The 72,089-nt window shown below is 44.1% G+C and overlaps 1 protein-coding gene across 4 annotated transcripts; it reads left to right on the top strand.

Annotated features, from left to right (window-relative positions):
* The first annotated feature begins 36,632 nt into the window (after positions 1-36,632).
* On the top strand, positions 36,633-71,604 carry AKR1D1 (aldo-keto reductase family 1 member D1). Of its 4 annotated transcripts, none has more exons than XM_086468035.1 (9): positions 36,633-36,725; positions 53,048-53,215; positions 57,678-57,794; positions 62,259-62,336; positions 64,560-64,682; positions 66,429-66,538; positions 67,019-67,184; positions 68,142-68,224; positions 71,562-71,604. In XM_086468035.1, the coding sequence occupies exons 1-9, from the start codon at positions 36,633-36,635 to the stop codon at positions 71,602-71,604; spliced, it is 981 nt and encodes a 326-aa protein (XP_086324161.1). The 4 variants fall into 4 exon arrangements, with proteins under 4 accessions (XP_086324161.1, XP_086324174.1, XP_086324168.1 ...); XM_086468027.1 differs by lacking the exon at positions 36,633-36,725 and adding an exon at positions 51,669-51,785; XM_086468048.1 differs by lacking the exon at positions 53,048-53,215.
* The last annotated feature ends 485 nt before the right edge of the window (positions 71,605-72,089 follow it).

Below are 72,089 nucleotides of genomic sequence, written 5' to 3'. Positions count from 1 at the left end.
ACAAGGAGCCACCTAGGAGAAGGGCTGGAGATCACCACCTCACAGCAGAGCTCAGGAAAGGACTAGCACCCTTAGGCTCAGCTGAAATGGCCCCCAGGCTAAGGTGTGGCTGGAGGCCCCAGGTGGAGTTTACTAATCAGGGTCACTAAGGCCCATTAGTGCCCATTAGGCATTTCCTCAGATTGTCTTGAGGCTATCAAAGATCTTGAGAATGCAACCATGGCTCACATTGCATGAGAAACTCTACAGAAGTAACTGAGTGCAAGATGGCTAAGGGATATGCAACGAGGGCCTGGACTGATGAACTTTTGTAACCTTCCCAGGTGTCTGAACTTGTGCATAAACCCATTTGGCAAAACAGGATCAAAAAGTCTGAATATGGAATAGGACAACTCTTAAGAAAGCTTAGAATGAAGCAGATGAAAGACTACTTGCTACTTTGTGTTTAGAATTTCCTTATCTTTTTTCTTCTTTTTTTTTAAGGTTGCATTTTCTCTTTTCTTCACACAAAATGTGTTTTCAAGCACCATTACCAAGAGGTCTCTAAGGTATTTCCCTTCCCTTGTCATGGCAACAGCTTTTGAAGAATGATGATTCCAGAGGTTGCTTCTGTCCTCAGTTACTCTGATTTGAAGCCATTTTAGGTACTCGGCTCACAGCCCTTTTAAGTAAACAATTTTCGAAGGATGGATGCTTAGAAAAATTAATGACTCCTTAGGGTTCTTGAATTGGAGGTGTGCAAAAGCATTACCTGCTTTTGAAGGTGCCAGGGTAGAATATTTCACCAGTGTCAAAAAAATAAGTCATGGAGCTTGTTTCTTTCAGTCAGAACGTGCAAATCCCATTATAAGCCCTAAATTAGCTATGCTTTCAAGTTCAGCAAATATGATTCTGACTAATTTGATGACCCCTAAGCAAACTGTAAACTTAGATCAAATTATCGACCGACCTATTTTTCCTTGAACAGAACATTATGTACAATGGCCATATGGCTAACGTGTACATTAATAAAACAGTAATTTCCCTGAGGAGTTTGCAGCAGAGAAGCTAGCAATTACGTTATGCAACATTTTCAAAACACGCTCCGCACGTTCACGATTAACCACACAGCTATGTGCATGTGCCTGTAATTTTGCTCTCTGAGCTGTGGTTCTTCATGGGAACGGCTGTTCTTGCATCAGTGCTCTTCGCCCACGGCGAGTTAAGAGGAATCTGAGTCATGAGAGGAATCTTGCTCAGGAGCTGGTTTTAGTGCCCTAGTTTTCACCTTGGATTTCCACGATCTGTGAGTTTACCAGCTGGAAGATGACAATCCCAAATAAGAAGCCAATTAAGATAAAAGCAGTGGCTGCAGAGTCCTCCAAAACTGTGGCCCCAAACGATGTGCTTAACTTCAACCAGGGCACCTTCCAACTGACAATCTTCCTGGGCACAGCTATTGCTGCATCACGATGGCCAGATACTCCTATTTATCAATGAAACCTCTTGTGTTTAGCCTTTAAGCATGGCATTTAAACAGCCATGGTAAAACATACAACCTTGACAATCAGTGGGAGTTGGGTGCCTAAACTGATTACAGAATTTGAAGTCTCTTGGGTTGCTCACAGCACCATTAGATCATCAGGTTTGTTAGAAATTTTACTATGTACCTGCACCCTAGGGATTTTCAGTGAGACACACACTGTTAGACATCTTTAGACATCTCGGTTTTGAAAACAGGACTTAGTTCTTTCTGACCCATACCTTATTCTGCAACCAAACCACAAAATTGTTTGATTTTTCTTTCAAGTAACCCAGAAGAACAAAATGCCAGGCTGAGTTCCTCTGACATCTACCTGGTGGTCTCCACAAGACAAATGCACACATTTTTTGAGAAACTAATGAACAGCAAAACTACCAGGGTTAATTAAACACTAGAGTTACTGGGAAAAGCTCTGATGTTAGATGCACCATTTGCTGTTATGCACAATGAAGCTGAACTAGAAAATGAAGAAAAGTACATGAACCTGAACTAGAAAATGAAAATCAATGAAGATGGCAAGTGGGGAACACTAAAGCTGTCAAATACCTTCTGGCCTAGGTCACTCCAGGGTCCTGAGCGTTCAGGTAGTGGGTATGTCCCTGTGCTCTCAGGCTTTTTGAGCAGGGAACAGCCTGTTTCCCCCATGAGAAATAAGATAAAGCATGGCGGCATTTCTGAGACACCACCAGGCATGCCAGCAGAGCAATGCACATGCAGAAAGGATGGAGCCCTCAGATGCACTGGGAGCGTTGCCTGCTCTGAGGAGTGATTTCTGCCAGGGTTTGCAGGGAGGAGAGACACGGCTGCCACAGGGCTGTGGCATGCACTGCTGGCTCTCCAGGCCAGGTGAGGTGGGAGGCCATGCTGGGCTGGATGCAAGGCCGTAGCTGCACCCAGGACCGCAGTAAGTGCCTCCGAGCTGGCACCTGAAACTGTTAACATTGATATTAATGAAATGCAAAACGTGATTGAAGCAACTGGGAAGTTGCTAGGAGTCCTTTGTATTGTCTTGATCCAATTTTGTTGAAATAGTAACTAGACATGATTTAAGACTAGATTTAGGAACTAACTACTAGACAATATGGCTCTGTCAGAAAGGATGATGAATTGTGGTTTAGCCAGCAAACCATGAAGAACTGCTTGGGACTGCCAAGATTAGAGAAGAAGTAGGCAAACGGTAATTCCAGCAAGGGGAGATCACAAACACTGTCTCATTGACCACCCACCCAAATTATACCACCTACTCAAAAAGGACAATAGAAGAAGAAGACAGAGACTGCACACTAATTTGCATTAGAAGCGAGGAAGAAGAGCCAGTAATCGAAGGGAATAATGATGAATATGCATTAGTTAAGTCTATAATTACGGGAAACTCTGAGGCCAGGTGTGCTGTCTTGGGACAGATATCCATTGATGTGCATCAATGAAATTAAATACCTCAACTCTGTGTGTATATTGGCATTTTGCTCACCAGGTACTGGACCCCGCTTGCAGGACAATAGAGCTGCCACACTGTGATGCAGCCATAGTGTTCAAGAACTGCTGTATTTTCAAGGCTTTGCCATGTTGAGTGCAGAGCAGTTTGAGAGATGAGGCCCTAACAGAGCCCTAGCTGCTTTTAATAGTCTGGCTTCTATTTACAGGTGTAAATGGAGCCTCCTTCATTCAAAAATTTTAGAAGTCCACCCCAGGTCTCCACTGACACAAGTCTTGTCTTGCCCTTGGCTACATACATGTGCTGCAGCGGCATTACTGCAGCGTCCATGGCTCAGCAGAAGCTACCCCATTGCACAGACACACGGACTCACAGGAGCTTCTCAAATCTTTAAAGAGCCTGAGAACATAATTGAAAGGAAACTATTGATAATAACCAGTGTCATGGTAGAAAAATAAATAACCAAACCATGTGGAAAAGGGGCCTTGTCAAGGGAATACATATTCTGTTCTCCTATTTGTTTTAAAGCTTTAAGAGCTGAAGGTAAACATTGAAATGCGTGAGTCCTGCAAGCAGGAGTCCATCTGCATGCTGCTCACATAAGAACCTCGTGATTGGGAAACTGCATCCCCAGGGAATGATGTGTACATTTGTTAATGAGGTCTGCAATGAGGAAGGCAAATATTTCAGGTCTTGCCTGGTCTTCTAGCAGCATTCAAGACTAAGTTTTTACTGACCAGTGTTTTCCCATGTGCTGTGTATGGGTCAGAATATCTGCATTTACGGAGACTTCTAGAGACTGCTGTGTGGCATAGCAATTTTGTGAAAATTCAGCAAGCAAGTTGGAAGCTATCTCTTCAGAGCACTGAAATGAGGGCGCTGGCGTCAACACATATGGCGCTTTGCTGTGATTTCGATTTCAGAGTATGCTATCACTTATTCTCTGTTTTTCTCACAGCTGCTCACTCCCAGTGTTAGCACACCCAGAATAGCCTGCTGGCATATAAATAGGGTTCTCTCTCTGCCACACATGGCAGTGCTGCAGACTGTACCACCCCCCACTTAACTTTAAGATGGTGTTAAAACCATTAATATCATTTGTGTGTCTCCTCGTCCCCAGCAGCCTGAGACATCGCCGGTTCCTGGGGTTGCTCATTCTAGGGGGTAGGACAAATGACAAAACAAATAGTTACATCCCAATTTAATCAACAGGGAAAGCAATACCAAGAAAGATAGATCTTACTAACTCCAAGTGTCTACCACATGATTCTCATGAGATTCAAAACAAGCACTCATCAAAGAAGCCTCACCTATAAAGGAAAAATGTTGTCTTCAAAGAAATCCTGGGCTTTGGGCAACACAGTTCTACAACGTTAAGCTTGTGGTACCTCACCACCAGATCCTAACTACAGGATCACTTTGGGCATTGTCACATTTCCCAGCCAAGAAGGATGCTCAGCCCTGAACCCTCATCAAGTTCCACTCAAGTAGTTGCAGCCAGGCCCTGATGTCCCCAGTTGTTTCACTTTTCTGTCCTGTTCTAAAGTGCTGCACAGCTTCCTGTGTCATTCAGCCAGGTACCTGACTCCAATCTGCTGAGACATGGAGAAGAGCAGCAGTCCTTTCACACCTCATGCTGGCAACAGAGAAGTATTTTAGAGTGCAGTTATAGTAGCTAAATGTAACAGTGCCCCAAAGGCTGAAGAGGAAATATTAGGCTAGAGCACAGGGTGCAAAACATTATTGTTATTATTATATATTCTAATAGTGAACACATAAAAGAGGTACCAAGAAATACTGAGGCTTCTGCTTTTTTCTCTAATGTGATATATAATTTCTCTTTTCAGTATGTCCTTGGAAGACGTTTGAAAACTGTCTTTTGCTCTCAAAGCGATTTTCCTTTTTCCATTTGGCAGATTCCCTGCCATGATGAACAAAGATGAAACAAAAAAAATATGAATAAATAAACAGAGGTTTTTTCTTTCCCTTCCCTGACTTATACAACCACTAGTGTCAGGGCATTATTGTAATAAAAATATTTTCATTCTTTATTTTTATGGACTCTTTTATGATGGGCTCTTGATGTCTGGGTGGCACTCCTAAATGTCACTGTAATAAAAAGATGTCAATCTGAGGTGTTTGAACTCTTTCCCACAATGTATTTTTAACCAATAATTACTTTTTAACCAAAATAATAAATACTCTGTGGTCTAAAACTTCTAACTTTCCAAACAATAAACCGGACAATCAATTTAAAATAGCTACTTGCGCTGTCAGCAAAAGTTAAGATTGGATTTTTTGAGAACTAAAACAGTCCAAACCAAAAATTTTTCTATTTTTATGAATCTTTGAAAATGTTAATAATTTTACACAACAAATATGCTGTCCAAAAATACTGGGAGAAATGATGATCATGTTTCCAACCACTTGGTTAAATTAATAATACCACACAAATGCTCCCTCTGTTGGTTGATTTTCAAAACCTATTCCAAATATCGTAGTAGCATGCATTAAAGAGTATTTTTTTCCTTTGGAGGAAAAAACTACCCCACAAAGAAAAGTGAACCCAAAAATCCCCAAACTCCATAACCCAAATTATGGCACACAAGAATAATTTGTTCAGATTATTTCCAACCTGCAAAACAAGATTCGTTAAATTTTAAAAGTCATTAAGTCAAATTATTTGGATCCAGATCTAAATATTCACACATCAGAATTCTTAAAATTTAGTTTTGCAGGCTATTTTTTTCTGGACCAGAAAAAGTGCTCTCTTGCGGTGGAAAGAATACTGCTGTTATTCTATTTTCTTGTAGAGTGAAAAGGCACCACTGTGTATCATTAAGAAAACAGTTCTCTGTTAGCATTGACAACAATAATACTAAGGAGGAATTTGGGAGTTTTGTTTATGCACATTAAATTTCCAACAAGTAGTTCTTTAGGAGCTGAAATGTTCTTGTGCAGCGAGGAGCCTTCCCAAGCCTAACAGTTGCCATCAAGGAAAGAAATTCTGTTTCCATGGAAACATCCGAGGTGGACCAAGCATGGATTAATCAAAATACAATGAAGCCTTTTTGCAAGGTACTAGAAAAAAATCCAGTTTAAAGTGAGCACCGCTGTTCTTTCCTTCCATTCACACCAGAAAGCATGGGAAATTCTCCCCAAATGTCTATGTGACATACAGTTTAATTAGTATGGTAAAAAGTTAGGTTTCCTTACATTTATAATTAGTGTGTGATTGTGAACTAGAGCTAAGGATATATTAACATGAAAAAAGAGAGGGAGTCAAATAAATAATTTAAAATTACATTTACATTCATCTTTTATTTGATACTGATTTTATCGAGTGCCTTTTTTTATGTTTCAAAAAATTTAATAGCTTTTTCTGTATTCATAGTACTGCAGGCTCATTCCTTAGTATTGAAGGCTCATTCTGATACTCAAAATCCAAGCTATGGGTTAGGGATTTTTTTTTTTAGTTATGATTATACATAATATTGTATCATTCTCCTCTACTGCCAGAGGAGAAGTTTCTGCCACTAGAATTTAGCTGAGAGTTCTGCCATTGTCCAAGGATGAACAAAAGAGACTATGTAAAAGCCAGCCTCCCTTCGCCAATGTTCTCAACAAAGAAAAACGACACCACCACTCCATTTTTATAAGAGCACTTCCACTGAAGCAGTTCTTTTGTCAGTTCTTTGTGTTAGCAAACTAGACACCATTTTTTTTTGATAGCTGAAGTTATTTTCTAATTATTCTATTACCAGAAGATGTTAAAAAATACTCTGAAGGTGCAAGAGCAGCACACAATAATTACAGTAGAAACCAACAAATGTCAAATGACTGTAAACCTTCCATTTGTGCACAACAACATGATACTAACGTCAGAGACACAAAATGCACTTCTGATAGGGCTAAGATTTTCTTGTATTTACCATGTTAAGCCTGGTTGTTTCAAACTATGTAGTTTAGTCTTTAAGAACCGTTTGATCTTATACCCTCTGTCTGTAGTTTACATTGTTTTTCAGAGAATAATATTTTTACCAGTTAAGATACAGGGAACCTAATCACGTGTTTGTGTCAAGGAAGAACAGTTTGTGTAGCTTTCCATGTCTAGAAGATATAGACATACTGACACATGTAAATAACAGGGGCTTGGAATTACACCCAAGTAAAGCACGAGACCAGGGGACAGAAAAAAATGTTCAAGTTGAGCATGCGCGCCAATTGGGGTTAAAGAAAGGACAACAGTGAGGAAGACTACAGACGACCACCAGAGGGAGATGAGACCCCTACCATAGTTTAACTGCGCATGTTCCAAAATCATTAGCATACATTTATGAGTTCTAGAAAAGTACTGAATATTATAATTAGTTCTGAGAAATTTAATGAATATGCACAAGTTAAACTGTACTTAAGCTACTTTGTGAGACGACTCCAGCAGAGCGCTCATGGTGGGGCGATCCCCAGTGCCACCCAGCACTGCAATAAAGAATGCCTGCTTAATAACACTCTGTTGTTATTGAGTTTTCATCTCGGAATCCTTACCCAGCCACACCTAGCCTCCCACCTGGGTGAGGATGTCACAGTCCACTCAGTGGACTTGTGATGGTTCATTTACAGAGGAATGTTAAAAAGCAAGGGGTTTGGAAGCTCAGAATTTTGTTTCACTTCCACTTCTAATCCTACCTCGGAGTGAGGCTCTGCTCTGAAAAGTAGCCAGCAATAGCATTGGCAGGGTTCCACTTTTGTGTTTTTCAAAGATTTGGTGGCAAATGCACTCACAGATTTTGTTCCTCTTTATTTTATTACTTTCCAGCAGGGATCTGAGAATCAAGCTGGGTTTTCCATCTCCAGCATCACCATTAGTAATAAAGGCTATGTCGGCCAAACTATGATCACAATAATCTGTGTGTAGTCCCTCTGTTATTAAGAGATTTGTACAGACATTACTTGGTGAAGAAGTCCCCGATTGGCAAGCAGCACACGTGGATACCTTGGTGCACAAGGAGGATGAGCACTACAGGCTCCTGCAGGTTTAAATGAAGTAGAAATCAGCAAATGCTTAATTTCTGTCATTCAGGTGGGCAGATATGACTCTGAATACACAACAGCTTGATTTGTGCAACCATGCACCACAGCAGCACCTCCTAAGAAACATTACAGTCAGTCAGTTATTACTTCTATTTGAGAAATGTTCATAACATGATAGCTATCATCTGGGCAGATAAGCCGATGTAGTTGCTTTCAGGGCAGTTTAAGGGCATTCACACCCCACTCTGCGTGCAGCAGTGGTGTGTGCATAAGGCACGTGGGGAACCACAGGAGACCAGGTGCAGGAGGAGTTGCCCAGCGCAAGTTCAGGTGAGTCTTTGCAAGGGCATGGGCATGCCAAGCGGCACAGATGTCCACACCAAGGTGCCAGCCATGGGAGCTAGGGACATATGGGAACACAGCGTCCACTCCAGTGAAAACATAGCCACACGTCTAGGGCACAGGGAGGAATTAACTCTTAAAGGACTGCAGAAGAGGCTGTCACACACCCATTGCGGGAGGCTGCCCTCCTAGCCCAGCTACCAAACCGGTCTGGAGGGGCAAGAGCACCCCCAGCATGGGAGGACAGTGCAGCTGGCTGGAGGGATGGTCAAGCTACATGGCAAACACAAACTGTGTGGCCAAATAGCCTGGGCTCCAGGTGGGGCTGCGTGTTCTGGGCAACACAGGGGCTGGGAAGCATAAGGAGAGGTCTGGGGAGGCCAGGTGGAAGCAGGTTTGGGAGGTTTCTCTGTGTCCCACTTAAGCACTGCCTCCAAGAGCTTGCAGACCCTTCCTTGCCTGCTCCATGTCACATGCCTACAGCAGCCCACCTTTCTCAGAGGCTGCTCCCTCCCCCACCAGCCCTTTCCCCTCTGTAGGGGCATACTGAGCTTTTGGGGCTGTGGTTGCACCAGTGAGATGGAGGGGTTGAGCCTGGGGTGATTCATGAGGAAGGGGAGAGGTGGCCCTGGGTACCACCCTGAAGAGCCTGGCATGTGGCTTCTGCTGTCCCCACAGGGCTAGGTCCCTGCTGGGTTTCCGATGGCCAAGTGTAGCTCTCCCATCTCACATGAAGCAGGTGATCTCCTGCTCCCCAGCAGCCTGAGAAGAGGAGGAAAAGTTTTATTTATTATTTCTTTGGCTTTTGTCTGAATGAGAATGAGACAAATTTCTTTCCCCCAATATGTATTCTTCTCACCCCCGCCCCCAGCTAGTAGAAAGTGCTTTGGGTCCAGCAGCTCTTCCCAGAAGAAACTTATTTTTCTGGCCTTTTTCTAAACATGCCTAAAATGGCAAAATCACTAAGGAGGTGCAAGGAAAGCCCGCAGGTACTTGCCCTCTTTCCACGTCAGCTCTGCTGATGGGGGCTGCCAGGACCCCACCTCGCACCACGCAAGCCTGTGTCAGAGTTGGCAAAAGTTAGCCAAAGCCATGGCATTAGGCTCACCAAACCAGCATTTCCTAGTGTGACTTCTTTTCACCAGGAAATACTGATTGGCCCTGGTGGAAATATCCATTCAGAACAAACGTCTCCCTACAACAGAGTATCTTTCACTGAGAAATTAAATGAAAACAGGCTAAAGAAGCAACTTTCTCCTTGCCACCCATGACATTAAGTCGCAGGCTTTTTTCTTAAGTCAGACTCCATGTTTAATGCTAAACACTGTCTTCTTTATCACACTGCATCATAAATACCCGCAGCGCAGGGATGGGGACGAGCCGCCTGCCTCACTCGGGTGACAAGGGACATCTAGCGGCATCGCGGCTCCTGGCACCACCATCAGGACAGCCAGCCCCCGTGCCCCAGTAGGCACAGCCACCTCACCTGTCCCCACAGTATCCCACCCCACCGCAGTGAAACTCCCACGGCTGGTACAGGGAGCAACAGCTCTCTGCCTTGCCCAGCGTCGCATCTCACCTCTACGTGCAGAGCTACCCTCCTTCGCCTCCTCTTCTCTCACTTTGGTCTGCTCAGCTCTTTCAGTCCTGCTCCACCATTAAGTTTTCCTAATAGTATAATAATATATTATATAGATAATAATACATTCGCAGTAAGAGGTTGGCTTTCTCAGTGGCAAAGGCCTGTAATGGCTAAGAAAGCATGTAGCCTGGGCTCCCTTTATTCAGAGAAGCATACGGCTTAGGAGGAACGCACGTCTGTGTGAAAGTAAAATAAATCAGAACATGGTTAGAACAGACTCTTGAAAATTGCAATGACATGTCCTGGAAAGTTTTTAATTTTGTTTAACTAAAAATAATAATAAATAATGTCATGACATCCATCTCAATTATTTACATCAGTAGGAAAGAGTCAAGACACTGTCATTAGAAACAGCCCAGTGCATACTGCAGAAATTAGTTTCACAGAATTTCAGTTTCCTTCACAAGCAATGCCTTGTTGCATGGCTTTTTTCCCCATCAGTGTGTGTCCCTGGTGGGGGAGTTGGGTCCAGGCCCCTGGTAGGGAGAGACGAAGCCCAGGGAAGAAAGGAAGCGTGGCTGAGGAGCAAGGAGGAGATGTGCAAGGGCATCTGAGTCCAAATCAAACCTGTCAGGTAGTTGTTTCATTGGGAAGGAAAATGCTACAGATGGTAAAACACAAGGCTCAGGAAGTGGTCTTTTGACTACTCAATAGTCAGAGCGGAGCTTTATGAGATTTCTGCAACTCTCCAGCTGGAAGCTGGGTAGCAGTACTGAGAACCAGCCCTAATCTCTCTTTCCTTTGGGGCATGCACGTTATTTTATTTTCAATAACCTTAGAAAGTTTGTTGCGGGGGTTCTTCAAGTGGAGCAGCTCCCCAAAAAGGGATGTCTTGTTCTTGTACACTTCTCCGTTTCTGTGCTTTGCTTGGTGGCTCTCCAGCCACTTCTGGCTACCCACCCTCAAGCCTCCAGACATGATTTTAGTGACTCAAACTCATGCTGTTGACCAAAACTGTGATTTTCTCTTTATTTTTAATGAACAGACTTTAACTGTTGTTTTATAGGTTCAGCCATAATTAGTACAAATAAAATGTTAAAATGGCAGACCCTGAAAGACCCATAACAAGCAATGTAAATGACAAAACTGTTATAAAAACCCCAAGCCTTTTGTGAAATGAGGTTATAACACTAAATAAAAATTTCTCTGTACTCAGCAATTTAAAGTAAAACATGGCAATTAGGTGATTTAAGCAATGAACATGCGAAGAAGGAATCCAGCTAAATGCCATGTAATATCCAAACTGTAAACACAAGTACTGTAATAACATTTCTTATTATAGAGCTTTATTCTTGTTGCATTTGTAATGTTATTAGAATAAATCTATCTTCATATATGAATGTGCTTTTATTGTCAGCAAGTGGAAAACCGGAATAGGTCCTGTGTGAGAAGAGACGGGAGAGAGAAAGACCCAGCTCTCCTGATCTCAGGAGGATCAGCTCGGGTATGGAAGACTGGATTGTCTGTCTCCCAAATGCTGAGATGATGTTCCACGTTGTGGCTTAGGCCAACCTAACAGCTTGCTGTCACTGAAAGAAGATGGTTATACTTCGCTCTCTCCCGCACGTTTCCTTGTGTCAGGTCTGGCACTCACTTCTCCTGATAGAAAACCAAATTAACCAACACCACCAATGTCCCCGTTCTCCCACTCCCACAAAAGCTAGTTAAAAATGGGTTGTGAGGGAAGTCCACTGAGTGGCACTTGCAAGGTATTTGCAGCACACTTATGCTTTAATGTAGTTACCATTTTGATCTGCTTCAAGTGCTTCTTTCTCCACCTGCAGCTATTACAATAATTGCAATATTTTTCTGGAATATTCAAAAGCATTTGTTAAGAAACAAGAATCCCAAACACCTTAATTTTTTTTTTAGCCCCGGGGCAGTAGCCGTTTTGTGCTTAGTTAGGGAGGTCTGAGGCCATATATAGCTCATTCCTACTGGGTATATCTTTTACCCCATGTAAATGCTTATATGCAGGAGCCAAATTAGAAATTAGACTAGGCTCTGTTGTCCTCACTCTACTTTCTTTTCCAGATTGTTAGAAAATAAGACTGTGAGTGTATCTGAGAGGGACATGGCTGGTATACAGATGAGTGAGTGAAAACTATAGTAGCAGCAGAGGGTTGGAATATTGTCATATTTGCACCATGCTCAAACACAGGGAAGAGTCCCCCAACATGTAACAGAACCTCAGAAAGTATTGAGTTTTGTTTAGAAAAAAAATGAAATTTCCTAAATTAAAAACTCCTTTCCTATTTATTTGCCTTCTGCTTTCTCAGATGCCAGGCAATACCCGAATTTCACTTTCAAACTGTTCCCAGCACTCCCAGGAATCAGGATATCACAAACTTGAAAAACTGACTGACAGCGTTCCCAAATTGCTCGAATTTCCCACTCCTGACATTTAGCAAAGCACCCAGCTGCCACAGGATCCATGACATAAGCAGTGCTGCACTTGCACACAATTTCTCCTCTGCTGAGGGGAGTGCGGTGGCCCTCCCATCCTCAATGGTGCCCAGGGCCACCTTGGGGCTCCCAGATGGGGCTAAAGCGACAGATTGCCTGGGAGATACTTTTATCATAGGATTTATAAGCTTCACCAGAAAAAACCCTTCCAAAACCCCAAAGTTTCAGTTTCACAGGAGGAGTTTCAAGGTTCCTGTCTTTCAAGGTAGTATCAAAATACTTTTTTTTTTTCTTCTGCCTACTTTATATTTCCATATGAAGGTATTGCGGAGGGGGGGGGGGGGGGGGGGAGGGTGGTGTTGGAAACAAACACATGAGTGACAGAGTAACAGAAGGCTGGAAGCGGTGCTAAACCTACTGGGTGGCCAAAGCTCTCCAGCCTAAACTTAGAGACCTCGCATGGCTGCAGTCCACCTGTGCCTCAGCCTGGGCTTGTCACATTTGTTTAAGAATAGCCAATTTATTTGTTTTCCTCTCACGTTCTGTTCCAAAAAAAAAAAAAAAATACGAAGAACATTTGTGGCTGGGAGGAAGTAGAAAATGGCCCTTTGGGAGGTGCAAGAAACCCACAGAAACCCTGACTCATCAAACTCGCTTTCAGTTTGTTTGGCTGCCTGTCTCCTCGTGTCCCTCCCTTTTTTTTTCCTTTTCAAGCTTCCCCTGATCATCTCTCTCTTTCTTGCTTTGCCCACTCACCTTTTTTCCCCTTCTTCTGCACGGCTTTCTTAATCTTTTTTTTTTTTCCCCCCCCACTTTTCTACTCCCCATCCATTTCCCCTCTCCTGCTACCTCCTACAGTGCTAACACTGTAACCACCCAGAAAAAGACCACAGGCCAAAAAAAGGGAAAGGGACAGGGCAAAGACAAAGCCTTATGGAGCAAAACAAAAATGAGAACACCTTCTCATGGGAAACTTTTAAAGAAATAGACCTGTCTTTTCCGTTTGATATTTCTCTTGGGGAAAAAAACACAACTTTTTTGTATTAAAGCATTTTACTGAAATTCTAATAAAATGTAACTTATATGTACACTTGCACATTCTCTTCTTTTTCTTACCCTCCCCATTTTCTTTCCCTTTTTTCTAACCAAAAACACTGTGTGGTACCCTGTGCAGAAATACATAAACCTCATTTTCCCCAGAGCTCATTGCATCTGTAACACATATGGACATCTCAAATTTGTAGTTGGCAAATTGCTGCCACAACTGAATAATTAAAAAAATCCCAGGGAGCACATGATACCTTTCATGGCCCTTCCACTGCTCAGAGCAGAAACTTTCTCCTCCCTCTGAGCAGCCAGCCCTGGAATATCAGGAGAGACATAGAGCTTTAAAACAACATTAATAATTTGTTTATAAATTAATGTGTGAAATGCCACAAAGAAAGGTAACAGGCATGGGCTTATCTGCACACAATGGAATATTATTTTAGTACAGAAACAAGGACTACCAAGCTGAGATATTACTGCTAAGTCCCCAAACCATCAGCAAAGAGATGCTTTGGTTTAGGTACCGATGCCCTCAGAATTAGGCTTACAGCCGGTAGCCCTGGCAGCCCAGGCTCAGCAGCCAGCAGTTGGCACTGTTGCTCCACGGGAGGAGCGACGGGCAGCACCAGCCGGGGATGCAGCAGCAGCATCACCACCACCACCACGGCGCAGAGTGCAAGCCCACAGACAGGTCTTCTGAGCATCGCTTGCAAACACAAGTCACGGTGCACATTGCCTGCACATGGGCGCGCCCGCGCTAAACACACGCTCCATGCAGACATGTCACAAGAAAGGAGAAAAGATGTCCATCGTGCATACGAGTACCACCTTCACTTAGACCCTACAAGTGCAAACCTAATCTGTCCAGTGAGACAGGTGGAAAATAGCGATGTGCTGCGAAAGTGCTGGGAAATTCAAATTGATTTGCAGTGTGTCACAAAATAGCACATGACGATATCCTTCATGAAAGCTACAAGATACTTCAAAACTCACTCCAAGAGTTTCTAGAAAACGGAAGCTGTCTTCCAAATGAGAGGGACCCTTCTCTCCCTCAGGGGTTTGCTGTTTGCAGCGCAGGCCAAAGTAGCGATAGTTGGTGTAGATGAGTGAGGTGTAGATGAGTGAGGTGAGGCCAGAAGAGGGGGTATCACTGTGGAAAGGCAGCCCTGCAGAACTTGTTGATACAAAGAAAAAGGTTTTTGCTAACTTTTCCCATTGCAGAGCCCTTCAGTACCTCACAAACCTTGGAAAAGTCATGGCACATAAAAGGTAAAACGAAATCCTGTGACTTTACAACTAATCTTTTTTTTCCTTCAGAAATTAAGGAGGTTGAAAAAATGTACACTCGTGCAGCAGGGATAGGGTGAGTCTCACTGGGGAAAAAAATACTATCCCCACCACAGATCTGCTCTTCATGGATTTTAGTACATGTCATGGCAAAAATATTAAGTAAGGAAGAATGGGTAAGAATTAAATAAGAACAAGTTAATTTTTTAAAAATCAAAAGATAATCAATTGGAAATGTCTGGGAGGTGACGAGAGGAATCAAAAAACAAACAAGCAAACAAAAAACACAAACTACATTTCATTGTGAATCCACAGAAAAGGAAACCACTTCAGTACGTCACATGGGGAATTTTATCCATCTCCAAGCACAAGAGCATGAAAGTTTGTCTGAAGGAAGGATACATGTCTGAGCTCCTTCTGTGCTCCCGGCTCAGTACCAGGGTTATTTCATCACTGAGGGCTGTTCTGTAATCAAGGTAATGACTGTGCTTGAGCACACGCAAGCCAGAAAGGCAGAGAAAAGTCTGGGCTAAATATATTAGACAGTTAAGGGTGAGAGATTCTTACTTAAGGTCTTTCTGCTGGTCACTGGCTTGAGAAGGTAAAAAAGACCTCATGGCAGAAGAAAGAAAAAAAGTGAGAAAGAATTACTGAGAAATAGCAAAGAGATATTCAAAGACATGAATTCTGGGGTTCAGAAAATAAAACTGGCCAAGAAGCTAGAGTAGCAGTTTCCCTGTTCATTAAAAAAAAAAAAAAAAACAAAAAAAAACCAAACAACAACTCAAGAACAAAACACAGCTTTGTCTAATAATATGCCACATGAAAAACATGGTAACAGCAGCAGCAAAATCCTCCCCTGCTGTGATCGCAGCAGCAGCGATCCCAGAACACATCAGGAGGGCATGTATACATAGTGTTTGGTTTAATAGCCTGAAAAATAAGTAATTAGTTCCTTTACATTGAGGAAGCAATGCATTTCTTAGAATGGGGAGAAAGAAGAGGCAGTTTAGAATACATGACCACGTCTGCCTGTTGCAACAATCCCCATCAGTGAGATCATCCCTTTGGGAACTGCACCTGAGTTTCTTTACTGGTTATTGGCACAGCCTCGAAGAGCTTTTTGCCAAAGGGTTGTCCTTCTGTGTGCACATTCCCTCAGAGCAAACCTACCACCAACTGCGTAATATTTACCAGGGAAAATCTTTGTAAATCCTGAAAGAAAATAGGATGATATTAATAAACCATTTTAATCTCCCTTCAATATTTATTCGCTGTGTTGTCTTGCATTGCTACCTGTAGTTACATATATTTGCTTTAGTCACAGTAGTATGTAAGCATGTGGATAAGGGGGATACAGTGTTGTCTCTTTTAGTTTTCCCCCATGCTAAGGGCCCAGCTATTCTCCAAGGGGAGGTGATATATGACTAAGAAAATCAATGGACAGTACTGAGAAATCAGCACCAATTTCTGCACGACTGTGTCATACAGGAGGGTCTTACTGCACTGCCTAAGTAATGAATCTCTTACATATTCTGTGTACTCACATACCAAATTCAAATTACAAAGTTTAAATTACTTTTGATTATGGTTTGGGGTCTGCACGTGCAGAGATAGAGGCCATATAAAACCTATCAGGTCAAGTCAGGAAGACAGCATCGGTTTTGCACCAGTTATGCTGATTTTGCATTTGGAATCTCCACTACTGTCACAGGGATTGCCACATGGAGACCAAGACCTGAGCTTTGCCTGAATCCAGTAATTAAAGTTGGGAGCTTCTTTCACAAGGAAAACATGACACAAGACACCTTTGATCTCACTGCTGCCTCCACCCATCACTTTCGAGGAAGCTGCAGCAACAGTGGAAAAACTGGATGCCTCTAGTTACATGGAAAGCTGGATGTTAAGATACCACCACTAGACGTCCCCTCAGCTCCAGCCAACCAAGCAGAGGTGCTTCTGTAGCCCTGGAGGCTTCTTCCAGCCACCTTAGGCAACACCAGTAGCCAGGGCAGAGTGGCACAGGCATATGAGTGCAAGTGGCAGAAGCAAGGACTCTCCAGGGACTCTACCTACAGCCTCGCAGTTTCTAGACCTTGTTAGCTGCACGCGTGATTTATGTGCTACAGTCACACCCCGTGTTTGCCAAGCAGAGACATACCTTAAGTGTTAGCGGTTGGCTGAGAAGAATGGGTCCATTCAGGCTGGGTTGCAGTCTGCCTTTACCTTCTCAGCTACCCAGGGAAAGCCACCGAGGTGGATCTGCACCAATCCTGATCCTGGCAGGTCTGGAAATTTTCTCTGATACCCTAGTTAAGAAGCAGAGGTTCAGCTGGTATAGGACAAAACACTTGTCCAGGGACTGATGCCAGTCTACGGTCCCTGTGAATGGCCCTTACGTTTCAGAAGAGAAAATCTTACTTTCCCCACATCCTGCCTGTGACACGAGGTTAGATAAAATATGTTTAGGAGGCATGACCTGGCCTGTGGCCCGGCTGTCTGACCACAGTAACCGCACTCTTTCCTTATAAACAGGACACTGTTCCTTCTGGGTATCTGTGATTTGCCAATTCAGCTTTATTCAGCTCACTAGAATGATTTTTTTTAAAAATGAATTTTCCAAAATCAAAGCAATGGCTGCGGAACAGTGTTCGAAAGCACTGCTCTTCCTGCAGCTTTGGTGAAACACAGAAAAATCAGCTGTTGCACGGTCACTTGAAGTGGGTTGTTTAGGTACTTGAAAAGGTGTTAACCTGGTTCTCAAGGAGACTTGCCTGTATGAGAGCTGTATTCATGTTCTGAGGCTGACACTCACTTGCACCTTATGTCATAGCTCACAAGAACAATGTCATCACCATCACTTCAAGCATTTCAAGTTGGAATAGAAGGAGCAGTTGAGAGATGAGGTAAATTCTGCTCTAGCAGAGTGTCAGGAGAATAGACTAGATGACCCCATGGAGGATTTTCTTTCTGGTCTCCGGTTAAAGCAACCACCATTAACCTCCTCACTATTCATTTTCCTCCCTCATTAGCATAAGTGCAATATTCTGTCTACCAACAGAGAGTATTGTGAATACCTCATCATGCCAATTACCTCGATATAATTACAAATATCCCATTAATAATCACCACAAGATCACCTGCTGTCTTGCTGTGCTCAGGCGTTTCACTGTTAACTCTAGTATGCACCCATGGTTGCTCACTTTAGTGTGTATGAGGCTGCAGAACTACTGTTGTTCCTGCTCCTGCTGGATGGCAGATCACAAGTGCGTACTAAGAAAGCACAAGCTCTTTGTAATAAACCTTCTCATATTCCTTTCATAGTATCCAAGCATTGACATTCATTAAATGCTATCAGCCAGGACACCCTTAGGTGCTTCAAAACTGTACTGGTGTGGTTAAAAGCGGAGTTTGCTGTCTTCTAGTCAAGCCCCTGCTCAGCCAGAAAGGCCTGTAAGTCATCTTCCAAGGATTGAATGGACTTTCTCATCTTCTGTGTCCTCTCAGAAATACAAGCGCTCTACGTTAAAGCAGGCAGAGCATACATAAAGTATACACAATGGAGTTTTGGGGGCATTAGGGCAAGAAGTAATAGTCTTTCAATCACAGGAAGGCAGCTGCAGGTGAAGTGTGAAGGCCTGTTTTCCAGCAGTAGGAATGATGAAGCACTGGAGTAGAGCACCTGGCAATGATGTGGCACCTTGAGGTCCTTGAGGACAGATCATGAAAGCAGCCCCAAGAGACATTTGCCTGCAGTTGTTTCTCCTTCTGAACATGCGCCCCAGCCACATCACCTGTGGTACAACAGCTTCACAGTGGGAGCAGTCTTGCCCCTCTAATTTAAAATGAAATCTATTCCTTCTGGGGACTGTGACGATAGCAGTTGCAGAAGATCATAGAATCATAGAACCATAGAATGGTTTGGGTTGGAAAGGACTTTAAAGATCATCTAGTTCAACACACACCATCACCCCCACCCCCCCCCCCCCCCCACCATGGGCAGGGACATCTTCCACCAGACCAGGTTGCTCAAAGCCCCATCCAGTCTGGCCTTGAGCACTTCCAGGGAGGAGGCATCCACAGCCTTTCCGGGCAACCTCTTCCAGTGTCTCACCACCATCACAGTAAAGAACTTCTTCCTAATAGCTAATCTAAATCTCCACTCTTTCAGTTTGAAATGGTTACCCCTTATCCCATCACTGCACTCCCTGATCAAGAGTCTCTTCCCACCTTTCCTCCAGGCCCTCTTGAAGTACTGGAAGGCCACTATAAGGCCTCCCTGAAGCCTTCTCTTCTCCAGGCTGAACAAGCCCAACTGTCTCAGCCGGTCCTTGCACCTTATGTCACAGCTCACAAGAATGACATCATCACCATCACTTCAGGCATTTCAAGCTGGAGTAGAAGGAGCAGTTGAGAGCCGAGGTAAATAAGATGCAGGAACCCTTTCTCTTTCAGACCTCAGCTGGGGTTATTTTACAAGGACATCTTTCCGATCAAAAAGGGGGCAGAGCTAACCCATTTCTCTGCCAACTCCACCCTCCATAAGTAGATGCCAACATTTCTTTGGACTTTGTCCCTGAATTAGAAAGGTAACGAGAAGGCATCAGATAAGAAACTGGACACATCAAAATAGTCAAACAAAACATGAAGGACTTTCATAATAAACACACATGGAGTGAAGACACTTTCACATGGATTCCTTACTTCAGCATGTAGGAAGACCTACAGCAGGAATTCCGTTTAGGAGAACAAAATACAACACTGAGATCTTTATAGCAATCTCTAGCCTCTCTCTCTGGGGCTTTTTGTCTCACACACAGACCCTAAACTCACAGAAGTGTAATCTTTTGGACATACAAACACAGAACAAATGCAGGAATGCCCTGGATGGTAACATAATACAAACACAGATAAGGGAAGAAGAACACTAGTGAACAAATGAAATGCACTCTGATGATGAGAAAAATCCTGGCTTGCCTCCTAGAAAAGCTGTGGTAGCACCTGAACCCGAGAGACCTCCTGGAACAGAGGACAAAATAGTGTTAGCCAAAATGTGTTGGCTAAATAAATTGAATAAGAACTTCATCAACATGACAAAGCAAAAAATATCCAGAGAAGTACAATTAAAAGATTTGGTTTAAGAGCAATATACCGATGCCACTGTAAAAGGCCACTTAAACTAAACTTAGAACAGTTTAGCTGGTGTATTGTTATTTGATTTATACAGCAGTGTTGTGCCAGCACAGCATGGTCTGGTCAGAGCATAGGAATCAATCCAGTTACATCCCCTCAGCAAAATATCTCTCCTGACAAAAGTCGGATGGGAGATGCAGCAGTGCAGGTAGAAATGGGCTCTGCTGCCTTAGCCTGTGCTGCTTGGAGGTGGCGCAGGTTTGCTGGCTGAATGGGCCCCCAGCATGTCAGCAGCAGTGGCAGGGCTGCTGCCCCACGTGAAAAATATGCACCCACAGCCATTTACACTGGGTTCCTTCAATGGACTTAAGCTTACTCCCAAATCAGTCTGTAACTACGGCCTCCTCTGCATTCACTCCTAGACTGAATACGGTCAGTATCAGATCTGTCCTTCCTCTCCGTCTTGATCACAACCATGCGCACACAGGCATGTTAAAAATACATGCAATTCAATGTTTGTTCAGTGTAATTTCTTGGGTTTCACTTTCCAGCAAACATTCTCCATGGCTGCTAGCTCTTCTTCAGGTTAAAATATGGCCTTTCACTCCAGTCAGTTCAGAAAGGGTAGAGTTTTTGCTTTTCCTCCAGCTAAGCAAATGATCTGAATTTTCACACCGCAAAAGCCAGCTATATTTGTAATTGTAGCACTAACACACAGGGGAAATGGAGGCTCAACTGGAAAGTCTTTCAGTTCTCAGTATCGGAGAGTAACTCTACTTGGACCCAAGACAGGAATTTTTTTTTTCTCTGAATAGTTCTCTCTTCTACCGCTTTGATGCCAGGCTGCTATCGCTATTCAAGTATGCAAATCTGAGCAAGCCACCAAAACAAGTGTTAGAAACCTCCCTGGGAATAAAAGTGCTGTTTATACAAACTCTCATATCCTTCTCCCAGCTGCCAGCTGAAGGCTGCTGTGGCAGCTGGTAGGACGAGGCTCTCCTGGTGAGGTGGGAGCAGAAACATGACAGCTTATTGTTACGTACCGTCTTCAGTGTTTTGCTGAGTTAGGAAGGGACAGGACACCAAGCACATTCCCAGGCACTCTGCCAAACTGGGGCCCAAAGGGTAAGCAGAAAGTAATGTGCAGGACGCAGAAGCATCTTTAAAAAAAAAAGCGGCACCAGATGGTCAATGAAATCATCCAGAACAGGGAAATGTGAATGAACATTTCAAGTTCTGCTTTAACACCTTATTAAACATAGAAGGATCTGTGTCTTAGGAGTGGGCTGCGTTCTGGGAAAGCCACATCAGGATGAGATTTTGCAAATAATCCATCTCCTTCAGAGTCACCTGTGAAGCCACCACCTCAGTGCCTGAGCATCCCACTCCTTCCAGTGCTACAGTTAGGCATAATCACCCCAATTATCTTTTTCCTGATTAAACTCACTTCCAATACCATTAAACAGTAAATTACCACAAGCAGGTTTTGTTCGTTTGTTTTTTTAACTGCAGGCTCGTATAACACAGCGTGCAAACCCTAATGAAGAACACTGGTACGCCAGTGCGGGTCGATACCGTAGTTTTAACAGAGAGCAGCTTTGTAAAGGGAGAACAAGGCTACTGCCTTGTGCCTTGTGCACTTTAGGGCTTTCACTTCCTATGGCCAGCACTGGATCTCTGTTCTGCATTAATGAACGGCTGTTGTTCATTCACCCGTGGAGGTGGTCTGGTGGGACGGGCCACCGTGGGACAATTCAGAGGGGACGTGCTGCGTGCAAAGTCCCTCCACTTATCTGACCACTTTGCGTGAACAGTGCTGGCAAAATCGTCCATGTGTATCACAGAACTTGGGAAGTCATATGGCATCATTTAAGTTTCATGCTTTTTGGTTCAAACACAGAGTGGGCAAGAAAAGGATTCTGCTTCTCAGACAAATAATCTCTCTTACAGCCAAGAGGTGGATGTTACAAAACTTGTGTCTCTTTAGCAGGGGATTTTAGAAGAGCTTTTGGGCTGTCACAAGGTCTCCTCATCTGGTGGGACACACAAGGAGCCACTTTCCCATACAAGCTAATGTTCCAGTGATTTTCATTCATCCTCGACAGTCTCTTAGCTACTTAATAGAAATACATATCTAAAATTTGAACACTGAAATTAAATTTCAAACATCAGAAATTTCCATGGTCCCATCCTTGCTTTTGTCTGCAGAGAAACATGCATTTGTTCTTTAAGAGGTCACAAGTTAAATCTTGGGAGCTGCTATAAGGGACCACACACTGATACAATAAGAAGGAACCTGGGTACAGTGAGACACAGCAGAGACTGCCTGGGGATCACTCTGCAAACCCCGATCCAGAAGACCTGGTAGAAGAGAAATCTGTTCCTCTTTTCTGGAAAGGAACCAAAGTTTATCAAGCTTTGTCCAGCACAATTATCTACACTGTATCACACACTTTTGAGGAGGTATGAAAATGGTGTATCAATTGCAGCCTGCTCTTAATGGATTTACCTAAGCTGAAATAACTCTAAAGTCAATTATTTGAAAAAAAAAAAAAAAAGAATCATCTTCATGCTGAAATAAGAGTCCAGGCTTTTGCATTGGTTTACTGGAAACCTGCTTAATCACACAGCTTTGATTAAAATGGTGTAGCTCATTTTTACACAAGCCTGGAGGGTCAGCCTTGTAGGTGGTGGTAGGGACAGGGAGTAGAAGGCCAGCCCAAGGAAAACTGGCCATGTGACTGCACAGTATTTTTTGTGCTTTCCTTTTCTTCCCTGCTAGCTGTCCATCCCGTCTGGGAACCTGGCTAGCCTCTCTAAGCACATATGAAGATAGCGCCATGCCCCTAGCCAGTCCTCTGTGCGCTGCAGCTTCACCGGCCTCATGACAGCCTCAATCAACCTCCTCTTATCTTTCTTCTCTCTCCCTTGGAAAAGCAAATAAAACCCCCGAACCTCTTCAAAGGCAGTTACCAAGCAGAAACGAAGCAGAAAGCCCAAACAGAAACATTGCCACAAACTAGATTTACAGGCTCGGGAGAAAGAAATGCAAATACATACTCAGTGATTGCTCTATCCTTTTAGTTTCTATTTTCTTACCTTTTTGTTTTGGCACAAGAAATAGCCAGCATGTGACAGTAAGGTCAGGGTATCTCTGGTTACAGCAGCGTCTAAGAAGCGTTATTCTAGTAAAATGATACTGCGTACAAGCCACACTATATAAAAAGCTAAGGAGGCACGGGACGCAGGATACGAAGCACTCCAGACAGAGCTAGCCTTAAACAACGATACCCTAGCTACAGGTCTTGCCCCAAAAGCAGGATGTTAGCCCATGCTAAACTCAGCACTGCCATGGCAAAACAATTGGAGATAGCTGAAAGAGGCAACCCCGCTGCTGCGACTGCCAAGCTCGTGCAGCCTTGGTTCCAACACAACGCCAGTCCCTCCTGTTGTGTTGCAGGGGGCTCGCACACTTGATAGACCTCTAGTTTGGGTAGATAATGTGAACAGCACTACACAGTGGTGCCCACATCAGCCACAGTGTAGGGGGAGTGCGAGTAGGATGTCATTACCCAAAAGTTTGGAAGGAGACCGCTCCCCCTGTTCTCTGCAGAGCAACAAAAAAAAGCAGCTGCTTTGTTTTTTGCAGGTGTCTGTACAAGATTTCCCATCCTAGGAGTGTCCCTTTCTCCTCTTTTCTATTTGGTTTGAATCCTTAAACTACTGATTTTCATCTGGTTTCAAAGAAGCAGCAAAAAAATCAGTGTATGTTCATTAAATGTAGCGGAAACTCCCCAGAAGGTTCATAAACCTTTCACTAAGCTGGCCAGAGCCTCGGCTTTCCACCAAAGTGGCTGAAAACAACTTGTCTGCTTTCCCATTTCATTAGGAAGTTCTTGCACAGGTCTAGCAATGATATTGCAGCAAGGACCTTTTGAAGCTGCTGATTAGCATGTGTTTTCTGTTTATTTTCTAATAAAAAAGAATCATATGCACCAAGTTTTCTAAAAAGCAACTATACCGGCATTCAGCCATGGGGAAAAAAAAAAATCGTAAAAGCCCCTGATGCTTTCCGTTAACATTAAATTCAGGCAGCTTTGTTTACAAATGGGACCAACCTCTTATTTAATTATTTTTTGGGGGAATAAAATCTGGGAAAGTTATTAGTCCACTGTGGCAAATACATTCTCCAAGCAACAAACAGGCCTCTGATCGCTTTTACTTACATCCAGACATTTTGGAAGTGGTTGAGTAGATGTTTTCCAGTTTTCAGTTAGTGGATGGCTGATCAAGGTTTATACACTGGATCCTGTTCTCATTAAAATTAATAGCTAAATCCCCACCAATATCACTAGGACGAAAAGCAAAAGGGAGTGCTCAAACACATGTGCTCCTATCAAAAGCCTCAGCTTTTTTCACAAACATGGCCAGCTTAGACTCTCACTGGCCCCACTAATCACATTTCCATAGCGCCACCACAGTAACAAAGTGCAAGGTTTACCAGAACCCCTCAGAAAATCCCAATTTGCTTTTTTTTTTTTAATTCAAGTTTCTAATTATATTTGCACAAAAGACCTTAAGTTGTTGCACAGAGGTATAATCAAATGATACCTGTCTTTATCAAATCCTGTTTGCATTCCTAGAAGTGATGGGAAACACTTTATGGCGACTTTTTCCCGGGAGAAATACTTGAATTGCTGCAAGTTCCCAGCCCCAGGGAAGGTCTGGTCGGTGAGAAGCAGAATGAACCTCAGCAGCCACAAAGATTACAACACTGGAGGAGAACATGAAGGAGAAAGTTTAATCCTTTGTTGCAACTGATTTCAGCAAAGGCTTGAACTTCTGTCTCCTACATATCACACAGGCACTCTCCATTCATGATTAAGTTAATCACCATTTGTTTTCTCGTTTTTCTTCTCACTTTCTAAATCTTTAAAGAGTGGTCAAGAGAGGAGCAGCCCCAGCCAGAAATCTCACAGGGGCAGCGGCTTCAGGTCTACATCCAGGTCCCCCCGAGCTGTGACTTGAAGCCAGTTGCCCCTTCACCTCCCTCCCCACCAGACAGGCTTTATCTCATGAAATCTCCCCTTCTCAGGTTTCCTCCCCGCATTGTTTATAAAACTCCTTTTGCTTTGATGAAGAATGAAAACCAGACATGCCAATCCTGACTTTTTCATGAGGAAATCTTCCATCACCATTTCCTGCCAACCCCAACAGTTGCCTTATTAGTACATATGTATTTCAGGGGTACAGACTGCCTCAACAATAGTGGAAATTTAGATAAGAATTGTGGAGCGAAGCCACAATATGCAACACAACAAGGATCTATACAAGGAGAAAATTTGGACTATCAATGTTTGTACAAATGTGTTTCTATAGTATAATGATGATTCATGCAGAACAGAGGATATTTCCAAACATGAAATTGTCCTGAAGAGAACAACAAATGAAGAAAGTGAACAAAGGAGAAGGAGACAAAATGAAGAGATTTCTAAAAGAAAGGGACCTTTAAAAATACAATGAGTATTTTACAGGCTATAGTGAATTTAAATACCAGCCTGCAATAAACTCCATGTAACAGGATCCCTGAACACAGCTCAGCTCTGAGGGAGGTTTCAGCTCCACTTTCCAGGCCTATCTGTTCAACCTTGTCTCTGTCACATAAACGAACTGAAATGAACATATGTTTTTAAGTTTGTTTCTAAAATAACCAGACCGAAGAGAAATACTGCGCTGCCCACACTAGTCTCCCCCCACCTTCCTCAGGGGAAAGAGCAGAGAAAAACCATGCATGTTAGTCACATCAGATGAAGTGCTACAGTGACGAGGATTTATACAAAACAGAAATGAAGAAAAGGGCTGTCAGGTCCCAGCTGTGGGCGAACAACGAGCTGTGAGATCAGGCAGTGACAGCATGCCAAGGCTCCCTCACCTGCAGCCTTGCTGGGCTCCCCAAGGCACACATCAGCCCCACAAGCATGCAAGAGATCACCAGGTACGTTGCAGGGATATGTCCACCTTCTGCAACATAAGATTCTGTAAATGGACAGGGCAGAAGGGGTAAGGTATTGCTGCCTGAGCCTTTGCTGCCCTTTCATGGATGTAGACCATGTCCAAGGGACTCTAGGTACCAAGGAGATGCTTTTGTTCTTCAGAGCATGCTACAGCAGCCTGAGAGGTGCCCAGGCAGGCTCCTTTCTAAAGAGAAAGGATCCTGGAGTTTTAATCGCAATAACAACTGAAAAGGAATTTAGAAGTAGAGATATGTGTGGATCTGGCAAGGAACAAGCATAAGCAGGGAATACAGTGGATTAAATCAACTGCTTCCTGGAGAGAGAGGAGACAGTTAAAAGAGCATGAAACGCTTTTCATTGTGATTGATGCCAACAAAAGTAATTTCTGTTTCAAAATCAGAATATGAAGGAAAATGTCACAACGAAGTCTAAAAAGCTGTTCCTTACCTTATCTTATTCCACACTGAGCAGATGCCATGACCTCAGGGGTTCTTATTGTATTTCCAAATTTATATCCCAAAGGGGTAGATTTGCACCTTACAAGGATAAGGAGAACATAGGGCTCTGGCAGCCTCTAACCTTGTATTTCCACTCTGTCTCTTGGCCTGTGCTGCAAGAAACTCAAGGCAAATCCTATGCCCAGCATTGATGATTCCCTGTAGTTCCTCTGCATATTTCTCATATTACTGCAAGTATATCCTTACCTACAAAAGTCGACTGTGATTGCATCTGCATCTATTTGTCTCCTTTTTACCCTGAGCCCTGCAAAGCCTTTTCCTTGAAAATCCAGGCTGAATGCTCTCTGTGGAAAGAAACAGGACATTTTACACCCATGTCTACAGTAAGCAGAACAATATGCCTGAAATGGCAGCTTGGTTTGTCATGAAAGACAATTTTCATGTAATTTATACACACGGACTATCTAATAATTATTACTATGTTCACAAAAACATTTTCTAATTTCTCAGTTTGGAGACTTGATAGCTTTCATGACCATGAGCCAGCAATGTGCCCTCATGGCCAAGAAGGCCAATGACATCTTGGGGTGTATCAGAAGGGGTGTGGTCAGTAGGTCGAGAGAGGTTCTCCTCCCCCTCTACTCTGCCCTGGTGAGACCGCATCTGGAATAGTGTGTCCAGTTCTGGGCCCCTCAGTTCAAGAAGGACAGGGAACTGCTTGAAAGAGTCCAGTGCAGAGCCACGGAGAGGATTAAGGGGGTGGAACTTCTCCCTTATGATGAAAGGCTGAGGGAGCTGAGTCTCTGTAGCTTGGAGAAGAGGAGACTGAGGGGTGACCTCATTAACGTTTATAAATACGTAAAGGGCGAGTGTCAGGAGGATGGAGCCAGGCTCTTCTCAGTGATGTCCAATGACAGAACAAGGGGCAACAAGTGCAAGCTGGAGCATAGGAGGTTCCACATTAACATAAGGAAAAACTTTTTCCCTATGAGGGTGGCAGAGCACTGAAACAGGCTGCCCAGAGAGGTTGTGGAGTCTCCTTCTCTGCAGACATTCAAAACCCACCTGGATGCGCTCCTGTATGATCTACTCTAGGTGGTCCTGCTGTGGCAGTGGGGTTGGACTAGATGATCTTTCAAGGTCCCTTCCAACCCCTAACATTCTGTGATTCAGGAGGGCCTATCTAAAAGAGACATCAAATTGGTAGGAGAACCCAAACCCTCCTGTCTAAAATGTCACTTACTGAGGTTACAAATAAGATTCAAAATACCTCTGTAAATGAAGGAAGGTAGGAAAAAATATTTTCCACTTCGGAGCATTGTATTTGTTGCCTGCCCACAACAGTACTGTGCACAACTAGTTGAACTGCTGTCACAGTATATGGTCAGCATCAGCAGAACATATGTAGCTATTTCTTTTGAAATGACTAAAAATTTCAGGATGTAGCACTTCAAAGGTCCTTTGACAACAATGGAAAAATATTACTTTGCAAAATTTTAGAAAGCTCAAACTGTCAATGTCTCTTTAATCGGTTTTAAAACATTTAATAAAATTTTTATGGTACAATCCTACCCTAAGGCCACCATTAATCCCTTATGGCTACGAAGGATACCAAGTAACCTATGGAAGCTGGAAGAGAACACTTTGTCCATTGTTTCCCACCTATTACTGTTTACTAAACTAATTACAGAAGATTTAATAAATCACCTCAGAAAAAAGAAGTTGCTGCAATCTCCCCTTTCTTGTTATAACAGGCAGCCCCGTGAGTTATTCTGGTTTCTAGCCCCAGCTCTGCCCCAACTGTTTTTCCAGTCTTAGGCAAATGAGGAATTGTTCATCTGCCTTCATTTCCTAATCCCAAATTGGATTGCTATCATTTGATTTGCAGGGATGCTACACAATGCCTTGGAGTGAGGAGGTGTAACATCATGCTGCCTCATTGCACAAAATGACACAAGGCACAGAAAAGTAGTAGGGTAGAAGGACGGGCCTTTCCAAAAAGACAACTATTTGGTCATAAGCTTGACTAAACCTGACAATGAAGTTCAAATGGGCAAGGTGGTATGGAAAAAAAGTGATAGGCTGGCAGAGCTTGGCAGAATACGATAAGCATGTTTCACAATACGTCAGGAGATTTCCCAATCTGCCAACGTACATGTGAACATCAAAAATTCAGTGGCAATGTGGGAAAAGAAAAGCAGATGATGAAAAAAAGACATTTTTTACCTCTGCTGTAAAGCAGACAAAAAGCATGGCCATCGCAAATTGAGAGGGTACAGAGAGAGGAAAAAAACCCACCTTGTTGTCAGCATGCAGCACCTTGGTACTGAACATGGAACGAAGAGTTGAACACAGCTGTAAGTCCTGCCCACCACAAATAAAACCTCTGTTCATAAAGCCCAGACACTCAAATGGGACTTCATATCCTTTGGCAGCACTGCTCTGCACTCTGTAGCACCGCCCTTCTCACTAGCTCCCAAGAAGGTCCCCTTCTAACATGTCAGCTCCAGGAAAAGGACTAACCCACACAAAGATGAGCTTATCAGGCCTTCTAGAGCACTCTAGCACACATTAAAAAGCATGCAGATAAACTAATATGCATCAATGGGATGCTTTAAAGCTGACTCCTCTAAATTCCCTGTTCCTGCATACAGAGAGCATTTCCCACTAGCAAGTGGCACCAGCAAAACCCCCAATACCTTCTGTTTTTAAAGCGTCCACGGGAAATACTTGCAAGCAAAGAAACCTGCAGGCTGTTAGACTTCACCTGTGGGCTCTCTTTACAAGCTAATAGTTTCCTCCTGCTGATGTTGGCTTTGGCCCAAGTGAGATGTACTTCAAAGGAAGAGCCTCCCCTTTAGGGACCTGAGGTTGGAAGTGCTGCAATCAATGGGGCTGGCTGCTTTGGGACCCTCGTCTCCAAGCCTGTCTTGCTTTCACCCTTTTGAACAGTAAAAGGTAGAGGAAAAAAACTGTAAGTGCCTGTTCCCTGATATTTTATCTCAAGACCATTTGCCAGGTAGTATGCTGTGGAAAAATTGTTGTGTGTTTTGTATGCTGTCCTGACTGCAAGAAGCTGCCAGCGTGACTCTGTTGCAGTTAGTCAGATGTGTCTGCTTGCTGCTGGAGGCAAGGAAAGAAATGTGTCAGTGAGGCTCTTAAAGCAGGCAACAGAGAAAACAGCTGTTTATCCAGCACAAGGAAGTATAGTGATCGTTCATCAGAGCTGAACTAGGAAGACGTCCTGTACATCCCTGAGGTGGACCTAAGGGAGCCGTGTGAGGTTCATGTCAGGTGAATATGGTATATGGCTGGAAGAGTAGTAGTGTACTGAGGTAAGCCCCTGTATTAAAAATAGACAAGAGAAATCTCATGTTTTTGGAACCTGATGAGGTCTGGTGATGCATCTTACTCTGTTCCAAGAGCTTGATTTGAAGTAAGGGACTCACACTTCACTGAATCAGGAGTTAAAAAAAAAAACAACAACAAACTCCAAACTCCAAAAACACCTTAGTCGCGTGACACAGGCAGTATCAACATCTTCCCATGATGGCTATCCCTCTTTTGTGTGAAGAAGATAGGTGACACGGAAGAAGCCACCACTGCTTCTCTGGCCCCATTTCCTCTGTAAGTGAGAGGGGCTGTGAACGTACAACCACCTCTCCTTGGGCTACCCCTTCTGCCACTGCTTGCCTAGAGGTGGGCGCAATGCACAGGGTATATTCCACCAGCGTCAGGTGGACAGCATACTGGAAATCATCAAGACGGGGCTTAGATTTGCAGGATGCCAAAGAAAAGGGCTTTATATTGGATAGGATCAAATAGCAGGCCAGACTAACAGAGGCGAGACACAAGGACACTTACTCAGGGCCAGAGGTTAATGCCTCCCCACATGACAAGGGTCAGTATCTGAGGAATCCAGAGGCCACCATGCAGCTATTGACCTTTGCCCGGGGATCTGAGAGACAGTGCTCACCAGCTGCAGAGTCGTGCATGTGCCATAGCAGACACAGGCTGGAGCAGAAACTGAGATACTGTTGCTAGAAGAAAGTGATAACATCAGTAAACAGACCGCGGGAATAAATAAGCCGGCTTCTGGTTTGGTTTGTTGCGAGCCTTGCTAACACCAGAGTCAAGCATGAGGACAGTGCCCAAAAGACAGCAAGCTCATGAGACAGTGCCTATGTAAATGACACTGGTAAAGGAGTGGAGGATTACCTTTCCAAAGGATTAGGAGGATTACTTTTTCAAACAGAGCATCTCTTCCCTCTCCCAACAGCTCCTGGCCCTCTAAAGGAGCTCCCCAGGACTTTTTAGCCCGTCGGCAGCACTCGCTGGAGGCTAACAGAGAAACTCAGCACCTGAAGTGGACCCCAAAGGGGAAAAGGGCACATTTGAGGAGCCATACTGCTAGTGCCAGCTGCCCTGCCATTGTGCTGTAGGAAACACAGTGGTGGTGTATAAACAGCCCAGCTAATTTCGGTTCTCGTGTTGTGAGATTTTGCTTCCTCTCTTCTCGCGCAGCTGTGGAGAGGGCAAGCTTTCCCGTGTGGCTGCTGCCTCTGGTACAGCATCCACCACAGATGCATTTGGCTACTACAGTCCAAACAAGAGGGGGGTTAAACTGCTGAGTGAGCACTCACTCTTTGTACAACCACTCGCACTGGCGGAGCACCCTATGGCACCCACGGCACATGGCGCAAGGGCTGCAGCAGTGTGTGTTCAAGGTGACGCCGCAGCCTTGGGCTCTGTGCCTGCTCCCAGGTGGTATGGGGGCAGGGATGGACAGGGATTGCTATCACTCAGCTGGCCCATGGGGAAAGCCCCTGTGCCTCGCCGTGGTGCAAGTGCAGCTCCACGGCCGCTGGAATGGCGGGAGGATAATCTGGAGCAGCTGCTGTACATTCCTCCTGTACCCCAGGAGTGATCAAAGCTCAGCAATGGCCTGACTTTTCCAGCGTTACTAAGAGCAATGGAACAGCGTCAAGGATACCTAGGAATTTCCCTTTTATCGCAGCTGTAGCCACAGAGCGTTTATCCGAAGCAGAAGGGATAAGTGACCCAGCTGTCAAGTATTTTCCTAATTCTCTCTGCAGGCACAAGTGGTAGGCACATTTTCTCCCTGTCCTCATGCCCTCCTTAAGGATCCAGTGGAAGTGCTCTACCAGTGCTGAAGGAGTGGGGCCAGATGAGTTCTTTGAAGGTCAGGTACCGCTTTGTCGGTCTTGCAGTGAAGATTTTCACTAAAAGTGCACATATATTATACTCCCATTACTACCAAGCTGTAAGTCAGATACAATTTGAAAGCAAACTCTGGGCCTTCAAAGAAGGACTTACCAAGAACAAGTCCTTAGCAGACATAAAAATTATTTGAATAAACAAATGTATGTCACTTAAGCGTTTCATTGTTTGCCAAGTAGTTTACAGGCACCAGTGGGAGCTAGGGAAAAAAAGTGTTTGCATAGAAACTGCTAAGCAGGCCTATTATAACACACCTCCCAACAAAGCCCAGGCTGTTATCCCGGCTGTGATCAGCCTCATTGGGCAACAAACACGATCAAAGGGAAAAGATCACAAACACTTCTATACGAGAAACCCCTTGGCCTCTAATGGAGGGAATGCTGCAGGAGGTATAAGGTACCACTCATCTCACTGGGTGTCCTTGAGAACTATATTGTGACATATGTGATGATAATTAGACTCAGTGAATAAAGAGTAAGAAGATGCTACAACATTTTTTTTCCAAAGAAGTATTCTCCAGTTCAGTTTATACCATTTGTTTCCACCCTGAAAAAAGAAGAAAAAAAGCCTCATTTCATTTACAAATGAAACACTACACAAATCTTATTTCTTAGGGTGAAAAAGTGAAACTAGAAGTCTTCCTTGATATGTGTTATTTTATCATATTTAGTGATAAAAAAGGAAAAGAAATATTAGTCATGACACATGCTACCAAAATCTCTAAGCTAAATAGTTGAAAATATATATTGTAAATAGATATTCCACATGCACAATGGCCACATGCTAGTTTATATGAGCTATTAAAGGACTAGGCTGAAAATATGCAGACTTTAAGACCGTGTTTTAAGAAATTTTAACTAAAAACACATGCAGAGTATGCATTCTAGCAGATAATTACACATAAAGTGGAGCATGGCTGATACAGAAAATAGAAACAGAGTAGCAACATGCACTTTCTATCTAATAGAGAAACACGTGTTATAAAAGTACTTCTTATTTTCCTTCTTAAAAAAGCTAATTTTTAAGCACTACAGATCACCCACCTCTAGAATCTCACTAATCTAATCTACAATCTGTAAACACACCCAGATTTACAAGATCCAGGAGAATACTATTTTTAACATCTTCCCTTGTCCAAGACAACGGCTTGCTAAAGAAAAAAAAAAAAAGGGGCAACCCACAAATCTCAGAGAAAACCTGAAACCTAGAAGATGACAAGGCCCATCCTTCTCAATTGACGACAACTTCTCATTCCCATCTTTTATCCTCCAAGAACGGGAGAGCCTATATTTGAAGGCCTCACACATTTTCTCCTGTTCCCAGGATACTCATCAATTCGAGATAAAATGAGTAAAAGGGTGACCTCTTTACTTTAAAAGGTTGCTGACAAGTTCTGTTCAGGTAAGGAGGCTGTTAAGTACTTTCTTTACCTGAGATTTCTGCAAGTTTTTAACAGTGAGAAACCTCATATGTCTGATCTACTTTTCCTGTAAAAACTTACATCAACTTTTTCTTTATGTTTTTTAACCTTTTGTTTGTGTGTGGATATGGTGGGGGGGAGGGGGGGATGGGATGGGACACGACACGACACAACACGATGCTGCTTTTCAAATCCCTGCTCTTTACTTGCCCGAGATGAGTAATGTAGCTATAAAACTCTGCACCATCAATCCAGGAATCACAAACCTACCTTAGTTGCTTTTGAAGGTTGTTTTTGTGTGCTTTGCTAAAGACATCGAACTTGTGTCAATAGGATGGCAATTCTCATTACTCGCTAGTAAGGCCAGGCTGAAACCTCATTGTTTTTGTTTCCTAGAGAAAGAACTGAGATCACATCTGCATTTTATAAAAGCTCCTGAATAGTTGCTGATCAACAACAACCAGCAGCCAAAGCTCTGCCTCTAGAAACTTGCATTGTTTTGCAGTTGGGGTTGCTAGATACTGTGTCCTCATAAAAAGTCTGGTTAAGTCATTTAAGCTCTGAAACTGAGAACTGTACTCCCCTGAACAGCTAGTAGAAATTGTTATTAACAAGAATTATATGCAACAGGCTCCAGGCTGCATTATTTGGCTTCCTTTGTTCTTTAAAGGACACTCATCATCAGTTCAAAATGCACTAGTATTTCTAGCTTCTATAAAATAAGGTTATTTCGAGTTAGTAACTCAGATGTAAATGGAAAAAAAAAATGCATTTTCCTATCTGTTTTCTGGGGTTTAATAAGAATCTGCAAAGGCATTAAAACAGTGGGTTAGGGAGCTGGAGCTGCTATGGAAGTGAAAAAGTTGCGTGTGTAAAGAATGTTCACACTGTTTGCTGTCGGTTAAGGCACAGAAGTTGGAGGAAGGACTTGTAAAATCCACTGCCTCTCTCCAATTTCTCTGACAAGCACATTGGCTGAATTTTATAAGGACCCGTCTAGCAGTGAATCTAGAAGAGAGGTGACTTCTGCCTGTTAACTCATGGCTGTCTGCCACTCCGACCCTGCCGAGTGCTGGGAGCTCTAGTCTGTAACAGGGCTGGGGTGCCTGGGGTTGCCTGGCTTGCCTCTACAGGTGACGGACAGCTTTGCCTGACTGTCCCTAGAAGCAGGAGCTGTTCTCCTGCCCAAGCTCCCTTTTCTGTGAATTATGGCAAGTCTGTCAATCCTTCTGCCGCAGTTGTCGTTGAGGGCTATCGTGTATCAGGCTAGTGCACTCCTGCCAGAGAGGCTCCTTACACTTGCTCACTTGCCCAGGACAGGCACCACAGACGCAGTCGTGCTTTGCTTAGCTCGGGATCACGCGCAGCTCAGGGCACACATTGCTCTGATGCCAGAGCACATGAGCAAGCTGGATGTGCTCCGAGCTTGAAGCAAATGAGCAAGCTGTGCCGTAAACCCCCCCACATGCTGCTGGATTGACCCCTGCAAGTTGCTGAATTGAGAGGAATTATGGAAAAGTGGGGTTTGGGGTGGACTTGGAGCATGGGACCCCAGGGGTAGGAATCAGCCACTTGGCAGTAGGGCCTCTTCATGGGATACTAGTATGGGCTGGAAATGGGAAGGTCTCTGAGTGTCCTCTGGCACATCAGACTCTTCTCTACCCACCCCATTTCCATCTCTCTCCATGCTTTTTGCTCCTCTGTTGGAAATAATGCAGAACAAAGGCTATACCTCAGAGACGCAGCAGTCTGTACCACACTCTGGCATCAACTTGTCCTACAAACACACAGAGCTTAGGCTTGTTTGGCATTGAGAGAGGAGATAAGAATTTCTCCTGCAGGAAGAAACTGGTAGCCAGTTACGTGGGAACAACAGGGAGGCATGGAGAAGGTCACTGGGTTCCTTTCCTCCACATCACATGTAAATACCTGCACCCACAGGTACCCACAGCTTACAATAACATGTGGATGGGGTCTAGCACAACCAGCCTGCCCCAGCTTACCCCCATGAGATGAGAACCCAATCACCTCACAGCTAGTTCTTTGCATTGTGTTGTCCAGGTAAAGCACAGGCTGTCAGGAAAGTCTCGGCTGCACTCAACCCACCTCCCAAAATGCATTTTACACCACAGCATGCTACCTTTTTCCTGCAGGGCATCCTAGCTACCTAGTAATTTTTGGGCAGGGATCAAGTGGGTATGCACTTAGGCGCATTCCTACCAGTAAAAGCGGCAATTTTTCTGTCTTCACTGGAGTCTGTTGCAGGTATCTAACCTGTAAGACTAAAAGAGTCTCTTGGTAGGCTGTTCTCCAGGTAGGTCCCCAGCCTTAACAGCCACTAACCCTTTCCCCAAATGCAAACTAGTGCACACCTATTGATTTCACGAACCCTGCAAAGATAACTTGTCGGGATGGATCGATTAACCCCTCTTGGAATTGCATAACCTGCTGAACTATTACCATTCACAGAAAGCTGAGCGGGGTGTTAGAGGAGATAAAGTAATCTGCCAGGCAAAGGACATTGTTATGAGGAATAATGTTCTCTGAGGGCTTAATTTCAGGTTGATCTAGGAAGACATGTAAGACCATACACTTCAAAATCAAACGGGGAGAACTCAGCATAGACACAGTTGCAGGACATACGGTAGCTGGCTCAGGACAAGGTACATCTCTGCAGAGTGGCGTAAAGGCATAGCCCTGAGTGTTTTATGAGGGTCAGAGAGGACAGCACGAGCTGTGGATTGAATTTCCCAAAGGGCATTGTCCCCTTCTGGGATATCAGTGATAGGAAATACATGCGTTTTTTCCACTGCAGAGCAGAACTAGACTGTGAGGAACTTGAGCCCATTCACTGTAATTTGGGGCTTTTGCTGGGGCAGAGGAACTATTTGCCACTCTCCTGTCAGAGATTTTCTTCATTCCTCCCTTGCCCTTACAGCAGCGGCTTTCAACTGGTGGCCTGTAGCCTTTGGAAGGGAGAGGTGGCAACTGTCCCCGGAAGACACGAAGTGTCCTTAGTAACCCTGAATTTGGGAGTTTAAAAAAGGGTTTTGCGCCTCTGTGGGAAAAGTTCCAAGAGCTGCTACCCCAGAGCGTGGGAAGCCCGTGCTTGGCTGCTGGGGGAGAGGGCAGCTCGGACACCCCGGCAGGCAGGGACCCGAACCCCTCGCCCGCAGCTTCGGGCAGGGCGGCCCCGTGGGGAATCCCTGGCAGCGGGTGCCCCCAGCCCCCCGAGGTGCAGGGTACCCCTGGGCCCCCCTTCACTTTCACGAGAAGCAGCCTTTGCCCTGCGGGCAGCTTCCGCCGAAGTAACCCCGCGGGGCTCGGCGGGGGGCCGCGGAGCTGGGGGGGGTGGGTGTCCGCGGGGGGCCGCGGGGCGGTGCGCGGGGGGCCGCGGAGCCGGGGCGGGGCGGGGCGCGGGGCGGTGCGGTGCAGGGCCGCCAGGGGCACACGTGGCTCTGCCCCCCAAAAAGGCGCTCCCCGCCGGCGGGAGCGGGCAGTTTCGTACCTCGGCCCCTGCAGAAGCACCGTCGGCCCGGTCGGTCGCTCGGTGAGCGTGTGCCAGTGCCCAGGGACCGCGGTTGGCTGCGGAGCGGCGGCTCCCGCCCCTGCGGAGGCAGCCCCGGGTTCGGGGCGGCCCTACCTGCCAGCACGATGAACCTGACAGCCGAAAGCCACCGCGTCCCGCTGAGCGACGGCAACAGCATCCCGCTGTTGGGGCTGGGCACCTACGCCGACCCTCAGAAAGTAAGTCAGGGGGCGCCGGGACGCCCCGCGCCGCTAGCGGGGGGCAGGTGGCGGCCACCCTCGCTGCAGATCCCCCGGAGCCGGGGCTGCCCGCCCGGTCCCCCACTCCTCCCCTCCCGGCTATTGCTCTTTTTGCTCTTTTCCCCGTGCAAAGTTAAAGCCTGAGCAGTGCGCGGCGCTCAGAGGAGGAAAAGGTGTGTGTGGGGGGGGTGGAAATGCCATCCCGGCCCGGGTGCTGCTCCCCGCCCCTCCCCGCCGCCCGGGTCCTCGCCGGTGGGCGAACGGGCAGGGGGCACGGGGGGCCGGGGAGCCGTTCTGCCGCTGCCCCCGGGGGCTCGGGGTCGGGGCGGGGCGGTGCAAGCCCCGGGACCGCCGCAGTCCCGGGAAGGGGTGTGACACCGGTGTGGTACCGACTCCGGGGCAGGGCGGCCTGGAGCCCTCGGTCCCGGGAAGCGCGGAGCCAGCGCGGCGGACGGTGCCGTCGGGTCCCCCCGGGCCGGCCCCGCTGCCCACACCCCCCCCCCCTCCCGTTCGCTGAGCGCAGATAAGATGAGGGATTTCGGACCGGTTTGCAGCTGGCCCCGACACTTTCCAAGGAATGTTCCTGAAACAAAGACCCAAATTCCTGCATCCTGATTCCTGCGGCTCCCACAGCTGACTGCCAGCGGCCAAACCGCTCTCAAATATTCCGCATCCTTTGGTTTTTGCGTGTCCCGGGCAGGCTTCCCAGCAAACTGTCACTGGTCCGGCTGCGCCGAGGCTGTGGAAGCACACATGATGCTTCTTCCCTCTGCGCACCTGGGAGCACAAAGGCAACTCGCTGCCTTCTGCTCTCCTAAGCTGCCCGATCTTTCAGCAGTTGCTTCGTTTGTTTGTACGAAGAGTAGGAAAAGAGATACCGTGGCCAGAACCCTTCTTGTGTAATAGTATCAGAGTTGAGATGCAATATTGTGTGTATGACTCCACACACCACAAGGTATTTAAAAATATCTTTCTAAAGGAAATTATTGATTAAAGCCATTTAACGACCACTAATGGAACTATGGTATGTTAATAACAGCGTCAAAGAAGATCTTCAAAAACGCTGCTGCAGGCAGTGCACGAGCAGTGCAGAAAGTGTGTAAGAAATCCCCAGGGCTGCAATCTTCCTGGCTAACAATGCTGGTTTACACGAGGAGAATCGGTGGGAATCTGCAGCTTCAGAGGCTGGGCACCGTACCCCACATCACTAGAGTTTCTGGGCATATTTTCGCTAGTGCGTTCTTTGAATAACGGTTAGTTGAAACAAAATTAAGCTCTCTAACAGGAGTTTTAATGTAGCAAAGCAGAACCTTTGCATTAATTCAGCGACAAAATAGCTCTGAGCAAACTTGAAGCGCCTCTTTCCAGACTTGTATATTGTGCTCCCAATCCGAGAGTTGCCATTTTAAGGTAGTTTTGAGTTGAGAAAAACGAAGGGGTGCTCCTGCTTTGCTGCGCTTTCCACCTGTAGCCCCGATAAGCCGTGGCCCGACGCTGTGGCATTAGCCAGGCTCAGGCAGGGAGCTCAGAGCGGTGAGTAACCTGTCGGAGCTGAGAAGAAAGGCAGATGGGATTCCCTTTTCGGAGGCAGCTTCTCCGCGATGCTATAACCCTGCTAGGAGTTCGTTCTGCAGAAATTCTAATGTCCCAAAATCAGCACGGCAACGGTCCTGCTCCTCCTGCCCCAGCCCTGCAAAATCCTGCTGCCTCCTCTGCCCTCCCCCAGGTCGAGGTGGATGGCGAGCCTTTGCATGGAGCTCATTCGGCAAAAATGAATCATTTTTAGGCAGGGCTGGTTTTCAGCCGAATCAGACCCGGGTAGTGGCTTTTTGCTTTTCGCATGTACCTCCTTTGTTTTCTGGTGACAAAAAGGGGGGTGGGGGGACGGGGGACGGGGACGACAGGACGATGCAGGCAGGGCATTGCTATAGCAACCCCAATTTAGAGCAATTGAAGCTACTGTGTAACTGCACCGTCAGTGGGGACTGGTGCTTGTACCCAACCACCCATTCTCCACCCCCCACGTTTGTAGGAGTTCGATTTTCTGAGCTGTCTTTCTCTTTCTACGTGATAAACGCTTTAAAAAGTTATGGGTGGGAGGAGGAGTTGAGAAGAGGTAGAGAAAGCAGCACTGATAAGGCACTTACAAAAGTCTCATTTTCGCAGAAGACCAGGTGAAACACTGTATGTTTTCCTGGAGGAGCTGGGCTGAAGCTTTACGCTAGGATTAGGACCGCGTATTTGAGTCGGGGAACTTGTCACAGAGGGCAGCTGGGGAAACGCGGTAGCAGGGTGCGACGGGATTTGTTGCAGAATCGTTTGCAGCTACTGGGCAGTGATGGGGCAGGATGTTTAAACAGGTCACGGCTTAAAGCTTGCCCATCTTAAAAAGCTTGCTTTACTGATAAGAGGGCGGGGGAGCTTCTGTCAACACCTTGCCGTGGCAGCGGAGTGCTGCTTAGCTAGGACAAGCTGCTCTGCCGAGTGCTGACTTGTGGCTGGCGCAACTTCCACCGGGATGCCTGGCGAGGTTTCTGTCCCGTTCCTCCTGCCATGGGAGCTGAAAAGCTTTGTGGCAGCTCAGGACCATTTCAACCGTTTATCTCAACCACTGAGGCTATAAACTAGCACTGACATGTTTCCCTTAAAATGCTTAGCTGTAGCCTTTTGTGGCTGAATTGCTTAAGCAGCAGCATCTGAGCCACTTATTCTCCAGTGGTGGGGGCAAGCAGCTGGTGGTAGAAACAGTGCCAACCATCCCCAGCATGCTATTTCTGCGCATGAGTCAGATCTCCGCGACTTCTAGTCATTTTGTGCTTTGATGTAAAATACAGAGCCATTCATTTGTCAGATTATTCATCTTGCTCTTGGAGGCAGATTATTTTTTTTTTTCCAAAGGTTATTCACCCTGGCACCTCCATGTCAGAGCAGCTTGTCCAAAACAAATCAGTTTTCTTGATCTCGTGCTATAGCCCAGTAGCTCGTAATAAGCCCTGAGTGTTCTTCCTGAAGTGCAGGAATGCACTCACTGGTTAAGCAAACCAGGCAGATCTAGTTAGCCACAGCGCAGGGAAATCTGCTTCTCTGACGGTCCGTTACAAGAAAACAGAGGCAGGAGGCCAGCTTTCATGTTTCAGGCTTTGTCTGGATAAACTGCACAGCAGTGCCTTCAGAATCAAAGTGTGTCAGCAGCTTGCCTTGCTTGTCTTAAATAACTTGATTGTTCTCCCAAAGACGACTTTGGGAGATAGGTCATGCTTCTCCAGTTGTGAAACACTGAGCAAAGAATAAATGTATTGACAGAAGTTTGGTCCCATGTGCAAGTTTACTGACTCAATGAAGTACATCACTCTACTGGAGCAGAGCTGGACCACCGTGGAAAAAGTCCATTTGAGAATCAGGTTAATTTTAATTGAACGCTCTTTCCTCCTAGGTGTAAGACAGCTTTTCTTCTGTTGGATACTGTCAGGATGACAAGAATTTGGCTAATTATTTGAGACTGAAAACACTGGTAGTGCAATGTTGGGCATTTCTTTTTGCTTTACTCTCCTAGCACAGCAAGAAAGCGCAATGAATCCATTTATTAGAACATAGAATTCCTGATAAATTTGGGTTGTTTATCAAGAAAAGCACTTAGAAATATTTTTTGCTGCTTTAATTGGTGTTTCCTATCCTTAAGAGACGGTAATAATTGTATAAACAAAAAGCTTTTCGGTGCAGATTTCAGTGCTTTGAAGTTAGTTTCGCATTCTCCTTCACATAGGGAAGGAAATGTGTAAGCTGTATTAGTCTTGCCTACATAAATTAGGCTGTTTGTCCTAGCAAGAGTGGACTCAAGCATAACACAAACTCTCGGTCACTGACTCCTTCTCCTATTCTCTCTTCCTTTCCCTAAATATCCCATCTCCTCAAGGGCCTGGGAGGGAACCACAGCAGGAGCAGTGAATCTGGACTATCAAGGCCCTCAGACGGCTTTAAAATTTGTGGCCAATTCTGTCTCTGTGGATCCTTCTGGCAAAGCCCCGCGCGTGCAGGAGCTGCTCTGCCAAGGCTCCGGCAGATGCGCCGTGTCCAGCTTTCCCTCCCCGAGGGCCCCCGAGCCGTTGACCCAATTCTCTGGGGTATTAAATAGATGGGGGGGGGGGGGAGGAGGGAGAGGGCAGCCCCACAGGGGAGGGTGGAGGAGGACAGCCCCCTTAATGAGCCCATGGCATGGCCCCGCGCCGCAGCAGAGCCGAATCAGCCCCCCGGGCTCCTGCCATCTCCCAGCATCGATGTTCAGTTCCCAGCACAGCCCAGCAAATGGTACTGGTACCCATCTAGGAGCAGACGGGGCATGGGAACAAGCAGGCTCAGAGGGGAAAGGTGCTAAAAACTCTCCTAAATCCTGGAAATCCTATGCCTTGTTAAAACTACACTTACGCCCGCTTCACTTTATAACTCATCCCTGTCAACACAGCTAAGATCATCAGCCTAGTGCCTCCACATAAATACTCGCTGTCTCCCTGGAAGGTCAAGGGGCCTTGGCCACAGCTCCTCTCCTGCCTTCCTGTTTTGACTGAGGGAGGAGAGGGCTTGGAGGGAAGGTTGTAGCAACCGCACTGTACACAGGCGCTGCTTCTGAAACATAAGATTGGGCAAAGTGCTCAAGAATAGCGCTGGGTGAGGGTTTTTGGCAAGTTGTGACTTTGCTAAAAATGAGGTTCTGAGGTAGCCAAATCCATTCATAAATTGGAAGCAGTTTTGTGGAATAGTTTCAGGCAAAACAAATGGCAAAGCATTTCATTTTGGGCACTGGCAGTACAAGCTGAGGAATCAAAGGATTATTAAGGCAGTTGGAGGTAACAGTTGTCTTTCCCTGAATAGCCGCTGGTGAGGGAATCCACACACGCGGTGGGAAACCAGATTCAGTCCTCCTCTCTGCCTTCAGGGACTGAATTCGTATCTCACAGCCCAGGGAAATAACGTGATCATGGGGGTATGTGATAGCTAGAAAGAGGCAAGAAGAAACACGTACAGGCTGGAGCAGGAGGAGCACCCTCCCCATGGGAAAGCACACTGCCCACCAGCCCCACAGCTCTGGACGCTAAAGAACTCGGTATGGCATCCAGCCAGGAGGGAGAGAGACCCATTTCCCCAAATCCTTAACTACCACAAAGTAACCCTTGTGAGTGCCCAGACAGTCTGGATTTTGTTTAAGAAAAAATTGCTGGTTTGAATCAGGGAGAGAAAAAGTTCATCCAAGGCTCCCGTATCCAGTCTGAGTGACCAAGTTAAAAAAAAAAAAAATCTGCTTCGGATAAGTAAAAACACTGTTTTGGCACCCTGAATTACTTTTTACACCCAAGCTAGAAGCTGCACAGAGTAACTTTTCATTGTACGGGACTAACAGCCCCTAATGCTCTCGTAGGACCTTTTATGCCAGAACGTTCCTCACACAAGGATGTGCATACACAAACTATTTCAGTCACTCTGAATGGTGCAGGCTGCATCTCTGCTGCAGTCTGCCTGCCTTTGGAGCTGCTGTAGGGTACCTTTAAGTCAAAAGAAGTAGTGAGTGACTTGCCCCCACGATGCGGGGGATCTGGATCTCTGAGCTGCAGTAAGTGGGGGGATTGCACACAGTTAATTCCCTCTGTTTTCCTCCTGGCCGTCACTGACTCCCGAAACATGATCGGCTAGAGGCAGCGATGATTTTGGGTGACTTGTAGAGAAAGTCACCTGGCCTGACCCAAAGCTGCAAAATGGATCTTATATTGAAAGTTCCAGGAAGGAGTGACACCTGAGATCACTGGAGACAGGGTTGAAGCTTAAAGGCTTGCACTTCTTGATCTCTTTCCTACACATTTCTCTTTCTCTGACTCAGACAACTGTCTTCCAACCGAGGTAAACCTCTCACTTGACTTCTAGATTTTTTTTCTTGAAAGAGATAAGGGAGGCAGTGGCAAGAGTAGGAACTGCCCTAACACGCAAGTGTCCTTACAGGCTTAGCTTACTTCCCACGACACGCTATTAAAATAAATGTATAAAGAAAACACCACAGTCCTTTTAATGTGAAAAACTACACGTGAATATGTGTTTGAACTCAGCAAGTGGTGAGTCTGAAGCTAGCTCTGTAATGAAGTGATCTTTATGAACCTCTATGAAATCACCACAGATGTATGCCAAGGAGATATTTTGCCTTTTTTTTTTTCCCTAAAAAGGCTATGGGGAACCTGATTTGAACAGAGGTGAGGGGAGTCAGCTGGGGTATTTGGCTACAGAGCCTCGTATTTATGCCCTGAACTTAAGAAGTGAAGAAAGTTCCCAAAACTAAATATTTTTTTTTTAAAGTTATCGGGCCATATCCCCTGACCAGCATTTCCAAAGGACATTGTGCCCCTTTACGGTCCCTTTTGGTAACCACCACTGGCTTTCTCAAGCCATTTGCTTTTTAAGCAGCAGAATTACCTCATGCAGTACTAATTCTTCTTGTCTTCAGGGGGCGCTTTGAGCAGCAGAGCCATGGCTGCCCAACACATAGCAACACATGGTCTTTCAGGGTTGGGATTTCTGAGAGGTTTCAGAAGATGGCCTTATGTTCCCTCGGTCTCTGAGGATATCCTAAAACCATACTTCCAAACTGAGATCTGTATGCTTGAGGCAAGGGCAGAAGGCAAGGAGATAAGTTACTGCAGCCCGGGAAGAGAACTGTGCCTGTTCTACTACGTGTCCTGGAGGGCTTGGGCTCCTTGCCTGAGTGTTGGTAAACTCCTAGCCTAGCCCTCACACTGAACCATATTTATCCCGAAACCATGTATCTGTAGCCAGATCACTCACTGACAAAGTCGTGACTCAGGTAGTTTCACACTTAGAGGACTAAACCATACTCGGAGGATTCTGCTTGCACAGACTGCAAATGTCACAGCTTTCCTTCTGTGGCTGGTATCCTGGTGTTGTGTGATGCCCTTATTGCTTAATCTCTCAGATTTTACTCATTATTCCTCAACTAAGTCACAGTTACTGGCAAGACCCTGTTGCCAAGAGTGGATAAAGGCAGGACTTCTTGGTATTTGGTCTCCAGATGCCCTGAGGAGGCGCAGTAGCAGGCACCAGCTTTTAGCAGGCAGTGGAACAACATGGCTCTCAGGCAGGAGCGCGGCTGCTCGCTGGAAACACGATCAAAAACACTGTGAGTAAGAAGATACACGAGAAGGAGTCTGCGTGAGAATTCAAGAAACTGCAGTGAATCTGGGCTGTATTATTGTCTAAATCCATTCCTGCTGTTTGCTACAGAGACAGCAAATATGCCAAAGGATGAGGGACAAAGAAAGATACTGCTTTCACAGATCGGACTTCTTACAGCAAATAGGTGAGGGTACAGGGTAGAAGAATGCGCTAAATCAAAAGGGTCTCGGACAAGTTCTGTTTTCATCAATGATCTTTGCTAAAAACTTAATGTTGCATGATGCATTTTAAAGTTCCTTTCATACCTGCTTTAATGGCATATTTACCACCTATGAAAAGCAGAGTTTGTTTATCTTACATTCACCTTTTCTCACTTTTTTGTTCTGCCGCTGGAACAGTCTCTCTGCATTTCTGTGCCTTCAACACTTTGTCTCCTTTGTGTTCAGCCATGACCTCTCCTCCCCTGCCTGCAACTATCTCTCGACACCTCAATTCCTGCTAGCTCCCTCTAATCTCGTGTTATACAATGGAACATTTTTGGCTTGCATAAATGCAAGATTGCATCTTTATCTCATTAAGAAAGGAAAATTAAGTCATCTAATTAGAAAAAATAGGTAATCAGAAAAGGTAGCTGCTTTTTTTCTGAAATGTGGCAGGCTCAAAAACTCCTAGCTTTTGTGTAAGAACTATATTTTAACTGTTAATTGGATTTTAAAGTTGGATTTGAAAAAATGACTTATCACTCTGTCAAGCTGGAGGAGATTCATGCATGCAACTTTCTTGAGGACACAAGATTTGTTCTTATGACTTTGATTTGCACAAAACCCACGGCTCTAAGACACTGTTGAATTTGCAGAAATGCTAGTTTACCTTCGTGTATCTTCTCTGCTGAAATCTCTGTGATTCTTCATTTCTATGAATCCTGAAGCTTAATAGAAAAAAAATTGATAGTATGACTAATCTCTACTTTGTGCCAACGGCTTCTGTGGTGTTTCCAGCTATGAATACAATTAGTCTCTAATCATGTGTGGCAGATTAAAAGCTGCATTTACTGAAAAGGTCAACATGTAAAATTCCTGATGCAGACGGACCCAGCCTTGTAGATGAGGGTGAATGAAAGACTAATTTTCTAGCTACGAAGTTAATCAACCTATGGAGGACTTCTAAGCAAAATAACCACAAATTTGCTAATCCTGGAAAATGGTGGATTTTTTAATTTACTCTGAGGAGTAGATTGTGCTCAGAACGACTCCCGCCCGAACCCAAGCATGCCTTAACGTATAAGCCTTCAAAAAAATATCTTCTTAAAAAGATAGTACCTCTAACCGACGCTGATATCTCAGCTGCTATGTGAAATAGTTCACAGACTACTTCAGGACCAAGACATGTATCACTCCAGAGAGCAGAGGACTTCTACTAATGAAACCGTTGACAGTCAGATAATCGCCTGGCCCCGTGCAGCAATGCCTGCCTAATCCAAGCAGAGGGGCTGGTTCTTACAGCCAATCTGGCACCGCGTCACTTGGCTCCCGAACACGGTACCAACACATGCGGACTTGGACAGTGCAAGAGCGCTCCAGAGTAAAACATTCCCAGAGCAAGGTGACATTTAGGAGATGAAAACTTCATCTGGGAGTCTGTATGGCTTTTGGATGGTGGGTATCAGATGCCAACATTACCCATTGAGCTACATGTCTGGCTGTGAGATAGGGTAGAATTGCATTAAATCAGCCCAGATCCAAAACTAATAGAAGGTTAATCCAGATAAGCTTTTAGGACAGTAGCACCACCCAAAACCGGTCATAGGAACCCTTGTTTGAAAAGTAGCCAAACAGAAAGCAGGCCTTTTCCGTTCCATAGCTGTGTACCACAGTGACAAGCATTAGCTATTTCAATATACTTCTCTTCCAAAAGCTGTAAAGCTAGCTGTTACCAATGCAATAATATCAAGTCCAAATATTGACTAAAAAAAAAAAAAAACAACCTAATTTTTTTCTCTTTTCCTCTGGCTTTCAAACCATGCTGGATTTTCAGCCCTGCTCAAGATACAAGGAAATCCCTCATATGTAAATAAAAGTTATGAAGATTGTTTTACAGAGGATGAGACAGGGAAATATTGGCATTGTTGAAGAGGGGAAAACCTGAATACCTGAATTGACTGAAAGATATGCTTTCTGGCTAGAACATTTAGAGCCCAATTTTCCAGACAAACCTCCGTTTTCTAAAACATCCCTGACTGACTCCATACATTAAATATGGCTGTGCACTCATATGTGTCCCTGATTCCCCACAGTTCTCCAAAGAACAGCATAAGCATGTTCTTACAGCTCACATGGGAAGCTAACATCTGGGTTATGGCTTCGGTTGACCTAGGAGGCCACATTTGTCAAAACTTGAACACGCAGTGCAGAAAATGCCTCTCTGGGTTTCACCAAAGCCAACTTTTGTTGGTTCGTCTAACTAGGTGGTGGAATTCCCCGAGTTTTACATCTGCCTTTGCAAACACTTCTTCGAACTGGCGCCAGAAACCTCTCCTCTTTAACTCTAGGGAATGAAGTAGAAGAACTACTGGCAACCTTTTCTTTCTCTTCTGTTATTGCACAAGCTGGTGCTTTATCTTCTTGTACCTCATGCATCCCTAGGATCACATTTCTTGTCTGAAGGGTGTTTTGATAGCATCCACTCTTCTAGTTAGTTCTGTGCTTTCCAGGTCTGGCTGGCTGGCTATTTTGTCCTTCAGGAAAACATCCCAGTCCACCCCACGGGAGCATGGGACTCGAGTGTGCATGTCATTTGCTTTAATCCTTTAGCTGCCGACAGAGAGGCATGGCAGCCCTTTAGCCTAGGCTTGCATTAAGTGAATTTGCATCAAGTCAAATGTTGTGGCGATCCTAAAACTGATGCTTCTGCAATCAAGTGGTAAAAATAACTCCAGTAGCCTCTGCCAGCTACAATAATAAGGTTTTCCTGAAGACAGCTTTGGCTAAATCCTAGAATAACAGTGTCAAAGGAATTCTAGAAATGCTAAATCTGCACTTGTGCAATCTAATTTCTGTTGTATGGGCAATCAAACCTTGTGCTTCAGGCCACTGACAGGACATCAGGCTAGAGGAGAAAGGCACCCTTGTCCACTCATTCACAGCATGACACAAGGCAGCAAGCTTTCCCCCATCTTCTCTGGATGCATTTGGTGTCCTCCACTGTATGACACAAAGCAAAGGTCTGGGCTGGCATAGCAGCTCGTGGCTTTCAGCTGTGCTCTCTGCCTCTGTTCTCAGCTCTACCTGCTTTTGCAGAGATCCTTTTGCTAGGTTTTGCTTCCTGGATGGCGGATGCCAATGCTTCCAGGGGATGAAAGCCAGATTTTCCTGTATGAAAGAGAGAGAGGGATGTGCTGGCGGTTGCATTTTCCAAGAAAGAGGTGTACAGTACAGCTTCTTTACAAGACTAAACAATTCTAAGAATGTACCCTTGTGTGGCTCATATCCTCTGGCTTTGTAAACTCAACCTGTGCTTTCCTGTAATGCCTTCAGTACACATTTTCTATGCTCTGTTCCTAACATCTTAAGCCAGTCCTCTTTGCCAGTTTGTCCGGAAAACAGGCAAATGGAAATGAGCAATTGGGCTTCTAGAAACTTGCATAAGAATCTGTGTGTGAGTGCTGAGCTCTGGCGAAGGAGGCTCTGAGCCCAGGAATGTACCTACTTGCTCCTTCCTGTATTTAGCTGACTAAGATTCCTAAACAGCGGCTCCACATCTTAAATTATAGGTTAGGACTGGAGTGCTTAGCCCACAATTTGCATCTCTTGTATAATTCAGCTGCAGCTAAATTCAGATTTTTCCAGGAGATGGCCCTGTCTCTCCCAACACCTCAAGCTCTTCCTCGCAGGATCATTGTTCCCAGCTGAGGGACTGAATGCCATGGCACTAACCAGGTGACGTGCTCCGGACTAAGGTAAACGGCTCCTTCCCTGAAGTGCTGCTTCCTCAGCTCTCACATGCTGCCAAGATTGGTGCAAGTCTGTAAAGCTGCACATGTGAAATGAGGCAGAGCCTGAGGCAGACTCTTTTCCTCTACTGTATGCACTAATAAAGAATAAATGATAATACTGATGTTAAGACATTTATAAAAGCAGGCCTATGGTAGCTGTTCACATGGTTTTGCAAGACTACAATCTGCTGCTAACGTGTTGTGTTAGCTTTGTCTTTGGAGGTAACCAGAATCCCTCTTTATCAACTGGAAAGCTGATGGAAATTGCTGACCAGAAAAGGATGCTATAGAAAAAGCAAAAGAATTGGAGCACAGCTGAAATACGACACTAAATAACAGCAATGAGTAGGACAACCACTAACACCGCTAAGCAAATACTGTTCTACTTGAAGGGAACAGTAAAATTCATGGGTATGCCTCCACAAAAAACATTCTCCAGTGGCTTGCTCACATGCAATCATGAGCAAAACTGAAGCTGTATGTTTTCTATGGTAGGGACAATAGTTTGACAAAATGGGATGTGATGGAGAGTGTCTGGAATAAACATTAAAAAATAAACAAGTTCACGGTTTCAGAGGAAAAAGAAAGCAGACCCTTTCAGACAGACAGGGCGCATTGCTTTTGCAGACTCACAAAATGTGGTAACTGGCCAGTTGGCTACTTCATCTATGGAGAAGGGCCCAAATTGCTGCTTCCTTCCTTTCAGTGAAGGTGCAAATCCAAGTCTGCTCCACCTGCCCTTCTGCCAGATTTGTTTACCATGGAGCCTGAAGGAAAAGGATACTGGTTTAACCTGTCATGCATGGTGGTAAATCAGCAGGTTTACAAGTTATTGATTGATAGAGGGAATAATTGCGTGTGTTTTTTCCTTAAATTCTATGATCTTAAAAATAACCCAGATGCTATTGAAAGAGTTATTAGTGATTGAGTGAGCGGTTCTAGTAACCAAACAGTTTTTCTTTAATTGTAAAATGTGTAATGTATTTAATACCTTTTTTGGCACAAATTAGTGACCAAGTGTAACAGCACTGAAGATAAAAATCTGACTTATAGCGTACAAGTGGTTATAAAATTCCAGTTCTACAACAACAGTCCTTGATCAAAGTAGCATAGTTGCAGGACACACAGATTAGAAGCTGAAACATTAATTGCAGCTAGGGATCAAACATACCTCTTATCTACACTTAAATAAAAAGTAATAAAGAAGCAACGATTTGTCTTAAGGCCAAAGCTTCATGAATTACTCCTGACAAAGCACAAAGGTTTATAGCATGGAGACATTTCAGCACCTCATCTGATGTTTGTGCTGCTCTAAATATGAGCCCTTCTTATTTGGGAGAAGTGCAAGAATAAAGGCCTAACCGAAATGAGCAGACAGCATAGACAACCACTATATAGATAACATACACTACTGAGTATAACCCACAGTAAGGAGGAGGAGGTAAAGGTTGCTGCTCTGTGGCCAGGCAGCCTGGAAGGCACTGCTCCATCAGCTGCTGTGATTGAAGTGCTGACCCTTGCACAAACAACACCAAAAGACGAAAAAGCAATCATAGCAAACTTGTGTCTGCACTTAGGTAAAAGTCGGTTTTCAGTCAGTAATCTCTGATCTGGTCGCTACTATTTAAAGACTTTATTTCCATGAAAGACAGAAGAGATGAAAACATCTCAGGCTTAGCAGCAGGGTACAGGGGAAAGATCCAAGTTTGTGCTTTCTCTGATGGAAAGATGGATGAACAGTGGTGATCTGAGTCATTCAGTTATAATATGGTCTGTCAGGAAACTGGAAAGAGATAGGACACTTAAGGCAACACTTACAAAAAGTGTCAAAACCACAACATGACTAGCCTGTGCTACTCATCAGCACAGTTTACCACATCCACTGCAGGATTTGGAAGGATTAGATATGTGAAATGCTAGAAATGATAGTTTCTCCTTTAGAATGAAAATAAATGTATTGTATAAAGTTTCCAGAATCACAGATGTCCCAGGCCTTCAGTTGGGACACTTCAATAGAGACAGGATTTTCCAAAAACTCTTCCCTAGGTTATCTTGCATTTTTATATGGAGCACCTTAGATCAGAATCTGTCAGAACTAATATACCACATCAGATGAAATGAGCTAGTGCAATGAAAACATTTATATTTAATGTAAACCCATCTCTGGCCATCAGTAATTAAGGCTTGATCCAAAAAAAAGCCCCCTCAAGCCCTTGAAGGATTATTTGTATAGATGTGTGTAAGTCCAATGCAAAAGATGAATACATAGAAGTTCAGCTCCAACAGAAGATAACTGGTTCAGCCAAAGCCAATTGCAGTAACTGCAAGTTTTCACATTTTCCTCTGTTCCACCCTCCTCCCAAGTCTGCATTTATGCCGTTGTCCTATATGTGATACTCTACCCTTCTTCACATATTCTATTCGTTCTGCTTTTTTTACTGACCAAACTGGCCCTGGTGTATGAGAAAAGATGCAACTCAATAATCAACATATCCCTGCTTTGTGGCATTTAGTTTACAGCTTCAGGAAATGACTGGGAGCCATGTTCATACAATCTCTCAAGAGTACAAAGAGAAGAGAGAGGAAATCGTAGGATCAGGCTCACAGCCCATTTTCAGGTTTTTCAGCAAGAGGGAAAAAGTTAAAAAAAACCCCCCACAACCTCTTTTTTTTTCAAATCTGTATTAAGGTAATGTGTCATTTGTGCTCTAAATGTTCTGCTTTCATACATTTGAATGGTAGAAGTCAAACAGACTAAAGTAATCTAAAAGCCACACAGTTTTAAAAATCAAGTTTGCATTTTTAAAAATATATTTCTTTTTTGGATAACTAGTCATCACTTGGACTTGAGCTCACAAGACCTTTAAGCTGAGCCCCATTGTTCTGTGCTAGTCAGCCTGAGCTTGTCAACTGTGGCTACAGCCTCGTGCAGCTCACTGCTCAGGCAGAGGTCTGAGGTTACTGTTTTCAGTAACTGCAGGCTTGAAGTACTCATGTCGGCTTTTTGCCTGCTACCTTCCTCAAATCCTTCCTTGCAGGTTCAGGCAGGGACAAAGCAGTGAACATGTTGGAGGTTGTCACTACTGCATGCCTCGTGCTTCTGTAATGCTGCCTGACATGCTTCGAGTGAAAACTAGCTATTGACTGCCCCTGAAAGGCTTTAGCTGCCGTGGTCTTCATTACATCCTACTAACAACTAGGAAAGGGCCCTGGCAGGGGCCGAGCATGCCTTTGGGAGGCTCCCACAGTGAAAGCAGCAAAGCATTCAAACAATGTTTCGTTGTCTCTCTCAATTAAGGAGACAATATTAAATCATCACTGCTGTAAATACTTTAGTGTGCCAAATTGTGCCATTTTGCCTCTCAGCCCTCACTCACATCTGTAATAAATAAGGGCAAGCATGAGTGGCTTTGCATTTTAAGTAACCTTTAGGCACTGCATGCTGGAGCAGAAAGTCCCCCTGAGAATGAACAGAAGTTGGTCCAGTTGTGGCCGGTAGCAGCCAGCCCAGACGGGACACTGAAGGGCAGAGCAAGCAGGCTGGGATACAGTCCCGTTACCCCAGAATAGTCTGCCACCCGCCTACAGCTGTGGGACTGAAAGACAGAAAGGTTGACCCCCATGTGTCTTCAGTCCTTCATAGATCTTTCTTCCATGAATGAGGAAGGGCAAACCAGTGTCCTTAGCTGCTGCAGCATCCTGTGGCAGCTGTGAGTTTCACACCTTCTGGCTGAGTGGGTGGTGGAAGAGTAGCTGCTTATTTTATGGCAAAGGCCTGGACAGCCAAGCCAGTGGCTGCTGTAAAAGAGCCACTTGGAGAGAGAGGAGGGAGACTGATTGTTGTGGTGAAAAGTGGTCCTTCCCAACAGCACCTATTGCCAGTCCTGCTTCTTGTCTTTCCTTGGCATCAGCAAAACCAAATTTGACATCCTCCCTTCATACCCTTCATTTCCAGATGTCTCTGGCGTCGGTTTTCTTCATAGGAGAAGCAGCGTGGTCTTGGCCCTTCACTTGGAGGTAGCAAAATTCACCTCTTGGCATTTGCCACTGGCAGACACAGCGCAGCACAGCAGGTTGATTCACCCTATTTCTGTTTTCATTTAAGTGAATCAGATGTCCCTGCTGCAGCAGAGCAACGCCTATGAAAAGGGTGAGAGAGTAGCATGTCGCTGAGAGCCCTTGACCAGCACCACTTAGAGCTGCCCTCTCGTTATACAAAGTGTGACAACAATAAGACACTTAAAGTACAATTTCAGTGATCAGCCAAATGATTTCAGTGACCAGTCATGCTTTTAGCTTGGCTTGGCCTTACGCGTATTTTGCTTGCCACACCGGCTAATGGAAAATATGACTGTTTTGAAAAAAAAAAAAAAGGTTACTCAATGTCAGCAAAGGCGGGTAAACATAAGTGCAGCATACAGCAGAAAAATACCACTTGGACTTATTAAAAGGTTTCTTGGGTTCATCTTAAAGCATCTGAAGCAGTAAGAAGTATATGAACGTACACTAAAGCATCCACTGGTTTTTAGCCACAGAATAAAGCAACTGTCCAGAACTGGGACTACCAGTAGACAGTCCTGAGCTATCACCATTCAGATTGTGATACCACCGGTTGATTTGATACTACAGTTGATTTGAGGAGAAAGAAGTCAAATCCAAATTCCTGCTCTGCTGAAGGCTGTACTGGACCATAAGGTATTCAAACAGCCTCTGATCAGGCAGGTGGTTGACCATCTCTGTTCAACCAAGAAGGTCTCTTCTGTTTGAGTAAGGGATTTTATCAAATGTCTGTTGTAGGAAAGCCCTTGCTCTCTAGGCAAGAAATTATGAAATTATTTTCATATCAAATACATTAAATTCTTCTTTCCAAGGACTCTAACACTCAGACACATAGTGTCTGCTATGGAAAGCAGAAGGCTTTTCTCCTTTTTTCAGTCTAACTCCACATTCATGACCATTTTGAAGAAAAGTGCACAGTGCATTTTTATTCAGAAGTTGAAACACAGGTGTCTGGGGAGGTAAGGGAAGGTTAGACTGGATGAACCCAGCATGAACCTTGTGCGTATCTCAGGGACTCTATAGCATTGCAGGACAGGTGAGCAAGAGGCTGAAACTATGTTTATTCTTTTTCTTCTCCCACTAGACTCCCAAAGGTTCCTGTTTGGAGTCAGTGAAGATTGCCATTGATACTGGTTACCGCCATATTGATGGTGCCTTTGTCTACTTCAATGAGCATGAAGTGGGACAAGCCATCCGGGAGAAGATTGCTGAAGGAAAGATCAAGCGAGAAGACATTTTTTACTGTGGCAAGGTGAGAAGCTGCATGCAGATCATTTACGCTAAATCCAGGATTTCTATGAATGGGCTTTCTTAAGAATGCTGGTAGACATTTGGCATGCTTCCAGATCCAACATCCTCTGTTTTTCTTTCCTAGCACTACCATAATGCTGCAGAGCTTTATGAGTACTAGATTTGCTGCTAAGCACAAGTATCACTATTGTTCTCAGTTTAAATCTCTGTTAGCAATGGGAACCATGCAACATCCATTCTGCCTAGTATTGTAGGTACTTGCAAGTTTAGACCATTGCTACACTCAGCGATGCTGCCTAAGCTGTTACTGTCCCACATGTTGTGCTGGCACGCACATTTGTGTAGTCACACACTGAGCCCGATCTGGACAATGATCATTCAAATGTTATTTTCTGTTAGAGCAACTCCTCATACAGGTTTGCTGTGAGATTGCACAATGAAAGGGGTGGGAGCAAGCACGTGCATGCAAGTGTCTGTGTATGGGAGAACAGCAAGTGCTTGCACTGGTACTACTGCCAGAAAATTACTCATCAAGCTACACCCTTAGTTACTGTTATTAAAAAGGTTCTAGGATGATGAATCTACTTGGAGAGAAGATGTCATCACAATTCTGCTCTAGAGCAACAAGGCCAGAGTAACGCATGAGCCAGTCAATGCTTTAAAGTCTTAGCTGTAAGAGTTGATTCTCTCCTAGAAGAATGAAATCCTTTGTCTGATGAAGTGTTTGACAAAAGCCACAACTATTATGACTGTATCCCAGGTATAAGAGAGCTCATTGCGCGTTGCAGAACAAAGATCAAATGGCCTCAGAAAATTCATGGTGCCTGTCCAGTTTCTAACGGAGTTTATGGCCTCAAGTTCCCCTTCCTGCAGTGCTTCTTTGAACGTATCAGACTAATATTTTCCCTTTCTCCTTTCCCAAATAAGACGTAATCCACAAAGTTACTCAACAGTCTTGGAAATAAATACCACGGTTCCTAGAGTGAAAGATCCCATGGGATAAAAGGCCCATTTTACTGTGAACAATTTAGTTAAGCTCTATGATCTGGGAAACTAAGCTTCGGATTGGGTAGTTTGCAGACCGACTGGATTTTCAGTTGCTATAAACCAATTTCCAAGTACAGCAATTTCTAATCTGTAAAGTATGCAACTCTTTTCCAAGTTCCCTTCTTGCTTCTACTGGTAACAACCTTGCCATCCTGAGAAAAGTTTCACATCCTCAAATATTCCAGCCTTATCAGGGTAGTCTCTCAGTCTCTTATATGCCAAATATGTTGATTTGGATCAGTCAAAATATTTTGTTTCAACTGTTTTATAGTTTCATTACTGCAAATTACCAGTAATAGTTCAAATAAAAAGCACAAAGTTGTGCCAAAAGGTTAGAACCATATGTCCTAACAATTAGGAGTGTCTAACTTTCCCAACTGCTTCCTCTGCAGTTTATTTTCCCATATAAACCTTTAGGTTCTGTGAAAGTGCATCTCTTGGTAAAACTTTATCAGGATTCCAAATTTTATTGATATATTTCTCTATATAAATATATATATTTATATATTCAGTTGTCTGATCTAATCACTAGATGATTTTCCTGGTTGATGATCACTACCTAAACATTGAGCCAACTGTGAAACTGCATTTGATTTCTTGATTGTAAGTTCAGTTGTTCCCTAAACTGCAGATCCTGCAAGCCACAAGGCTGCAACCTGTAGTCAATGCCTGTGGTTCCAGACTGTCTTGTGACTGTGAGATGGGACACACGTGGATCTATCTTTCCATTGTGTCCTGTCTGTGCTTGACAAAACTTAAGGTGCTCAGGGTTTATTAAAGCATCTCTGTAGTCTTTAAAGAGTTCAAAGGCAGAAGTGGAAAATAATCTGCAACCAATTCAATCCATCACAATCCAGGATTTTCACAGGTTTCACTGAACATTTTCACAGCAGCTCTGCACTTCCCAGGAGGAATAGGACTGGATGACCCTTGCCTGATGAGCTTATGTAACTTTAGCGTTATGTACCTCACAAACTCACGTATCTTATGAAATAGAGGCAAATATCAAGCCACTGGTTGATACATCAGCCATCAATTGGTAACTGACATGAGCTGTTGCATCTTCTGGGAATCACAGTAGGTACAGCAGACCATTCTTGAAAGTGGTCTGCACAACAAAAGTTGGTTTTGGCCTTACTGGCATCAGAAGTAATAGAAACTCCCAAGACACTTCAGACTCAAGTCCCTCATGCAGATCTTTCCCTAAACAAAGATGAAAAATGTTGAAGGCTGTTCCATCAGGAGGAACTAACAAGAACAGCCCCTCGAGTGGCAGTGTTACTGGAATAGTGACCTGGTGCAATCGGGCTGCATCTGCCAGTTGAAATCCTGAGCACTTGCACTTGGCTCTTGCTGCTGGCTGGCTGGCTGATCAGGCAGAGCAGCTCAGCATCCAGAAATTTTAGAGGTTTTATATCAACTGCCAACATCTCACTTGGCTAATATAGCAAGACCTTTTTGGTCTCCTCTTTCATCCCAGGATATTTCTTTCATTAAACTAGAAGTAACATTTCCAGGAAATGTGGTGTCCTGAAATGCCAAAGCCAGCTGGCAGCTTTGACTGCTCAAATGTCTACATGGGTTCTACTTTGGTAGATAATACAATAACTTGTACAAATCATGAAAAGTTATGAAACTCTTAAGTTTCCATGGCATCTATGTATTAACATGGCACAAATGTTTATTATTTCTAAAGGCTGTTTCTTTAGAACCTCTGCAGTTTTTTAAAGGGAAGTATATTCACTGGCAAGTACTGAGCTCAATAGCAAAGGGCTAGAAAGGGCGCTCGTAAAAACTGCTTCTAAACTATCAACATAACTCAGGTTACTAAATTTCCAAAACACAGTAACAAAACAAACTAAACATGAAGGGTATACAGAATCTTTTTCTTACCTATATTTAAGTCCAAAACAACATCTAATTTTACATGTAAAACGCTTAAAAAACACCCAGACCAAAGGCTTTCAGGAAATCCAGTGGAACAGCTTAAAACTCTGAGAGCAGGACCTTGGTCCCTTTACTGTAGTACACCTCCGCCTCTGTAACCACCGCCTAGTGATAATAAACTCTTCATGCCTTGCAACGCATAGCTGGGGAACGCCTAGTGTGAATCTCCAGTTGCTAAACCTTGTTTTGGTTTGTCAGCTTAAGGCAGGGTCAGATGTGCTGCTCTCAGTACACCTGAACTTCAAGATAATGTGTCTTTGCCTCTTCTGACAGAACTGAGCAAATAGTTATTCCCCGGGAAAACAATAATCTGGTTTAAAAAAACCCAGACAGATAAAATACTTTACAACTTACCCAGGCTACGTCCTTTGACACCTATAATCATTATCTTCCCCTGAAAATTGGAATTTGAGTGTTTTGTGTCTGAAGAACTAATTCATTCTATACTTTGGCAAGCGGTAACTGACAGCTTTGGTGGCAGAACTGGCTAGACAACGACCCTACCAACGAACAGCAGTTTTTTTCCAGCCCATAAAGGTGCCAAAAACCTCAATGTGACTGCACATGTCAGTTCTGTGAGTTGAAAAAAGAAGATAAAATATCCCAGCTTATTGTGGGCAAATAAATGACACTTTAAGCTTCTATTGTGTGTTAGTTCTGTTTTTTGTCAATTTTAACTGCAGCAATCAGTTTACAAAGAGCTCTTGGTTACTAATTACCATGCTATGTTTTATTCTTGCAAGAGATTTGCATCAGCAGAGTTCAGTTAGAGATAGTACTGAAAGCTAATCAACTAAGCACACTCCATAGCAACCTCAGGGCATAAGCCATCAAGGAAGCAGTTGTGATTAAAGAGGCTGAAAAGGCTGTGCTTTAACTAGTCACACCTGCATTACAGTAACTAAACAGTAACACATCTTTCAGTGAGGACTGGGGCATAAATTAAAACTTCCCTAGGTCAGGCAGTCACTCAGGCTCCATGACCACAGGAGAAAACCAAAAGATTCTCTTTGTGCTGGGTGCTTGGCCGCTCAATAGCTAGCTCACATGATCAGAGGTTCTGCCTTCAAGCATAACACTGACCACAGATTTCTTGTGGGAACAAAGTTTTCCAGTGAAAGCATATGCTTGGAAAGCTCAGAAAACAAAAAGGAATCTGCCTAAGTTCATTGAGCAAGAGTTTGCAATGTACTAACTCAGAAGAACCTGTCTTGTAAAAAACAAATATGTAATGGCTTTACTGGGTCAGCACTGGGACAGTCCTGGTCTACATCTTTGTCTGGCAGAGGACAGGATAAGGCCCCTCACCTTCGTTTTGCAGTGACGTAGACCACAATGTCTTTGTACTGTACATAACGGGCTCTGTCAGAAGGACAAGAGTGTGTGTGTGTATGTGGATGGGGTGTCAGCTAGAGGATGCTCACTGCTCCTCCTGGCACTCAAAAAAGAGCCTGTGCTTGCCTCCCCAGCTGTGGAATACCTGCCACCCACCAGAGCTGGTGCGTCCCACACTGGAGAAAACCCTGAAGATCCTGCAGCTGGACTACGTTGACCTCTACATTATTGAGCTGCCAATGGCTTTCAAGGTAAAAAGAAAAATTGCCCCAAAAAAGTACATGGTTGGCTTGAACCAAGGTCTCCATCTAGCATCATCCTTGCAGCTTCCAGTCCATACTGAAAATAGCACTTTAGCCAGATACTGTTTATGTATACTGCTTGCATACATTTCTGTGCACTGACAACACAAAAAGAGGGTTGTAGGTGATGTGGAAATAGTTACTGGCAGCTGTAGCATGGGGTCTCTCCACTGGAAGGACAGGTCTCCTGACTGGGGTTGAATACCTCCTGTGCTGAAGAATTACTGTGGCTGAAGCAGCACATGTGTCTTTATCCCTTCTGAGCCATAAGGAGGGAGTCACTGGAGGAAAGTGGTTATACAAAGAAGCGAAGGGCTAGGGACAAAGTTTGGAGGGGGAGAGGGAAAGGGGAAAAAGCCATCAAGTTGATTTCCTCACTCTGTCCCCAAAAAAACCCAAATAGCCTCAGTAGTATTAAAGCCACTGGGCAAAGCGTGGTTATGGTCTTATTCTCCTTAACTCCAGTGCTCCTCTTGGACAGCTTCAGTAGATCACAGTTGGTCCCAAACATGGGTTGTCCATCTCTCACTCTCAAATGTCTAAAAAGTTAAAGCCTTCATACTGCTAGCTCTGAGCAACTTGTAGCCAAAACCTTTGAATGCAAGGAGCTCACATTGGAGTTGCATACCTCCCTTGAAGCATGCTTTTGCAAGTCTTCAACTTTCTGGTTTCACAATAATTTGAACCTTGCTTTACAATTTTCCTCTGCACATACATGATATAAAGACAAATTAAATAATAGTGAAATTAGAAGAATGAGATGCAAAAGGTATTTAAGTGGTTTTGAACCAATTAAATCTTTTTTTCTTAGGGAGAATAGGGTCAGGCAACTAGCTGGTTAGTTGTTTCTGTGGGATGTTTAAGGTCTAAACTGGCCTCTTCTTGCAAGGAAAGTCGTTCTCTGATTATTAACATTATATTTTACTACGGACTCCAAGCTGCCAGAAACATCAGATAGGAAGCAATTTACCAATGAAGCAGTTACCTTAGACCTGCAGTGCTTTTTTCCCCCAAGGAAGCTATATCCCATTAAAGGCCAGTATAGGAGTAACTGGACACACATATTAAAACTTTATTTATATGGTCCCATGTATGGAATCCTTTTGGGTACATTTTTTAAAATTTCCCACTGCTTGCAATTTCCTGTTTCCCTTCTCTTGTGTTTGTATTCTCTAGTAGTTCATTCTCCCACATAGAGAAGGTCACTGTCTCACAATATAAAGATATAGACAGCTGGCTTTAAAGTAATGTACATCTGACTCCCTGAGGCCTGTATCAACAATCTGAGTTGTTAAAGGAGTAGCAGGCCTGGAGATTCATTCATGTCCTCCTTGAGAGGAGAGAAAAAAGAAGTCGCTTTCTCCCTGAAAAATATATACATCTTTCTGTGCCAAATACAAACAGAAAAAGCCCCAACCCTTTTGCAATGGTGACAGGTTTCCTTTCTTTGCTCCCTCTCTCACAAATACACCCATCCCACATGCAATGCTTGCCTTTGGTGGGGAGCGTGCAGGTGTAACACTAACAAACTCCTACTCTGCAAATGCTGTTGCTTTCCTGTCTCCCTAAAAGTCTTCTAGCAAAAGCAGTCTCTGCTTGAAACCAGCGAAGTACCTGAGACTTAAAGTCTCTTACAGTCCCACTCTGAAACCAGTAAGAAATATGCCCCTGCAGAGCCCAGCAGTGCAAGTTGTTGTAGCAGCTTTTAGGCAGAATGAGGACTCTGTTTTCAGACAGCACCACTCAGAGGAGGAAAGCCCCACCACACCAGCACTTTCAGGTGGATCAAGAATGGCTGACATCCAGGATGGCATTATTCACTGACCTACCAACATGAGCCCACACCTCCCTGTATTTTTGCACTCACACCTATTCCCCATTCAAGACTTTTGTCCTTCCTCTGTTTGGCCCAGCAGTGGTGCTCAGCACATCTACCCTAGCAACAGATGACCAGCAGGAACATGTCTCCTTCAGGCCACCACGTGCCCTCTGCCTGGGGAGCTCATACCTACTGGCAGGTTTTCTAGGGGACTCTGCTTAGATAAGTGATTCATCAGTAAGCAGGTTGCTGTGCACTAAATGATCTCCAAATCCCTCCCAACTAAATTATTCTGTGATCTAGCAGGAAAGCAGGTATTTTAGCCTTACATTGGACAATTCTCATCCAAGTATCTTCCTGTCATTTTAAGAGAATAAATCAAAACGGACCAATGGCCTCACTACTTGGCTTCCTATTGCATTCTATTTATACAATAGGCATTCACAAGTTGTTAAACTTGCTCTCTTGAGAAAGCCCGCTTGTCAAAGACCATTTTGTGGAAGCAATGGGATGTGCAGACCTGTCTTCCTGCATCTGTGTGGGTAAGGAAATTATTATACTGGGAGCAGGGCTTTTCCTATCAGTGGTTACCGACTGCTGTGTTTTAAATATGCAAGGAAGTTATCTGGTAGCTTTTGGAGTGCCTCCAGACTTTGAACATTGCATGATACGATGTGATCCCTGCATAGTGGCAGTGACTGTATGGTGTTGTCCCACTTATTTCAGTGCTCATACGGCAGCATGGTAGGAAGCCATCTTACGTTCAAAGGTGCTTGGCTATCTCCAAGAGAACTGCAAGAGAAGATAACAGCACTTGTGAGAATGACTGGTGCATTGTAGTCCATGAGAACCCCAAGCTGAGAAATGTGACCAACTTCTGAAAGACCTTTTCAAAGACCAAATAACCACCATCCTGTCACCATCAAAACACCGCCTTTCCTCAGCACTTTTTCCTTCTTTATCCATCTGCAGACAGTCCTTCCATTCAGGAAATCCCTTGTATGAAAAGGTAGTTTGGTAGAGGAAGTATTGCCTGGAGACTACTAAGCAGACAACTGTATTTCAACACCTTGTACAGTTCTCTGGAGGCAGGAGGAAGGATTGATCCTTGTGGAAATCCCAAATAGCTGGCACCACTTATCTTAGTCAAGAAAAGTTCGCTTAAAGTGCCATTCATCCTGGCTTTGCTTTCTAGAACACAATTGATAGAAACAGAGGAAAATGGGGGATGATAAATTAGCTAATGTAGTTGCTGTCTATCGACTACTATAAAAAAGTAACGTTGAACAAAAGTTAGTCAATAAGAAGCAGAACAGAGTAAAAAGGTCTTGAATTCAAACTCATCCCCTGAACTCCAAGAAGTACGACTGCTATGCGTTGAGCTTGCAGTCCTCGGAGAGTCTACTGGGATATCATGGGGATGAGTGGTTTGTTCCAAAATACTATGGGGTGGGTTTGTAAATAGGTCTTCTCGACCTCAAGTTATGATGGCAAACAGTTTGTCTTCTCATAGAAAAACAGCCATCTACCTCCTTCTAGGCAAGATTTTTTTTTCAGCAAGACATGGTGTAACAATGGCAACAAGTCATCTTTGTGGAATTCATTGAAGAAAAGCAGCACATTTGGAGGAGACAGGCTTATGACTGTAACTTTGACCTTGGCCTCTGAAATCTGTGTTTTCCTTACACTCACTTTTCCCACGAAATTCCTTGAATTTGAACTTCTTGACTGAATTGGGAGGTGCCAGTTACTGATCCTATTAGTCACAGCTGCATGTTCCCAAGGAGTAACCATGTCAACATATTGTACACAGGCCTTTGAAAGGTAGCAGTTTGCAATCAGATCAAATATCAAACATCACTGAAGGGTTTTATGAAAAAAAGGTGAAATTGCAATCAGACAAAGGGGAGGAGGTGTTAATGCATTGCCTGAAACAGGAGTGAAGTGACCAGCAAATAAGTGCTTGTGAGATATCAGCTTTTAACTTCTCTCTGAAGTCTTGTTTATGGGGTATAGAGCTAGAAAGAAAGAGTTCCTAGTGCCCAAAGAAAGGTGAATAATGCGCTTAAGAATTTCACGGCCTGTACTATAGCTACACACATAGCCCTTCACTACTAGTAGGTAGCTCTTGGAAATGGTCCCTCCAACTATTGGGAGCTGGACTGAGCTGATAGTCTTTCCAGGTGCCTAGGATACAAGCAGGATCAGGGGGAGGGCTGGGAAGAATGGAAGGAAGAAGTGGAAGATAATACAGGTTGGTACTCTAACCCAGTGCTTTGGAAGGGGGCTAGTCCTTTGGATGCCATAACATAAAGGTCAAAAATTTATTGAAAAACAAGGCCACTGGGAACTCCTGAGTGTGCACTCATGTGACAGTTCAGAAGTATATCCAAGAACAGTCTAGCAGTGGAGGATGTGGTAAGCCCAGCATGAATGACCTGTTAACCTAGGATGTTTTAGAAAGGTTTTGAATTATTTTTTGTTTGCTAGCAGAAACAGTCTGTGGAAAAATCTTTGAGGATTTTTCCAGGAGTGAAAATTTTTGAAGGGTGAAAATTTTCTTTAAAGCACAAAAGTGTGGTTTTACTTTTCAGCCTGGAGATGCAATCTATCCAAAAGATGAAAATGGAAAATTTATCTACCATGAGACAGATTTATGTGCCACTTGGGAGGTAAGGAAACACAACATCCATCCATATATGCTTTAAAAAACATATATCCTCATTCTCAGTTTTACTTGTGGCCTTCATAAACAGACCTGAGGCATGTTGACAGGGCAAAGGGATCGAATTTTAGTAGCTCGATGGATAAATTTTACTTCTGTCCCTAAAGATGTTGCTCGTTGCCATCAATTAATATTTTTAAAACAAAATAAAACAGTGTTGAAATACCTGACATCCACATTCCTTCTTTCAGTGAGTGCACTCTGTATTTGCTAGTTGAGATATCTGTAGGCTTTCACCAGTCTCTCCTTTTTATCAGATCTTTACAGCAGGAGAAAGTTGGAGCCCTAAGAAGTGACTGGATTCTCCTCTAAAAAAAGAAGCTTTTAACCTTCAAGAAAAAACAGAATTTGCCCTAAAGCTCACCATAAAGAAAAAAAATTAAACCCCACAAAAAACAACAAAAAACCCTTTTCCATCAGAACAAGCTCACTCACTTCTAAATTTAATTAACAGATGAGAACACAAGGGGTTTTTCTGCTAAGAAATCTTGGAGGGAAGTAACATTTGACTGAAAAGTTTCATCCTAAATTTGTGATGTGCTCTGGTCCTGTAGCCAGGTGTCTCCTTAAGCCTACTGCCATTTGTCTTCAGGATCTCAGGTGAGGCAGAAAGTAAGATTACCAATCTCCTCACGTTCCTGCCTTTCAAAGCCTTGGACACTCTAATTCATGGCCAAGACTGGTCAGCTGTCCTTCTGCACCAGGTCTGCTGCAAAAGATCACTAATTCATCCCAGTTCACACTAGGAGATAACATGGGCCACTACATGCTCCACGTCAGCTTGCACCATCCAGAGCTGGATAGTTGTGTTCCAATTTAGCTCTACTTGAGAGGCAGCAAATAAAGATGGAGAATGGGTGAAATTCTGAGTGAAAGTTCAGAGTAGGAGAGAGCCTGAGGTGGGCTTGGGCTTTCCCCTGGCAGCTGAGCCATCCAGGCTGCATCTCAGGGGGAATGGGGACTTCCATATTCCTTGTTTATTTTACCCTTGTCTTCGGCTGATGCAGTTTGTTCCTCTGTTTCACACGCTAGTTGCTCAAATGTTGAAAGTAACAGCTGTCTGAACACTTACATTTTTATCTTCAAAGTGGTGCTTATTATAAAGGATCTATTGTAGGAGGCCCCTCTCTTCAGCTAATAAGCCAAAAGAAAAATAGGTGGTGGTGAGTGCCTGCAAATAATAGCATCAATCTAAATAAAACTGGGTAAACTCAATCCAGATAATTTCACTCTCTCAATATGGTGCTAGCAGACAAAAATGGCTCCAGATGACTGTATTTGCTGACTTGTCACTGAATGATACAAAGCATATGAGGCCAACTAGAGGTCATCAAATACATGGTGCCTTTTACCTCCCAGCTTTCAGCTCCTGTGAGACAGAAAGGAATAACAAAGCCAGCAGGAGCGGCATCCACCTCCACTGTGGAGTCTGCTCTGCCTCAAACAGTCATTGAATCATTTGTGCGCAGAGTTTCTGGAAGCAAAGGGGAAGCCATAGGAAAGGACCCTCTTTCCCCTTAACAACCCAGCAGATGAAACTAATGAAGACCAAGGCATGCATTCATATCAAGTATTCATAAGGCTTTCTCAGCTATTAGGATTTGTCTGAAGTTCAGAATGTCTAGAATTCCTCTCTTCCCACTTTTTTTTCCTATTTTAATACTGTACTGAAGTTTTCTGTGCTGGTTTTGTGATGTGCTTTGTCAGATATTTAGGGATTTGACTTGATAGAGACTTCACATTAAAAAATGTCGTACAATCAAAAGGAATAAATTGACTTATCAGGAAAGCAATCTGTTTTGTTCACTCTCCCTTCTCCAGCTTTGAGGCAGTGCTAAAGCAGCATAAAGTAAGCAAAACTCTTTGAAAGCAGATGTTTGGCACTTAAGTATCTATATCTCAGATTAATCTTTATGCTCTGCAGACAAATTCTACCCTCACAGGAGGTATAAAACATTTGGGTTTGTTCCGGAAAGCAAGTCTACAGAGGAATGGAGTTTAGAATAGGAGGATGGCACCAGCCCTCATGCTAATAGAGCTGTTAGTTCTGCTACAGCAAAGGTTTTTCTTTAGTCTCAAGAATGGGCTATCTTCTGCCTATCTCTGAAATGTATGCTCCAAGAAATCAAGCCAACATGTGAGACTCCTTTGGTCTTTGTTTTCTTTGCAGGCTATGGAAGCATGTAAAGATGCAGGCTTGGCAAAGTCTATTGGAGTATCCAATTTCAACCGCAGGCAGCTGGAGATGATCCTGAACAAGCCAGGACTTAAGTACAAACCTGTCAGCAACCAGGTACGACTTCAAGCCGAGGGCAGAGCCTGCCACAGTGCCACTGGCCTGTAGGGAATACAGAGACAGCACATGGCCTAAGCCACCATGTGCAGAAAGGTGACGTACACTTTGCCACAGATGTTGACTTCCATACTGTCACACTTCCATTTCTAGCTTGAAAATATTACTCATCCTATCTAGGCTAAAGATAAATATTTGAAGGTGCTGGAATGATCACTCTCCTCAGTTCCTGCTCCAGGACTATAAAACTGGTGCCTCTATGCCAAAGCTCTGTAACAAGGTTGAATGCTGAGTCAATGCAGATCTTAAATCTCTGCCATGTACCTTACTTCAAGTCCAAAAGATTCCCAAGACAAACCATTCAGAGCTAACCAGTCCTCAATGAAGTCGTGTCTACCTCAGCTGACACCAAACCAAAACAACCCTAAGTATGAGGGATCCTCAGTCATTCTAAGCTTCCCAAGTTTAAAAGCTGTTAGAAGTTACTCCTAAATTTCCTGTATTTGCTCTCTTATGCCTTTCCTGTCAGACATCAGTAAGAGTTAGATAACAACCTAAATTAAAGAGGAGACCCTGTTAAGCCACTGATTGAGCTGAACAAGCCCATGAAGATGATCGGCATGTCCGAGTTAAATTACAGTAGGGGGCTCAGAGAAGGTGGTAAGTGGCAGTGACCCATCTGAATGCCCAGTACCTTTGGCTCTGGCATTTGGCAGCTCACTGCATTTCCTAGAAATCACTGGGAAGCTCTTCTGACTCATCTGGCACAAACAAATATCCACGTTAGCAGTATCGGAGAAGAGGCCAGAGACCAACTGGGAGAAACTTCCCACCCTCAGCGCATGGCCTGGAGGGCTGGGATTGACACAGGGCAGGGCAGGGGGGCTGGCCATAGTCTTTATTTGTGTCTTTGGCCTGCGAGGAAAGGCAGCCTGTGAGAGGAGGAAATTCCAACACCCTTCACTGGTATTAATGGCCCAGAGGGTGCAAAATGCAATTGCTCTTTCTGGCGTGCACCTAAGACTGCACTGAGCATTGCTGTTGCTTCCTGGGGTCAAGGAAAACCAGGCAAAAGATCAAGCCCAGCTTAGGGCAGCTAGCCAGCAAGCATAGATGTGCCAGCTAACTTCAGACTGCGTGCAAACAGTGGTTGCTCTGTCACCTTGTAGACAACCCTTTCCCAGAGACTGAGAACGCAGCCAGAAAATCCCTGCCAGTAAGGGAATGATACACAGTATTTGCAACATGGGAGGGCAGAGCTTGTGACAAGGTCATAACCATTATGGAGATGTCTCACCTTTTACATATCCTCCCCTCACCTTTCTATCTGGGACAGCTTATGCCAACACTTCCCCTAAAAGCAACATCAGATTAGTCATCCTGAATGCAAGAAACAGAGAAACAAAGATCTGACCCACATGAGATGGGTCGCCTTCTCAGCCTATTTCTTTATTTCGCCTCCATCCTCCCCGCTTATTGCCACCTTTCCCCTGGAGGCCAATAAAAATTCTCTGCAGCCAACTTACAATCACAGATGTTGATCTGCTGTCCATCAAAAAAAAAAAAACAAACAACCATCACCCAGCAACATACAATTAGAACAGATCGAATTTCCCATTTCCTTAACTTACATGTATCCTTTCCTGAAAGCATCATCTGGTCTGTAGCTCTCACAAATATTGGGACACCATCTGCTTCTGTATCTGGTCCTGTTGATTAATCATTCTTTCTACATTACTATTGTAGGTTGAATGCCATCCCTATTTCACCCAACCCAAACTCTTAGAATTTTGCAGACAACACGACATTGTTATTGTTGGGTACAGCCCACTGGGAACCTCAAGGGATGAAACATGGTAAGTCCCCAGGTTACTTCTTAATAGAAGGACAATATCCAGGAAAAGAATAATAGTTCTCCCCTACTGGGTCTCTGTACAAAATAGCTTTGTCCCCATTTTTCAAAATACTTTTGAACTTCAGTGTCTAAATATTACTGTGTGTGAATGTAAACTTGCAAAGCTCCTGCTGCATGCTGTCATCAGAAAATGCCAGGTGTCTGTATAGGAGGTCACCTTAGGTTTCCTCTAACATAAAGCACCTGTAACTGGGAATGCTGAGGTTTAAGTGAGGAAGTAGAAACTAAGTCAACCTTAGGACACTACATAGGAAGTTGAATTGACAGCCCACCAACCTAAATGCCAATGATTTTTCTCCCATCTTTCACTGTACTTGTCAAAAAGGTGCAGTATTCTGTCCACAAACCAAGTAGATGCCTCTATGTTTTGACGTCAAAGATAAGGAGGGTTTTTTGGTTTTCTTTTCCCATTTTCTTCCAGGGTAAATGTGTCATCCCCTCCTTTACTGAAGGATCCTGTGCTGAATGCCATTGGCAAAAAGTACAACAAGACAGCTGCACAGATTGCATTGCGTTTCAGCATCCAGCGAGGGGTGGTGGTCATCCCAAAAAGCTTCAATCCACAACGCATCAGAGAGAATTTCCAGGTAAATTAGCACTCCGGTGGTGCAAGGATGAGTCCATTTACATTGCCCAGAGAAGCTATGGCTGCCCTCTCCCTGGCAGTGTCCAAGGCCAGGTTGGATGGGGCTTTGAGCAACCTGGTCTAGTGGGAGATGTCCCTGCCCATGGCAGGGGGGTTGGAACTAGGTGACCTCTAAGGTCCCTTCCAACCCAAACCATTCTATGGTTCTATGATTGGCTTAGCCCCTATAGAAGGTGATTTTCCCATTTCTTTCTTTAGACATGTGGGTTGACCAAGATTAAGCTTTGCCACATTCGATGGTTTTTGTCCATCACTTAATGGTACCATGATACAACAATAATAGAACTAAGTAGAAAAGAAATTTTGGTGTCTTTTAACCCTCTAGAGTAGCTAAAGTTCCAGCTGGTGGTGTATCCAGAGCACCAGTTGCTGCAGTAAGCAGCACAAGTGAGATGAAATAATCAGTAGATCAGCAGTCCAAGGATGCTGGCTGTAGGTGTTCAGGAATGACTGACCTGGTCTGCCCAGTCTTCAGGTACAGTGCAGTTTTCTTAGGGAAGGGTTGCTGCATACAGGTGTAGCCAGAAAGGCTCATGACCACACCACCAGAAAGCACCTGGCTTGACCACCTCACCCAAAGAAGATGAAGAATTTGTTCCTGTGTCCCTCACAGCACTCAGTACCCGCACTGCTCCCTGCTTTCCTTGCCAATGTATTGCTTTCAAAGCTGGTGGCCCAGTACTTGCCAGACTACCTTTCTCTTCTTTCAAAAGAGTGTAAGCAAATGTGACTGGACTTATTCATGTACTCAGGACTTTCCCATAAATGCAAGCAAGTATGGGGTTGGGGGGAGGGGGGCAGGGGGGAGGAGGGGGTGTTGTACTTCTGAAATCTGGAACATATGAGTGTTGATTATGACCAGAAATGCTAACTTATTCCTAACATCTCTTTCCATTAGATTTTTGACTTCTCCCTCACTGAGAAAGAGATGAAAGAAATTGAAGCCCTAAACAAAAATGTTCGTTATGTGGAACTGTTAATGTAAGTCCAGAAGCAACCCTAGATCCTCACAGAACATGCCTGTCTTTTCAGAGGATTTTAAAAAAAAAATCTCCCTTTTAATATTAATTTTTGTATTAACAACCTTATTTTAAGGTAAGGCTTAAATATGGGGGGTCTTTAATACAGCCTGAATATGCTCCTGGACCTGTTGGAAAAATAAGTGTGCAATACTTGCTTACAGCTTGGATATCAAAAGCCCACCTACTAGGTAGTGACTGTATCTGGCTATTCTTTCTCTGCTCCAACTCCTTAAATGCTTTCTGCATTGTTGTAATGACAGTCTCAGCCCCTGACAAAGTATAGCAGAAGTGGTCAGAAACTGTGTTCTGGCCTTTCCTCTGGTGCTGTCTTCTTAGCAATTTACCTCTCCTGCTGTCACATTGAGTTGTACCTTCTTATATAGAAAGCAAAAAACCATGCAGCTTGTTTGACTGCTAGACCACTTCCTAATTCTCTCTTCTGAAAATTAACAAGGCTTGATCTCTTGCTGCTTATGATGTAAAGCTTACCACCTAATGTAGTTTTGCTTCACCCGAAGGCTACACTACCCCAGAAGGCTCAGACTGACTCAACCTCTCCTCTTCCAGAGAATGACGCTATTTGTTTTTCTTTCAGCTCAAGAGCATCCACAGTTTATGGCAAACCTTTTGGCTTTCCCCTTTCCAGAGCACTCAATGTGTAGCCAAATGCTAGAGATTAATTTCCACGCATTTCTCTTGTTGTCTTGGCTTAGCTGTGTCTCGCCAAACTCTAGCGTGCTTGAGCACCAAAAAATAATGAAAAGAAGGACAGCAGCATCAATAGCACTCTAAAACATTGACCACTGCTCAAAAGATGGGGGAAATGTTGCAAAGGAAAAAATAAACCACTTACTGTGCTGCACAAATATGATACGAAATATGAACTAAGTTAAAAGCATCATAATGGAGTTCAACTTTCACATGTAAGCACAGCCAGGTGCTCTAAAGATTTCTTTAAACTTAAAAAAGGCTTCCACCAATTAGCAGCATCTAGTTCCAGAAGACTTCTCACAAATGGCCTAGCAGATTTTTGTGTGTTTTGGTATTTGAAATTGTTTGTTCATAGCTAGGTTGAGCTATAACATTATTTAAACTTTCAGTGAGTATATACATGAAACGTATCTTTGATGCAAATGCAAGAGCCTTTTCCAGAAGCAAAGTTAAAAGGATGCAAATGCCCACAACAGAAGAACTTTCAAAGCCACCTATCCAAAAACTAATAAACTAAATGCTTTGCTTTATTAGACTAAATTTCATCACAGGAGGCCACTGAGAACATGGAAAACAGGATGCATAGGACGGGCATTGCCAGCTCTATTTTTCACAGGAGTGCCATGTTTGGGAAAGATGCTTAAATACAGTCTGACCTCAACTGTGAAAATTTCCTTCTTGGAAAAGTGATGTTGCCATGTAAGGAGCAGCTAAACATGTATCTGCCCACTATCTGTTCCCACACTGAAGTGTCTTGAATTGACACTGGATCAGATGAGTTACCAGCCTAAAGATATTTCTTATTTCATTCAGCAATATGTATCTGAAAAAGTCAAACCATCATACAAAAAGACTTCTGGTTAGTCAACTTTGTGCAAAACCTTCAACTGCTGTAATGCAAATGCCAGCAGGAATGGAAAAATCCATTTCCTCTGGCTCTTCCAGTTATCAGCTACCATGGGTACTGTGTGCAAATCTGTTGTTCTGATGATGTAAGCCCATACAAACAGGATATTGCAACCAGTGGAATGAGTTAGCAAGTTAAGCATCTGAGCAGAAAATGGAGGTTTTGTAAAAATATGAGTACTTCAGGAAATCTCCACCTGAAATGGTTTCTTCTCCCCTTGGAGAAATCTAGAAATACTGTGCTGGGCAAGTTTTGCATTAATCCTTCTGCTTGATTTATCTTGTGCTGCCAGTCTCTGCTACAGATATTCTTCCTTACAATTATTCCAGGCTGCATTGACTCCTCTGAGTGAATCATTTTCACTCAAAGGACTCAGACATTTGAACATGTGAGAACCGATTAGCAAGTGTGCTCCACAGATGGAAAGCAGATATTATGGCACTGGCAACTCAGACATTGTCAAATCATACTGAAACCAAACAAGCCAAAGTGTTGTGGCTTGTTTCTTTGAACCAATTCAATCTTTTAATGTGTAAACACTTCAGCTTGGCTGAATATTGGAATGAAACGTTTTGACACAACCAACTCAAAATGTTTGATGCCTTCCAGTTAACTTCAATATTGTGAAATGTATCCTTCCCAAATGGGAATGATTCACAGCTGGGATAGATGACACTATTTGTTGAGTCCTGCTGTAAGACAAGGCAACCAGCTGCCATGGTGCACCTGAACGCTCTTCACAAATTTTTGATTTTGCTGATGAAAGTGTTTGTCAAGCCAGAGCTTCTGGTTTAGCATCATGTTCTCATACAAACAAACAAGAAAACCCACAACAAGAAACAACTACCTCTCAGGTCTGCCAAAAAATGGTCAAACACTTATTTTTTTCATCTGCAGTTGACCCTGGGAAATTTCTTCTTGCCTTTTATAGTGATCCTGAATCATGCATCTTCTCTGAGCATGCAGTTTTTAAAATGAAGCCTGAAGCACCTTTACCTTTGGTAGTATGTAGTCATGAACATCCCTTTCTCCCCTGAACTGGGTCACCCCAAAGCTTCTTTGTAAATTCTCTGCCACTGGTGCTATCAACCTGGCAGAGCATCTACACCTAGGCTGAGCTAAAGGACAGCCATACCTAGTCTAGATATGGCAGCCACTTAGAGAAAGCACTGTACCAGACCCAGACGTGTTCAATGCCAGCTGAAAGTGCATAGGCCAAAGTACTACAGTCTGGTGTCTCCACCTTTTCTTCAAATATAGCCCTTATTTCTGAGGGTCTTTCTAGACATCTGAACAAAGAAGTCTTCCTCTTCCACAATGGACACAGTGAAGCCATTCCCCTTCCCTACAACAAACACTTCTACTAACCTGAGTTAAATAGTGAGAATAACTGACATCCAAACTGTTGTGGGTTTTTCCCATCTCTCCTTAAGGTATGCAGTCTGTAGGCCTGAAAAATGGCCCTTCACTGTCCTCTCCTTAAATGCACATGTTTTCTTCCAACTCCACAGGGAAGATTATTCAAAGCAGACAGTTTCTGATTAAGCAGAAGAGCCTTTCATGAAGGCCACCTATATATTGCAAGGAAGAGTTTTGCTAGGCAGAGGACAACTGCATCAGTAATGTGATATCCTGCTTCACCCAAGAAGCTCACTTGTTCAATCTGACCTATCCACAGGTGGCGTGACCATCCAGAGTACCCCTTCAGCGATGAATACTGAAAACAAGGGGTGTCCAGGCAGGTGCCCAACTTTGTGCCATTAGGCTTCGCTGAAAGAGACCCAACATTTGGTGCTTCAACTCCCTGGGAGACTGTTCAAATCAGCATTAAAACATGACATTTACTTTCTCTTGTCTTGTCAGTCTCTTATTGCTACTGAAGAGCAAATCTATTTAACCTATTGAATCTCTGGTTTTGGCTTAGGAGGCTTTAACTCTGAGCATTGAAGCTTCAAAACTGACAGCTAATAAAACTGAAGATATCTCTTGAAAACAGGCTCGCTAGTTCAAGCCAAACCATTTTTACTCAATGACACACTCTTCACTGCATTTGAAACAAGAAGTTCTGCTTCAGTAGATGTAAAGCAGCATCATTTTGTCTCACAGCTCAAGTGAAAGTTAGGAGTGGGCAACTAATTGGATTTGAGATATATATATATGCATGCATATATTTATATTGATACATAGATATATTCACTACTTCATG

Source organism: Leptosomus discolor, chromosome 1 (genome assembly GCF_034619465.1).
Source record: "Leptosomus discolor isolate bLepDis1 chromosome 1, bLepDis1.hap2, whole genome shotgun sequence".
NCBI lineage: Eukaryota > Metazoa > Chordata > Aves > Leptosomiformes > Leptosomidae > Leptosomus > Leptosomus discolor.
The sequence above is the reverse complement of the archived record's forward strand: the minus strand, read 5'-3'. Positions and strand labels throughout refer to the sequence as shown.

Coding starts and splice junctions, on each gene's coding strand:
- AKR1D1 (XM_086468027.1), top strand. CDS start 51,669: ATGGCAAAGGCCTGGACAGCCAAGCCAGTGGCTGCTGTAAAAGAGCCA. Junction 57,795..62,258: donor AGCTGCCAATGGCTTTCAAG/GTAAAAAGAAAA, acceptor TTTACTTTTCAG/CCTGGAGATGCAATCTATCC. Junction 64,683..66,428: donor ACAAACCTGTCAGCAACCAG/GTACGACTTCAA, acceptor TTACTATTGTAG/GTTGAATGCCATCCCTATTT.